We start from the raw sequence: 62,817 nt of genomic DNA, 5'->3' as shown, positions 1-62,817 counted from the left end.
GTTCCTCCACATGTTCAGGTTCCAGTGCACGTGTTGCCGACACCAGCGCAAACGGGCCTGACGGTGAAGGGCAGTCATGGCAGGCCTCCTGGCAGCCCTATGAGACCGGAGATCGGCTGCGTGCAGTCTGTTCCGAATTGTCTGGGCAGAGAGCCGTCGGCCATATCGTCCTGCAAATCTGTAGAAGCCTACGGTTCCTAAGTGCTGACAGGGTGTGGAAACGGTCTTCTTCGGGTGTCGTCTTCTTGGGACGCCCACTTTGCGGCCTGTCTCTGACATCCTCCGTTATATGGAACTTGGCCTTCACTTTGGAGATGGTACTAGGGCTCACTCCAAATAATGCCGCAACTTGGTTTTGCGGAACACCAGCTTGAAGTTGCCCTATCGCACGGGCCCTATCCAGATCAGTCAAACGTGGCATGCCGATTCTTGGAGCAGGCACCTACTGACCACTGTAGCAGGGCCCATGTTCACAGATGCTGCCAATCAGGTGCCAATCAGGCACCTGATTGTCAGTACCTGGGGGTACCAGAAGCTCAAAACAAGAGTCAATAGCAACAGCAGAATAAGCTGTTTGGCATTGGCAGAGAAGATTTGGCAAATTTTTAATGGGCGCAATCCATATACTCAGCTCTGCTGCTCATCCCACAAATGCATGTTCCTTACAAATGTGGCACCATTTAAAAGGGAAATAAGCAGGCTTTCCAACGGTATAAGATTTATTGCCAAGAAGCATTGTTACAACAAAGAAATAATCTACTAAACACAAATTTCCTTACTTTTTGTGCTATGTTTATATATATGAACGTGTGTTTGTGTGTGAGAGGCAAGAGAGAGATAAATAGATCTCAAAGTTCCTTCTAATCGATCAGAAGCAACTGATTTAAAGCAACGCTCTATCATTCTCTCTTCATCTTATTTTTCATATGATGTACATAAAACAATAAAGGCGATTCGACACACACATATATCTATCTATCTATCTATCTATCTGTCACAATGCCCCTGTGAGATGAGCTCGAGCTGACCCCCCTCCCCCCCCCCCCCCCTTCAGCGTGTGATGTCACAATGGACAAGCAGCTGCTATTGGGTGTCTACTCTTTACAAATTTACATCTTTTTATTTTTAACCTTTTTTTTCCAAGATCTTCAGCTTGTGACGTCACAATGCTTGTGTGAGATGGGTTCAACATTGTTGCGAAAAGCAGCTGATTGTTTTTTAAAGTTGTGTTTTTTATTGCAAGTCACTTAACATACACAGATCAGCATGGGGCCCCTATGTTACAATGGAAACCCTACGAGGACGGGCCCAACGGGCACACTTGTGCTAGTCTATCTATCTATCTATCAGGACGGGCCCAACGGGGAAAGAGGGGTACTGGGAAAAGGGGAGGTCCCCCTCCCTCCCCCTTCCCCCCTCCCCTCCCCCTCCCTCTCCCCCCCTACCCCTCTCCCTCCCCCTCCCCCCTTCCCCCCTCCCCTCCCCCCTCCCTCCCCCTCCCCTCCTCCCTCCAAACCTCCCTCCTCCCTCCCTCCCCCTTCCCTCCCTCCCCTCCTCCCGGTTACAATGGAAACCCTACGAGGACGGGCCCAATGGGGAAAGAGGGGTACTGGGAAAAGGGGAGGTCCCCCTCCCTCCCCCCATCCCCTACCCCTACCCCCCTCCCTCCCCTCTCCCCTCCCCCCCTCCCTCCCCCTCCCCTCTTCCCTCCCTCCCCCTTCCCTCCCCCCCCACTCCCCTCCCGGTTACAATGGAAACCCTACGAGGACGGGCCCAACGGGCACACTTGTGCTAGTCTTCTATCTATCTATCTATCTATCTATCTATCTATCTATCTATCTATCTATCTATCTATCTATCTATCTATCTATCTATCTATCTATCTATCTATCTATCTATCTATCTATCTATCTATCTATCTATCTATCTATCTATCTATCTATCTATCTATCCATCTATCTATCTATCTATCTACTACTAAAACTCAGATCTTGTGTTATATATATATATAACACTGATGTCAGCTGAATACGGCAATTCCGGCAAAACGGTGAACCGTAGCGCCACGATTTTTCTACCGCCTTAATCAGCATGCGGTTCGCTGCTGGAAAATTATATTTTTATTTAATTCGGACGCATATTTTTTAAGTTACAGAGGTTTAAAAGTGCTGCCCCCCCTGATTTATCGAAGTTTTGACAGAAGGGGGGCGCTGCGGTGCGGATTGTGATGTCACAATGCCCCTGTGAGATGGACTCGAGCTGACCCCCCTTCCCCCCCACCCCAGCGGTATTCAGCGTGTGACGTCACAATGCCCCTGTGCTACATTGTTGCGAAGAGCTGTCAAGTCAAGTCCATTTTATTTTATAGCACATTTAAAAACAACCCACGTTGACCAAAGTGCTGTACATCTGATTAGGTACTAAGGAAAAAAATGAAACATACAGTGGCACGCAAACAGTTCACAGCGCCTCCTCAATGAGCCTCAAACGCTAGGGAGTAGAAATAGGTTTTGAGCATGGACTTAAAGGAGTCGATGGAGGGGGCAGTTCTGATGGGGAGAGGGATGCTCTTTCCACCCTCCCCCTCTCTCCCTCCCCTTTCCCCCCTCCCCCCCTTTCCGCCCTCCCCTTCCACCCTCCCCTCCCCTCCCCCCTCCCTCCCCCTTCCCTCCCCCCACTCCCCTTCCCCCTTCCCCCTCCCCTCCTCCCTCCACACCTCCCTCCTCCCCCCCTCCCCCTTCCCTCCCTCCCCTTCTCCCGGTTACAATGTAAACCCTACGAGGACGGGCACAATGGGGAAAGAGGGGTACTGGGAAAAGGGGAGGTCCCCCTCCCTCCGCCCTTCCCCTCCCCCCTCCCTCCCCCTCCCCCTCTCTCCCTCCCCCTCCCCCTCTCTCCCTCCCCCCTTCCCCCCCTCCCCTTCCCCCCCTCCCCTCCCCTACCTCCTCCCTCCCCCTCCCCTCCTCCCTCCACACCTCTCTCTCTCCCCCTTCCCTCCCTCCCCTCCTCCCGGTTACAATGGAAACCCTACGAGGACGGGCCCAACGGGCACACTTGAGATGGGTGCTACAGTGAGAAGCACTATGTGACCGCGAATGTTTCAAAACAAGCACTTAAAAAGCACTTATCTCTTTTTAAAGTATATTTTTTTATTGCAAGTCACTTAACATACACAGATCAGCATTGGGCCCATATGCTCGTGGGCCACCGGGGCAAGTGTTTCGAAAAAAGCACTGAGAGTGTGTATGGGGAGAGAGAGAATGGGGGGGGGGGGTCTGTGAATGGGGACTGGGGACAACAGGGGTCGTTGCGGAGGGGGCTTGGTGGTGGGGGAAAGAGGGGTACTGGGAAAAGGGGAGGTCCCACTTCCCCCATCAACCCCTTCCTCCCCCCTCCTTCCCACCTCCATCCCCACTCCCTCCCCCCCTCCCTCCCCCCTCAATCCCAACCTCCATCACCACTCAGCCCCTAACTCCCCCCCTCCCTCCTTCCCTCCATCCCACCCTCCCCCACTCCCTCCCCCCTCCCTCCACCATTCCATCCCTCTCCCCCTCCCCCCTCCTTCCACCATCCCTCCACCCCTCCCGGTTACAATGGAAACCCTACAGGGACGGGCCCAACGGGGAAAGAGGGGTACTGGGAAAAGGGGAGATCCCCCTCCCTCCCCCCTTCCCCCTCCCTCCCCCCTCCCCCCCCTCCCCTCTCCCCCTCCCTCCCCCTACCCCTTCACTCCCCCCTTCCCCCCTCCCCTCCCTCCCCCCTCCTCCCTCCCTCCCCCTTCCCTCCCTCCCCTCCTCCCGGTTACAATGGAAACCCTACGAGGACGGGCCCAACGGGGAAAGAGGGGTACTGGGAAAAGGGGAGATCCCCCTCCCTCCCTCCCCCCTCACTCCCCCTTACCTCCCCCCTACCCCCCTCCCTCCCCTCTCCCTCCCTCCTCCCCCCTTCCCCCCCTCCCCTCCCCCTCCCCTCCCCTCCTCCCTCCACACCTCCCTCCTCCCTCCCTCCCCCTCCCCTCCCTCCCCTCCTCCCGGTTACAATGGAAACCCTACGAGCACGGGCCCAATGGGGAAAGAGGGGTACTGGGAAAAGGGGAGGTCCCCCTCCCTCCCCCCTCACTCCCTTCTCCCTCCCCCCTCCCTCCCCCTCCCCTTCCCCCCTCCCTCCCCTTCCCCCCTCCCCTCCCTCCCCCTACCCCCTTCCCTCCCCTCTCCCTCCCTCCCTTCCCCCCTCCCCTCCCCCCCTCCCTCCCCCTCCCCTCCCCCCTCCACACCTCCCTACTCCCTCCCTCCCCCTTCCCTACCCCCACTCCCCTCCCGGTTACAATGGAAACCCTACGAGGACGGGCCCAACGGGCACACTTGTTCTAGTCTAATACTAAAACTCAGATCTTGTGAATATATATATATATATTTTTTTGGGTTTGACCTGAATATATCGTATATTTATACGTAACAGCGATTGCAGCAAAACGGCGGACCGTAGCACGACGGTTTTCGCACCGCCTCAATCGCCAATCTCGCGCTCGCTCGGCCGTGATATTTTCATTTAATTTGGTCACGTGATTTTTAAGTTACAGAGGTTTTAAAGCGCTGCCCCCCCCCCCTTTTTCAGGGGGGCGCTGCGGTGCAGATTTAGTTTTCAGCTTGTGGCTTGTGACGGCTACATTTGTTTCGAAAAGTTTCCAGAAAAGGATTTAGTTTTCAGCTTGTGACGGCTACATTGTTTCGAAAAGTTTCCAAGTAGTCTTTTTTGTTATTGCAAGTCAAGTCAAGTCAGTTTTATTTGTATAGCACATTTAAAAACAACCCACGTTGACCAAAGTGCTGTACATCTGATTAGGAAGAAAAAAAAAAAGACAGTTATAGTGGTCACTTGACAGACACAGATCAGGAGGACGGGCCCAACGGGCACACTTGGAGAGTAAGAGTGGGGCTGGGGGAGGAGAGAATGGGGGGTGTGGGGACGGGCCCAACGGGCCCGCTTTGAACGGGGTGCAGATTTAGTTTTCAGCTTGTGGCTTGTGACGGCTACATTTGTTTCGAAAAGTTTCCAGAAAAGGATTTAGTTTTCAGCTTGTGACGGCTACATTGTTTCGAAAAGCTTCCAGAAAAGCACTGATTGTTTTGTTATTGCAAGTCAAGTCAAGTCAAGTCAATTATATTTGTATAGCACATTTAAAAACAACCCATGTTGACCAAAGTGCTGCACATCTGATTAGGAAAAAAAAAAAAAAAGAAGGTTATAGTGGTCACTTGACATACACAGATCAGGATGACGGGCCCAACGGGCACACTTGGAGAGTAAGAGTGGGGCTGGGGGAGGAGAGAATGGGGGGTGTGGGGACGGGCCCAACGGGCCCGCTTTGAACGGGCACACTTGTTCTAGTATACTATTAAAACTCAGATCTTGTTTATATATTTTTTTGGGGTTTGACCTGAATATTACGTATATTTATACGTAACAGCGATTGCAGCAAAACGGCGGACCGTAGCACGACGGTTTTTGCACCGCCTCAATCGCCAATCTCGCGCTCGCTCGGCCGTGATATTTTCATTTAATTTGGTCGCGTGTTTTTTAAGTTACAGAGGTTTTAAAGCGCTGCCCCCCCATTTTTCAGGGGGGCGCTGCGGTGCAGATTTAGTTTTCAGCTTGTGGCTTGTGACGGCTACATTTGTTTCGAAAAGTTTCCAGAAAAGGATTTAGTTTTCAGCTTGTGACGGCTACATTGTTTCGAAAAGCTTCCAAGTAGTCTTTTTTGTTATTGCAAGTCAAGTCAAGTCAAGTCAAGTCAATTATATTTGTATAGCACATTTAAAAACAACCCATGTTGACCAAAGTGCTGCACATCTGATTAGGAAAAAAAAAAAAAAATAAGGCTATAGTGGTCACTTGACATACACAGATCAGGAGGACGGGCCCAACGGGCACACTTGGAGAGTAACAGTGGGGCTGGGGGAGGAGAGAATGGGGGGTGTGGGGACGGGCCCAACGGGCCCTCTTTTCTAGTATACTATTAAAACTCAGATCTTGTGTTAAATTTATATATATGTATCTGTGATTTCGCTGATTACGGCAAAACGGTCAACCGTAGCGCCACGATTTTTGCACCGTCTTAATCACCACACTGACAGCTGCTGGAAAATGATGTTTTTATTTAATTCGGTCGCATATTTTTTAAGTTACAGAGGTTTTAAAGCGATGCCCCCCCCCTTATTGAAGTTTCTATAGGGGGCGCTGCGGTGCGGCTGTGCTCAGTACGCATGCGCGGCATCTCCTCACTTGTACATATATTTCACTGATTCGGCTGATTACGGCAAAACGGTAAACCGTGGCGCCACAATTTTTGCACCGCCTAATCACACCGCTGGACGCTTGCCGAAAATGATTTTTTTATTTAATTCGGTCGTTTATTTTTTAAGTTACAGAGGTTTAAAAGTCAGAATATTTTTCCTCTCAGTTATTTCGGTTGATTTCGGCAAAATCGGTGAACAGTAGCGGCACGATTTTTGCACCGACTTAATCACCACGCTGAACGCTGCTGGAAAATGATTTTTTTATTTGATTCGGTCTCGTATTTTTTAAGTTACAGAAGTCTTAGTAAAAAAAAAAATTAAAAAGCCGTTTCTTCAATTGTGACGTCAAAAAGCTCGCCCTGCCCCCCTCCTACTGATTTATTGAAGGCTTTCAGCGTGGCACCTCTCCTCTCTCCCCTTGCTTCTCTCCTCTCTCCCAAAATGATGCTAATAGTATGTCTGGGGGAGAAAAAATGGGGGGGGGCTGAGAATGGGGACCGGGGAGTGGGACTCCGCCCAAGGGGAGGGTGTGGGGAGAGTAAGAGTGGGGCTGGGGGAGGAGAAAATGGGGGGTGTGGGGACGGGCCCAACGGGCCCGCTTTGAACGGGCACACTTGTTCTAGTATATATATATAGTTTCTTTCTTGTGATTTCCTCTAATAATTTGTTTAGCAACCTTTTTCATTCAATCTCTATATATAACCAGTCATGCACACACTTCTCAGCACATGGTTCTCCCTATCACGATCACTGTTCTCTCACATACATTTCATTAGGGCCGACCCATACACATTCGCAATCAGTGACATCAAACTTATTTCCAGAAATCCTAATATTGTGAATAAAATAACTGAACACATGTCAAGATATTTTTCCATTCTTTTCATGCTATATTAGTGTAATAAAATGTAATGCATACAAACCTACACTGATCCAGAAGTGCTAGCATTAGACATGAATAATGTACATTACTGCTGTGAGATGCAAATGTGAGTGCTCACAATCACGATGCTCGAGACAATCTAGAGAAACAGGTATAGTTTATTTGCAAGTCTGCAGAGTTGGGTGCCTCCCCTGTCGAGACACACCGAGGTCGGGAAAATCCCTTCTTTTTATTCACTTCATTTTACAATTGTTACACCTTTAATTCCTCCCCTTCGGGCTCCTTCCAATCGGAGCACTAAGGTGCACAATCTACCGTCACCGCCCCTGTTGCCTTCCACATCATACAGTAATATTCATTTATTTCATTAGGCAAGCGCAGTACAGAGTAGTTCATGCCCTCCCTCTCCTCGTTCTCTGATTATTTTGGCCTTCCTCCCAGTTCTCTGATTATCTTCTAACACTTGTCCTTGGACTGTCACCATTTGTTCTTGCGGTTTTTTTTCTCTAGCCGAGCACTGTCTGGTCAGTTATTTCTCAGGGTCCCTTTTTTTTAGTCGAGCATGGTCGAGTCAGCTATTTCTCAGGATCCTTTGTCTAAATCAATTATCCCTTTTTACCCCTCTCTCACACTACCATAGTTTAGTTTTGAATTTAACATATAATTAAGGTGGTTGGTGCAATATAGTGCTAATCCTCACTTTTGTGAAAAATTAGTTACATGCACACGATCCTTACCCACTACCCTACAACCTGTAAGAATTTCATATTTAAATTCAACCGATAAGTTGGTCAAATAACATAGGTGCCTTCTTGTTATTTTTGTGATTTACATCAAGGTAAATGGTAAGATTTACATGATTTTGTGTGTGAGATATACAGGGTTGCACTGTTTCGCATATCAACTAACCAATGAAAAGATCAGGTCCTGATTTATACCAGCTCTTCACACCCCCCCCCCCCACCTTGTCTGAAGAAGGGTCCCAACCTGAAACATCACCCACCCTTTTTCTCCAGAGATGCTGCCTGACCCGGTGATTTACTCCACCACTGTGTCTATTTGAATTGGATTCATGCTTCTGTACCACGTCAGATAGCATTGGTCATTGTAGTGGCTGTCAAGGGTTTTTAACTAATTAATTCACCAATTCAAATTTTCTTGGCTCTAAGTATAAAGTTAAATGTCTTTTCAATTATATTGTGGATACAGTAGAGTTCTATTGTTTGCAAATGCCTAACTCTGCTTCCATGACTTTTTAAAATAAAACAAAAAGAGATACAGCTCATGGAGGTGAAATTAAAATGAACAGAGAAAGCAAAGAACAGTTCATTGAATATGATCAATTGGCCTGATACAGAGTAGATCTCTAGTAACATCCAAAGTTTAAAGAATATGAAGCAGCAACTCTTCAAGAAATAGTTATAAATGTCAACGATCAACTTATCCAAGAAGTTGAACAAAAAAAATTGTTTGCAATCATTTTATATATGAAGAAATCGCAGAGTTGTGAACACTGCCCAGTCTAGTACACAAAATCTGCCTACTAAAATGGCGCTGAAATTTACCCATGACCTACTATGCTTTTTAGAGTTGAGTGGTCTATCTTGCTCCTCTAGTATCTTTGGGTGACATTGTCAAGAAAGCGTGGTCACGTGTTCTCTTCAAGGGACCCTGGTCCTGCAGCCCAAAGACAACTGCACCCACTGTGGCTGCTCCTATTCCATGCTGGTTGTTGGCAGGCCCTGGGGTATAATAGGAAACAAATGATCACAAGATAGACACAAAAAGCTGGAGTAATTCAGCGGGACAGGTAGCATCTCTGGAGAGAAGGAATGGGTGATGTTTCAGACTCTTCTTCAGACTCTCAGTACTCAGTACTCTACTGAACCTCTCTACAGGTGTGCAATGGAGCACATACTGACTGGTTTCCTCATGGCCTGATTCAGTAACTTGTGCATAAGAAAGAAGATGGCTACAGAATATGGTGGACATTGCCTAGTTAACGGAATTAAAGCACTGCCTCGATATCATCAGAAACCCATACCACCCTGGCCACATCTCATCTCTGTTACCATTGTGAAAAAGGTGTCTGTAGATCAGTCACTGTATTCACAGTCCATGTCGGGTGTTTGCAGACACCGTTCCTGGAGGAAGCTATCTTGCACATGCGTGTTACCCGGGGGAGGTTCCGGCGGGAAGCAACTGCGGTTTTGTCTGTATTGTGGCATCTTCGATGGTCATTTAAACTAGTTGTAGTTAAATAACCTTTTGTTATTCTTGCAACTTCATGCAGTGTCGAAGCCTGAGAATTGTGCCCGCCCACCAGGATTCAAGAACTGAAGAAGGGTCTCAACCCGAAACATCACCCTTTCCTTCTCTCCAGAGATGCTGCCTGGCCCACTGAGTTACTCCAGCATTTTTTTCTACCTTCAATTTATACCAGCATCTGCAGTTGTTTTCCTATCGACCATCTTTGCACTGCCGTAACCATAATAGTTTAAATTTAGTTTGTTATCGTCATGTGTGCCGAGGCACAGTGAAAAGCTTTTTGTTGCATGCTATCCAGTCAAAGAAAATACTAAACATTATTACAGGCACGCCATCCACAGTGTATACATATAGGATAAAGGGATGAACATTTAATGCAAGATAAAGTCCAAATAAAGACAGTTGAGAAGTCTCAAATACTACCTCAGCATCGAACAACCGTGGACTTTGTACCATTTAGGATGCACAATGTATTATGGCTTGAATAAGATAGTCTGGTTTGCCCAATATAACTGATATTTTATCTGTTATATTAGGTAAACCGTATCATGATAGTGCAAGCCAAAGCACATAATGCTTAGTTGGGCAAAGTCCATAGTAGTTTGGTGCTGAGGTAGTGCGGAATGGTTCAATAGCTTAATGGTTGATGGGGAAAAAGCAGTTCTTAAACTGGAGATAATATTTCTCAGGCTCTTGTACCTTGTTCTTGGTGATGTCAGTAGGATGCATCCTACTGACATCACCAAGAACAAGGTACAAGAGCCTGAGAAATATTGTGTGGCCAGGTGTGGATCTCTTGAAACTAGCTGCCTTCTTGAGGCAGCACTTCCTATAGATCCTTCGATGATGGGGAGGCCAAAACCCCTGAAGGGCCAGGCAATGTTCAGTACTTTCTGTAGCCTCCTTCGCTCCTGAGCATTCGAATTACCAAACCAGGCCACGAATCAAACAAACAGGTTCGATCCTGACTACGGGCGCCGTCTGTATGGAGTTTGTACGTTCTCCCAGTGACCTGTGTGGGATTTCTCCGAAATCTTAGGTTTCCTCCAACACTACAAAGACGTACAGGTATGTAGGTTAATTGACTGGGTAAAATGTTTTTTTTTTAAATTGTCCCTAGTGTGTGTAAGATAGTGTTAATGTGCGGGGATCGCTGAGCGGCGCGGACTCGGTGGGCCAAAGGGCCTGTTTCCGCGCTGTATCTCTAAAAATATATATATGCTCTTCACTGTACAGGTTTTATAGGTTATTTGGCAACAAGCCAAATCTCAGCAGTCCATTGGGGAAATCTGCCCTGACAATCACAATATTGGATTCGATTAGTTTGACATAAACAAATTAAAAGTAACGTTATATTAATTCTACAAAATCGTGGTCCAAAGGAGTGTTTTGCATTTATATTTCACCTTTCATACCCCCTTCAGGAATTCCTAAATCACTTTACAGCTAGTGTATAAGTTCTAGTGGGCCCACCATATTGATGCAATCACAAAGAAAGCTCTACTTCCTCAGAAGATTGAGGATATTTGAATACTCCATCAAACATCTACAGGTGTATGATAGAGAGCATGCTGACTGGTTGCATCTTGACTTGATTCGGTAACTCGAAAGCCCAGGAATGAAGGAGGCTGCAGAAAGTGGTAGACAATGCTAGGTCTATCATGGGTACTGACCTCCCCACCGTCAAAGGGATCTGCAGGAGAGACTGCCTCAAAAAGGCAGCTAATATCATCAGACCCTGGCCATGCTGTCATCCCGCCAATACCATTGGGTTGAAGTTACAGGTGGCCTAAGAACCGTTCAAGAACAGCTTATTCTCAGGAACTACCAGGCTTTTGTACCTACACATCACCAATCACAATTCTATTTCAGCAACAATGAGTTATTTTGGACTTTGTTTTGGTTGTACTATATACTTCAGTTTAGCACTATTATGGACTGGTTACCTAGTATTATTAATTTATGCTGACAGCCTCTACCTCCTAACATGCATAGCCCCGCCAGACATCAGAAGAGCAGGAGCCAGCATGAAGGAGCGCCAGCGGCAGATAACAGATGAACGACATCCAATGTTTGGCCAGACACCATTTTCGACCCGCCTAAAGTCGAGGAAACATTTTCTTAACAGTGTGGCATTACAACAAGTGAAGCACGAGTCTCCATATGGGATGATAGAATATCCACTCTACCTCCCTCAACTACCATGGGACTAGTGGCAAGTGAGCAACTCCCTCCTGGTGCAGACGCAAGTTGGGCCAGATGGAAATGCCTCAACCGATTGAGAACTGGTGTTGGCAGAGCCACGGTGTCTGTAAACAAGGGGGATGTAACTCCAACGATGTCACCTGCGAATGTGGTATTGAACCACAAACAATGGATACACCTGCTGAAATGCCTTCAACTGGAAAACCAATGCACAGCTGCCGATCTCACTGCCTACAATGAAGATGCCGAGAAGTGTGTTCAGCTCTGGCTGAACAATATCTAATCTTGTGATGTGGACTCGATAAGATAAGATAAATTTATTGTATTACTGATTATTACATATTTATTTGTATGTTAATAGACTTGTAAAGCAACAGCAAGTAAGAATTTCATTGTTCCTTTGCCGGTACACATAACAATTAACACGCTCGACTCTTGACTGGTGTAAAACAGGAATAATGGTGGCTAATGTGCTTACAAATAAGTTCCATAAATAGCAACACTATAAATGACGAAATAAACTGCTCCTGGTGATCTTCCTTGCAGAACAAATATTAGGTAATCTGGGATAATTATCCTGATCTTTTGCTCTTTTGAGGGTTGTGAATGTAACAAACAAGGTCAGCACAACTGGCATTGTGCTAATTTCTTTAAATGGGACTTGGGGATAGGAGACTTGGGGACAGGAGACTTGGGGACAGGAGACTTGGGGACAGGAGACTTGGGGACAGGAGACTTGGGGACAGGAGACTTGGGGACAGGAGACTTGGGGACAGGAGACTTGGGGACAGGAGACGGGGACAGGAGACTTGGGGATAGGCGAGGAGCCCACCGAGAAAAAGATCACATCGCCATTCATGGTCATGACTTCTTAATGATGTGAGGAACCAAGAGTTCAGTTACTCATTCTAGTTCTCAAGGTATTGGTCCAGATAGCCAAACTTATTCTAGTTCTCATGGTATTGATCCAGTTAGATCTCAGTAAATGAACCCTTTCACCAAGTTGATGGCAAATAATTTGGCAAAAGCAATGCAATTGAATGTAAATTGAGATGATTATGACTTCCTATTGTTCAAAATTGGCACTGCTTAGTACGGTGCACAGTGAATGCTATTCGCCCATTCCTGCATGTTGTCTAGGTCTTGCACAAGATATGAATTGAATTGAACTGGATACTTTATTGTCACATGTGACAAGTCACAGTGAAATTCTTTGCTTGCATACCCAAGGTATGCAAATAGTCGCCACGTAAAAGGTGCTTACAAAGTTACAAAGTATCCCAGGCCAGGTATCGCCCCTTCCACCCCCCCTCCCCAGGCCGGGTCCACCTTTGTTCTCCCCTCTCCCACGCAGGGTCCCCCTTTGTTCTCCCCCCCCATGGTGCTCCCTCACAGGATCCTCCTTTGTTCCCGGTGATGCAGGCTCCGGCCGTGGGCTCCGTCCAACCCAGAACCAGTTTTCTCATTTGGCTTTATGGTAAATTGAGCACCGTGCAATTATCAGCAAACATATACGTAATTAGTTCAGTGATTAAAGAAAAGTCATTGAAGAAGCATCCAAGATGATGGGACTCAGATATTATACTATGGAATTACTGCAACAACATTATGAATTAGGATGGTTGAACCCCTTTGAAATAGTGTCTCAACATTGTACTTTTATTTGAGAGAACAGAAAAGGTCTTGGTTGGATGAAGAGAATTCAACCTGAAACATTTACTCTGTTTTCCTCTTCACGAAAGCTGCCTGACCTGCAGTGTTTCCAGCATTTTCAGTTTAAATTGCAGATATTCAGCATTTACTGTTTTTTATTCAGTAATGCCTCAGCTTAACATCTCAATGAAAAGAAAGCACCACCTCATCACTGCCTTTGGGAGTAGGATAGTATATTAATTTTGTGCTTAATTTAGGTCATCGCGTGATATTATTATCACGTGTTCCGAGAAACAGAAACAGATTGGTTTTGCACGCATGGTTTTAATCAAATCAGATCATTCTAAACATAAATACAATCAAGCCAAAGTACAATAGGTAGACCAAAGGGAAAGATACAGTGTAGAATATGGTTCTCAGCATTGTGTTGCAATAGTGCAAGTAATGGTCTTAGCACAATGTTCCATACAGACATTGTGGGCTGAAAGGCTTGTTCTTGTGCTGTACTGTCCTATGTTCTAGTTTCAGAGACAAAGTCCAATGTCCGCAATGAGGTAGAGGAAAAGCAGACTGTACCCGAGCTTATGAAAGGACCTAGACACAAAGTGCTGGAGTAACTCAGCGGGTCAGGCAGCATCTAGATGCTGACTTACTCCTGCACTTTGTGTCCTTTTATGTATAAACCAGCACCTGCAGTTTCTTGTATCTCCTACGTAAATGGTAATCGTTTTCCCACAAAATGGCCTGACAGCTGGCCAAGTGGCATGAAAGTGTAGGAAGGAACTGCAGATGCTGGTTTACATCGAAGATAGACAAAATGCTGGAGTAACTTAGCAGGACAGGCAGCATCTCTGGAGAGAAGGAGTTGGTGACATTTCGGGTCAAGACCCTTCTTCAGACTGAGAGTCAGGAGAGAGGGAGACTAGAGATATGGAAGGGTGAGGTGTGAAAACGACAGATCAAAGCAGACGTTGATCAAAAAAATGTAGAATGGTTCATTGTTAGCTGGGGAAGGTGACAATGAAGCAGACAACCACACGAGATGCAATGCCTGTCCCTATACCTCCTCCATCGACTCTCTTCAGGGACCCCGATGGTCGTCTCAGGTGAGGCAGAGGTTCACTTACACTACCTCCAACCTCATCTACTATATCCACTGTTCTTATAATGGACCATTGTGGTCTCCACCTTTGATCATCATTGCTGGTTTAACATTTGTCCTTTTGCCTATATTTTGTTCTTTGTACCTCTTCATATCTCTAGTTCCTCATCTCCCCTGACTCTCAATCTGAAGGAGGGTCTCTCGACCAGAAATTTCACCTTTTCCTTCCATCCAGAGATGCTGCCTGACCCGCTGAGCTACTCCAGCATTTGGTGTCGGCCAAGCGGCATGAAAGACCAAGTAACCTTTCACTGATCGAAGGTATTTATTCACAAAATGCTGGAGTAACTCAGCAGGTCAGGCAGCATCTCAGGAGAGAAGGAATGGGCGACGTTTCGGGTCGAGAGCCTTCTTCAGACTCGACCCGAAACGTCGCCCATTCCTTCTCTCCTGAGATGCTGCCTGACCTGCTGAGTTACTGCAGCATTTTGTGACTAAATACCTTCGATTTGTACCAGCATCTGCAGTTATTTTCTTATACCACCTTTCACTGATCTTTCTGTCTTCCGGGTGTGGGTTTCGACGCATGCGCTCTGACAACCCAAGCCTGGGGGCTTGACGTGATGACGTGTCCTCCCACCCACGTGGGCGGGCCCAGGGCGGCCCCAGGCGCATGCGCGCGGCGGCCGCCGGCCAGAGACGCTGACATGGTGTCCACGGTGACAGCGGCCGGGCTCCTGCGGCCGCTGCTGCGCCTCTGCGCCCTCTCCTTCCTCCTGCAGTCCTGCTGCCTGCTGGGCTCGGCGCACGGTCTCCTCGAAGGCCTCTACTGCGGCACCGTGTCCTGCTACGATGTGCTGGGCGTACCCAGGGAGGCCGGCAAGGGCGACATCGCCCGCGCCTACCGGCAGCTGGCCCGGCGCTACCACCCCGACCGCTACCGGCCGACCGAGGCCCAGGAGGACCCTGAGGCCAAGTTCCTGCTGGTCGTCACCGCCTACGAGACACTGAAGGTCAGCAGTAGATGGGGTGGTGGCGATGGCAATTAGACAGGTGGTGGGATGGAAGAGGGATAGACACAAAATGTTGGAGTAACTCAGCGGGGCAAGCAGCATCTCTGGAGAGAAGGAATGGGTCGAGACCCTTCATCAGACAGGGTAGACGAGGGACTTGGTTATCTCTCTCCCACTCCCAACTTTCCTACCCCAACCTTTTCACAGACTCCAGTCTCTGCACTGACTACAGTTGCAGACGCGATGGTGGTGATGGGTGGGTGGCTGCTGCAGTATCTGAGCACGGTGGGAGTGATGTGAACCCCAGGTCGGCGGGGGAGGGTGTTTGGGGGGCGGGGATTGATCCAAGCAAGGTTAGAGGAGAATGGTGAATGCCGGTGGTGGGGTCTGAGCACTACGTGGCAATGTCTTGGAGGAGGGGAAGGTGATGATGATAGACACAAAAAGCTGGAGTAACTCAGCAGGTCAGACAGCATCTCTGGAGAAAAGGAATATAATGTGGATAAATGTGAGGTTATCCACTTTGATGGCAAGAACAAGAAGGCAGGTTATTATCTGAATGGTGTCAGATTAGGAAAAGGGGAGGTGCAACGAGACGTGGGTGTCCTTGTACATCAGTCACGCCAGTAGGCAGTGAAGAAAGCAAATGGCATGTTGATCTTCACAGTAAGAGGATTTGAGTATAGGAGTAAGGAGGTCCTACTGCAGTTGTACAGGGCCTTGGTGAGACCACACCTGGAGTATTGTGTACAGTTTTGGTCTCCTAATTTGAGGAAGGACATTCTTGCTATTGAGGGTTCATCAGGTGAATTCCTGGGATGGCAGGGCTGACATATGATGAAAGAATGGATCGGTTGGGCTTATATTCACTGAAATTTAGAAGGATGAGAGAGGATCTTATAGAAAGATATAAAATTCTTAAGGGATTTTACAGGCTAGATACAAGCAAAATGTTCCCAATATTGGGGGAGTCCAGAACCAGGGGTCACAGTTTAAGAATATTTTTGTCTCTTTTAATCTGGTATTTTATTTTCACACGTTTAAATTATAATGTTTTATTTTTATTTGTCTACTGTATATCATGTTTTTATCCTTGCGAGTGAAGCACCATGGCAAATTTCTTATATGTATACATACCTGGGGAATGAATGAATAAGTTTGTTGGCCAAGTATGTGCATATACAAGGAATGTGCCTTGGTGCTCCGCTCATAAATGGCAACACAAACATACAGTTAACAATTAAGAATAAAGCGTAAACACATCAAAACAATAAGGATACAACATTACATGTGGGTGAAAATAAACCAGAGCAAAAAAGAGACTACAGACTTTGGTTATTGAGTAGAACTACCACTCGTGGAAAAAAAGCTGTTTTTATGTCTAGCTGTGGCTGCTTTGACAGTCCGGAGTCGCCTTCCAGAGGGAAGTGCTTCAAAGATTTTGTGGCCAGGGTGAGAGGGGTCAGAGATGATCTTGCCCGCTCGCATCCTGGCCCTTGCAGTGTACAGTCCGTCAATGGGGGGAAGGTTGCAGCCAACAACCTTCTCAGCTGAGCGAACCATCCATTGCAGCCTCCAGATGTCGTACTTGGTGGCTGAGCCAAACCAGACCATGATGGAGAAGGTGAGGATGGACTCAATGATAGCAGTATAGAATTGGACCATCATTGTCTGTGGCAGATTGTGTTTCCTCAGTTGCTGCAGGAAGTGCATCCTCTGTTGGGCCTTTTTGACTGTTGAGTCGATGGTGGCCCCCCATTTAAGGTCCCTGGAGATGATGGTTCCAAGGAACTTAAATGACTCCACAGATGTGACTGTGGTGTTGTTGATGGCGAGTGAGTTGGGGGAGGGGAGGGGGAGCTCTTCGAAAGTCTACAATCAGTTCCACTGTCTTAAGAGCATTGAGCTCCAGGTTGTTGCGATGGCACCAGGACGCCAGCTGTGTCACTTCCCGTCTGTTGGCAGATTCCTCCCCATCCTGGATCAGTCCAATCAGGGTTGTGTGATCCGCAAACTTGAGGAGCTTGACAGAGGAGTCTGTGGAGGTGCAGTCATTGGTGTAGAGATAGTAAAGGAGAGGGGAGAGTAAGCAGCCTTGCTCCTATGCTGAGGGTCTGCGGTGCCGAGATGTGCTTTCCCAGCCTCACATGCTGCTAATAAAATGTATTCAATTCAATAAGGGGTATGCCATTTAGGACTGAAATGAGGGAAAACATTTTCACCCAGAGAGTTGTGAACCTGTGGAATTCTCTGCCACAGAAGGCAGTGAAGGCCAATTCACTGGATGTTTTCAAGAGAGTTACATATAGCTCTGAGGGCTAACGGAATCAAGGGATATCGGGAGAAAGCAGGAACGGGGTACTGATTTTGGATGATCGGCCATGATCATATTGAATGGCAGTGCTGGCCCGGGCCGAATGGTCTGGGGAGGGAGAGAGAGAGAGAGAGATCACTCGTCCGACCTCCCAACTGCGCACGCGCGGACCTTCTCCCATTGTGATGATGGAAACAGAGGCGGGCAGGGCATGTGGAAAAGGGATTTATTAAAGTTTAAAACGTTATTTTTAAAGTCTAAAAAGTGAAAAGCTTTTAAAATATAACAACCATTGGAACCGCAGGACAATGGTGAGTAAGGTGGGCCTCCTTCATTGTCAGAGTGAGGCACAGCGCAAATTGGAGGAACAGCACCTCATATTTCCCTTGGGTAGCTTACACCCCAGCGGTATGAAGATTGACGTCTCTAACTTCAAGTAGCCCTTGCTTTCCCTTTCTCCCACCAGTCTTACTGTCTCCGACTACATTCTCTCTGTCCCGCCCACTCCCCTGACATCAGTCTGAAGAAGGGTCTCGACCCGAAACGTCACCCATTCCTTCTCTCCAGAGATGCTGCCCATCCCGCTGAGTTACGACAGCATTTTGTGTCTACCTGTGATTTAAGTCAGCATCTGCAGTTCTTTCTGCATATCATATGCATATCATATGTGCACACCATATACATATTAATATAGTGTACATACACCGCCCACACACCGCCACACCCCCTCCCCCCAAGTCTATGTGTGTAGAAAGGAACTGGAGATGCTGGTTCAAAGCAAAGGTGGACACAAAATGCTGGAGTAACTCAACGGGACAGGCAACATCTGTGGAGAGAAGGCATTGGTGATGTTTCGGGTCGACACCCTTCTTCACGCTTCTACCTCGGTGATTACAACTCAGCTTCCAGACATCCCAGTTCAGACCCAACGCATTACAAGTATCGACAGTGGATCTGCCGCTTTTCGCAACGTTTCTCCTTCTGTGCCTTGCGTTCTACACTGGCTGCGATGCGCCGGCACCTGCAGGCCCTTGCTCTGACTCTCCCGCAGCACTGCGTCTGAAGAAAGGTCTCGACTCGAAACCTCACCCATTCCTTCTCTAATGAGATACTGCCTGTCCCGTTGAGTTACTCCAGCATTTTGTGTCTACCCCCAAGTCTAGTTTAGAGCCTATTTGGAAGTTATAATGTTTAATAGCCTGATGACTGTAGGGAACAAGCTGTTCCTGAACCTGCATGGTACTGTTTTCAAGCTCCTATATCTTCTTCCTGATGGCAGGAGTGAAATGAGAGCGTGGCCAGGGCAGTGTGGGTCTCTGATGCTGGCTGCCATTTTGAGGTAGCAATTCCTGTAAATCCCTTAAATGGTGCGGAGGTCAGAACCCATCATGGACTGGGCAGTGTTCACCACTTTTTGCAATCTTCTTTGCACCTGGGCGATCAAGTTGCTGAACCAGGCTGGGATGCAACCAGTCAATATGCTGTCTACTGTCCACCTGTGGAAGTTCAAGAGAGTTGTCTCTGACTTACCTGTAGAGATTGACTTTTCTAATATTGGTGTTTCAATATCCATGTGTGCTATTATTATCCTTTGGATACAATACTTCTCAAAGTTTGTCATTATTGTGAGTAAATGTACACACAGCTTGTATTCCTGGATCCCAAAAATAAGATGGATTAATCTGTTTTGGTGATATTGCTGAGACGTAATTGGTAGATGAGGCTGTCACTTTCTGCTCACTTTGGAACATGGCCATCTTGTATGTTACTTGATAAGGGTGGCAGAATCTTCGCAGTGTACTTCTCCCTTATAGGGGAATGAATATAAGCCCAGATTGATCTGAATGAAGCTGCAGCTCAGTTTTCCCCACAGATCAGGGTACAATCATCTTTCATAAAATAACTGCACGGCTCATCTAACTAAACACAATATGGGGGTGAAAACTACGTCCATCCTTGCAACTATATCATCAACTTCAATGACCTGCATTAAACAAAGTGTATAATATCGAAAAAGCACAGTTCCTCACATGTGAAAATAAATAGTAAATGAAATGCGAGTTTATTTTTGAATATATAATGATCCTCCTATGGAGTGGAAAGAATGAAATCATATGCAGGGACATGGTTATCATAACCCAAAATGTGAAATATGGGGGAAGCCTGCAGCTTTCTTGAACCTTGTATTCTTGGAAGCTTTTAATTGGGAGTCGAGATAGGATTTCAACAGAAAGCACTGATCTTCATCATGCTGACAGTTAGATATTAATTAGTAATTCATCCAATAAGGTACATCAAATTTATGTGCAACTACAGATTGCACTTCAATTTCAGGCGTAAATTTTTAAGACCTGTCATTGCAATGATATCCAAAGCGGTCTCAAAATAATGGGAATCACAGAATGACCTTCTTCAACAAATTTATTCATTGCTTTAATCAACAGAATATTTATCTTTGACTTTATTTCATTAAAAGCGATGCTGCTTTGCAAAATGCCAATAGTGCACCAACTTGAGTTTCATTTGGAAGCACAGTGACTGGAGATGCTGAAATCTGGAGCATTAAAAAATAGCTGCTGGAGTAACTCAGCATGTCAGATATGATCACTGGAGGGAAAATGAACAGTCAGCATTTCGGGCTGAGACCTGGATGATCCATGCTCATCTGGATGAGCATCAGTCCAAATGACCAGCTGAGTTCCTCCAGTGGCTCTCCTCCTTTGCTAAGTGCTTTTATTTATTATTAGTAACATTAAATATGAAGATTGTAAATGGGAACACAGCTTATCAATTTCTTGCTATACCTATGTTTCTGTTACTCTTTGCAATAAGCGTTTTGGTATTGTCAGCGATAAACTAATTTATCAAAGTATTTGCGGACATTTGAAGGCAGTTACTAGCTTATATTATGAATTTAAGCAATTGTTGATTTTTGCAACTCTATCCCATGTAGGATGATGAAGCCAGGAAGGATTATGATTACATGCTTGATCACCCTGATGAATTCTACAGACACTACTATCATTATTACAAGAGAAGGCTGGCACCCAAAGTGGACGTCAGGATAGTTATTATAGTCACAGTCTGTGCTATTTCACTCTTTCAGGTAAACTATGTGTAATTATACATTCTTATATTAAATCAGTACTATATTTGATAGATTAGACTACACCATCTAAGCATGTGCATGAGTACGAGGTGTAATTGACTTGTATGCCCAGTTTCTGGCATCATCAGGCCAATGAGCTTTTCTGTTTTAATGAATCATTACTTATTTTTCAATAAAATCTAACTGATATCTAGTTTCCATTCAACTATGTCTCCCTTTTTTAATTTCAAATTTTACAGTTAAAACATACAATCAATGTTGAAAATTTAAATTGATTAGTGTGGTTTAGCTTAAATTTGATTTTTGGATTCTTGTTTCAAGAGACTAGAAAATCTGGAATTGTTTTTGATACTGAGGAGTAATATAAAGAGACCTTCAAATGAGGGGGATCGTGATTAAATATATTCCACTGGCCTGAGGATGGTTGGTAATGTAGATAAAAGACAAAAATAAAATCCTGTGAATGAAATGGGAATTGTTTATTGTTATTATTGGCAAATTGTTGTGGTCTGTGTCGCCTGGACACTGATTTGGTCATTTCAAAAGGTGTTTGCAGGGTTATGAATAATGATCAGGAAAATGGGATAATTTGTGATTAACTAATCTTCTCATAGTGGTTTTGCATTAAAAACAAATGCAATGCAAAGTAAAAATAAAGTTAAAGTACTGGGGGCACAGTAGTGTTATAAGAACAGGCTATGGGAAGATTATGAATCACAATAAATAAGATATGAACGAGCAAATCAACTGAAAAGATTATTTTTTTTGTGAGATATTGAATGTGGGTTGATTGTTCTGTGACAACATGTAATATTGATAAGTTACTGGGAATTATCATTCTGGACGCAGTTCCAGTGGTCTAAATGACCTTCCCAGTCTAATGGTAATGTCACACGTTGTTTGTCACAAATATTTACTTTCTGGTGAGATGTAGCAATGTGATGATGATAACTGTTCAAATATATCCGGAGACATTGGATTCCAATTAGATTAAGGTGGTCAAAAGAAATAGTTTGCAAACCCATAGTGTTCACTTTTATAAGGCACTAGCTGCTGTGGACCCGTTGGGTCCAAACCTCTCCTGCATTGGTCTAGCATCCTCCCCCTTCCCCTCCCCCCCACTCACCCACTTCAACCCCCCCTTGTCCCCCCCTCACCCATTCCATCCCCCCTCAACCCCCCTTAAAACTCCCTCAAACCTCTCCTGCATTAGTCTAGCACCCTCCCCTCCCACACTCCCGCTCCCCCATTCACCCACTCCATTCCCCCTCAACCTCCCCTCACCCACTCCATCCCCCCTCAATCCCCCTTAAAACTCCCCGGGGCCGGGGACGGCCGAGGAAAGGGGAGAGGGAGCCATCCTGGCCCTAGGTGCCAATCGCGGCGGCCAGCATCAGGAGAGCTCCCCCCCCCCTCATTGGCCGCCACTCGGATGGGTCCCGCCCCCTCCGAGCAGCAAACCTCCCCCAACTGCGCACGCGTGGATCCGGTGGTCATCTTCTTTGACCTCCCAGTGTGACGTTGAACACAGAGGTATTACTGCGCAGGCGCGGCTGACGGCCGCTGCAAGTGGAAAAGGGATTTATTAAAGTTTAAAATGTCAATAACAACAATTTGAGCGAAACTTGCGACTGCACACTGCAGGACAATGGTGAGTAAGGTGGGCCTAAAATTGTTGCGATATCGTGTACCGTTTTGGCTGTATTTTGGGAACAAACAAATATACATACAAGATGAGAGTTTTAGTCACAGACAGACACAGAGCACATGAAATACTCATGTCACATCAATGTCCTTTCACTTCCAGATTGAGTAAAGCTCATGCAATTAATGGAAGATTACAAATACAATATAATGCAAACAAAAAGATTTTTTGGCTAAAAATTGTTTTGCAGAATTTTGGTGTTGGGTGTAATGATTTGGTACTGAACATTGTCTTGAGACTTGCGTTTGTAAAATATTGCACGACTGGCTTTGTTCTGTTCAGCTTCTGTTATTTCTCTGCATTATGCTGTTGCAAATATGTTGAATTTCTGTTTTTATTGCAGTACTACAGCTGGTGGAGCAGTTACACAGAAGCCATTAATTATCTCACCACAGTGCCAAAGTATAGAATCCAGGCAGCAGAAATTGCTAAGCAGCAAGGTCTACTTAATAAAACTAAAGAGAAAGGAAAAAACAGACGCACTAAAGAAGAAATCAAAGAGGAGGAGGAGGAAATCATAAAAAACATTATCAAAAACAACATTGATATTAAAGGAGGTTATCAAAAGCCAAGGTTATATGATATACTTCTGTTCCAAATTGTTTTGGCTCCTTATCACATGTGTAGGTACATCATCTGGTACTGTAGGTGGATCTATCACTTTCACATTCTCAGAGAAGAATATGGAGAAGAAGAGAAGTTGTATGTTATCCGAAGAAACATGAGTATGTCACAAGGCCAGTTTGATAGTCTTGAAGATCATCAAAAAGAGACGTTTCTTGAGAGGAAACTGTGGTTAAAAGAGAACTTTGAGGTAAGCATTGCCTATTGCAGTCTAAATCACAATGAATTATGTGAACAAATTGCAAAATTAAAATTGAGATCTTATAATTGTGGTAATACTGCAATGAAAATGTAGTTTTAAATATTTTCAGTATTCCATATATATTGTATACAAACAAAAAAGGCAAAGGGCATTGGGAAAAATATTAAGATAATGATTTTTATAATTTAAAAGACTTTGAATTCCTCCTTGTGATTGGTATTGGAATGAGCCATTTTATAATAATTTGTTGTTAAAATTCACTGATTTACATTTTGTCTTCAGGAAAAGAGTTTAATGCATGGCTTTCCTACAATAATTCATCATGATAGCCAATTTTTCTTATCGGCTTTGTTAACTAATTGACTTCGGTATTGAGTTTTAGTCAGCATGTGACAATTATATCCATGTAATTTGTCCCAAATAGTTACAGATGCTGCCTGCAGCAGGGATGTAGATCAGCCGTGATCAGGATAGACTAGAGATATTAGCCTACTCCTGTTCTAAGTGATTGGGTTACAGTATGATGCGGCCCATGTGCTGGCATTTCAAGCATGATTCATTGGATTGTATGCGAGTGAGGGACTAAATGTTTTACTCCACAACCAACCGTTATTTGTGATCATATAACTCAAGCCAATAGACTTTCTCGATCTTAATCTGACTCATTTACGTGACTAACTTGATATGCCGAGAGGAACCAGCATACATGAGGTTTTAATCATGCCTGTGATGATTTAATTTTAGGTTTATAAGCTGGAACAAGAGGAAGAACTTAAAAAGAAAGTAGCCTTAGATCCACGATGGAAACGATATCGTCGGTGGATGAAAAATGAAGGTCCAGGGAGGTTAACCTTCATAGACGACTAAATACCTCTGTCTCTCCTCGCTGTTTATAGTGTACTTTTCTACAAAAAAAGTCTATTTTGATAACAGTATTGAATATCTTTAATCTAATAGCTCAGGACTCAGTTTATGCAATGGATTTGCAGTCCTAATACAACTTGGGCTCTTTCAAAAAAGAGGTTTGTTCTGAAATATTAGTGGAAATGTGCACTGATATTTAATGAAGAGGCTCAATACACTATTACTGCTCAAATTATATTTTTAAACTGGTAGGGGAATGAGCAGTTTTTTACAAAATAAATACTGGTTTCTTATTTACATATAGATATATTAATATATAGGCAAGATGAAAATTGTCAAGACTTAGTTAAGTCATTCATTGATCCTTGGACATTGTAGAATTTGTAGTTATAAATTAAACATGTCTTGATATTGAAAAAAATCAATGTAAGATTTAAACATTTAATGGTTAATTAGCTTTCTGGATGGAATTTTACATGATGTTTCTAACTGACTCAGACGTCTTGGGGTGCCTGCAAGTTAGAACTAAAATTGTATATTAAATTTTCAGCTGCTCAATTGCATGCACTTGGCTTGTAAACTGTTGCTGGATACAGTTTATATTAATTGTATTTATTGCTTATTTTCACATTTGGATGCAATTATTTTTGTGTTATTTGCAAAATCAACAGATCGTACTGTTTTTCAACATTTCATTTGACAAGAGTTTGCTGCATTTGATGGAGTTATATAAGTTATCTTAGCTTGGGAACAAGCTTGATACGATTTACAATGTGATTCAATAATAGTTTCCTCTGAATTAGATATTTTTAGAATGCAATTGCTACTGTTTGATATACAGCTATTAAAATTACTGTTTTGCTATGTACTTAATGTCTCTTCCTACCTGTTGGAGTATTTTGAAGTACATCTTCATTTGGCTTTTGATGTGCATCATACTCTGAAACTTTAATACATTTAGCAAAATTTCTTATTGAATGAATATTATAATTGTGCTTTAGTATGAAGCTGCAAGCCAAAATATTTTGGTTTTCACTGTAAAAATATAGATTGCCCCATTCACAGCTGACTTATTTTCTTTATAAAGGTAGGACTTGGTTCTTGCTGTGCTGTATGTATCTAATACCTCTGAATGCAGTCTTGCTGTGATGGATCTGGAAAAATTAGTCACAGACTAGTTTTCTAGAAAATGTTACATTATGCGAATATTCTTAAATAATGCAATCGGTGGATTATTTCAATGTATTGCAACTAATATTTGGTTTAGGATTTTCCCTTGATGTACCGATTGGCATTACACTACATTAAAATAGATTTTCAGTTACAACATTCAACTTGGAACATCTATTCTAAGCCCAATAACATGGCAAAACATGAGATTTTTCATTTCTCTATTTTCGGTCATTACAGATTTGGAAAACAAGATGTCAAAATCTTACAAGGTATTTTTAATTAATTTAATATGCAAAAAATAAAAGTTTAATTTTTTTTTGCAATTTTAGAGATAATTAATCCTACCTTTTTCTATTCCGAAGCTTTATTTTGAATAAAATTTGCATTCAAATAATATAAAGCATGATTAATAAGTCAATGTGTCACCAAGTGCTCAATCTGTTTATCATGTCATCGCAATTTTATTCTTTATAAATGTATCTACCCTTTAAGTGACTAATGGTACTTGCCACTTAATAGTAACATCACTACTGAAAACTGACAGGCTTCTCTTTCACCAATTATGTTGAAAATATTTTATCAATAAGTGGGCAGTTGTGTTATGTTGGCCACATGCATTTTTTGTTTTGCTGGCAAATATCAACTACTAAAAATTACCTTTTCTTTCAAAAACTGCCTCAAAAATAAGTTTATATTATAGACATAATACATTGCATGGATTATTTTTTTTAATGTCCCAACAATAGTTTCATACTAGAAGATAATTTGAGTGATTCCCTACCTCAAGTCTGAGATTTGAGAATAAAAGCTCATACTGATGTAATGCTTTTAATCAAATAGATTGCCCTGTTACAAAACTGGATACCAAATCACCAAGAGATGACCAAAGGGTTGGTCATAGGGGTTGCTTCCAGATCCTATAAAAATGGGAATACTGGACTTCACTGAATATCTTTTGTTTAAAGAAATAATTAGTAACTTTAATGCTGCAGTGTGATTTGGATGAAAAAAGTACAGGTTCAGTACTCTGTCTTTGGAGCTTTCTTAATTAGGGTTTAGTTTTGTCTATTGCCAAAGATTAGAGAAGAGCACGTCAAATGAGCAACCAACTTTGAATGCCAGGCCACTATTTATCTTTCAAATCATTATCTGGTCATTGTCACGTTGCTGTATATGGAAGCTTGCTGTAAACATGTCATCTACAACTGCACTGACAAAATATTTTCTCAAGCATTTTGTGACATGAGGCAAGTGCTACATTAATTCAAGATCATACTAACCACACTGCAAGGCATCAATGCCTTAGGCTGAGGAGGAAAACGAAACTAATAAGAATAGCATATCCAAGTCTGAGGCTGCAAACCGTACACTGTTTGGAAAAACCTTCAAGAAGTGCCATTTGTTTATTGTTGAAGTTAATGATGGCATTCCTTTGCTGATTTCTTTTTATGATGTAAGCATGTGTTTACATTGTTAATCGGGTTTTGGATGTTCGTCTAAGAATTAGTTCAAATTTGGATCAATCTCTCTTCCCCCTTTTAAATATTTCCTGAATGTAATTAACTTTTTCTAATTTTTAATGACCAAATTACTGCCAAAATGTATTATATAAAACAATGAAGTAGGAAAATGTCATGATTGATATTTGTTAAATTATTAAATGACCACACTATTCAAAGTTATTTTTTCTGGTGAATAATAAAGAACTTTGAACTTAGAGTACAATATTTGAATGTGAAATTGTGAATAAATTTAACTCGATTTTTGCAATGTTATCTGAATTTCCCAGTAGATAATACTTTAAAATTGCATTTCTGACCTTTTTAAAATTAAATTTTCAAAATAAACATTACATCTTCTATGCTGCTACTCTGTATGGTGCTATTGGAGTCACAGAGATACAGCACAGATCTAGCTCAACTAGCCCACATCAAGCATTCATTTACTCCCCCAGATTCTATCCCTCACCCACACACCTGGACAATTTACACCGGCTAACTAACCTACCGTTGAGATGTTGGGGAGGCATGACCAGGGGAAATTCTAGGTCATGGAGAATTCCACAGATGAAAGTATTGACCGAATAGTCCCATTTCGCACACTCCCCTTGTACAGTTTTCTTTCCCAAGGACTTACCCCGACTAACCCTCACACATCCCTGTTAAATCTGCACTTACCACCACCTCTGACAGCAAAACATGTACTCCCCACCCTATCACATCCATTGAATCTCCTACCACCTTCACCTGATGTACTCTGCAATCTCTGAAGAAGGTGTCGAGCCGAGGCGTCGCCTATTTTTCTCCAGTGAAGCTACCTGACCTGCATTTTGTGTCTACTATTGCATCTGCTGTTCCTTACTACACGTACTCTGCACTTCCCTGCTTCCTTTCAGCTCTAGTTCTTCATAAGTAGCCTCTGGCTGGAGGAGTCCTCTCCCCATTGCCCAGGCTTGTTGGTCCCACCTCGTTTGAGGCCAGAGGCTGTGATCACCACTCTATGACTCAAGCCCGCACATCACCCATCACCGCCACAAGTCCTGGAGTGCCCTCGTTAAGGCTAGTGTGGCCCTGGTTCCAGTGGTGAAAATGACATGAGTTGAACTGTTTCCCATTAGTCTTGAGTAATGTGTAAAATTCTGGGTATTTAAGGTAGGATATATTGACTTCAATACAATGTAGTGTAGTTTTACCAAGATGATCCCAAACTTTAAGACTTGCAGAATGAGATTACCCAACCTAAAATTAAGGGCTGTATTATCTGAAGATTAGGGAGTGATTCATTGGAGTTGACAAGATATTAAACAGAGCTGATAAGTGGATGGAGAGTTAGGGAATCCATTATTGGATTAGAGATCAAAAGAACCAGGCCTTCTGGTAGATTTGTCAGGAAACTGTTTACATGCACAATGTGGTGCAAGTTTGTAACATCCATTTGCAAATAAATGGTAATGGATCAAATGTTAATTATAAACTGAAGATTATTTTAACCAAGGTATTGGTAGATAGGGAGCTGGGTCTCATATTACCCATGTTCTTGTTGAATAGAGGAATAGACCTGTATGAAAACATGTCTTACTCCAATGGACCCCTACATGCCATCCCTGGGTTACGGACAGCCGGCCGATGGACACTCCTACATACTAACAAACTACCATAATATTATTAAATTCAGAAATCTGACATTCTGTACATATATTTGTTCATATGAAGGACAGAACAACTTACTATTTCTACTTTTAATAATTAATCTATCTTATCACTCATTGCTTTTGATGCTATTCAATACAATTCTGTGGAGGTATCGTCACATTGAGTGATATTTGTGTACTTTTTGGCAAAAATAGACAAATTGACTTGGACATCTATAAGAACAGAATCTGCTCATTATTTGGTATAGGCTTGTACTTACAACTAATAAGTATAGAAGCTGCCTCAAGAGTAATGGATCTGTACAGCAATCTGACAGGTCAAATGTTGGCGTTTCATGGATTATTATCTTTACACAGATTTTGCAATCTCAGTTTAATTTAGTTTAATTAAGAAATACAACATTGAAACAGGTCCTTCGGCTCACTTAGTCCACGTCACCCATACACTAGCTCTATTCTACAGACTGGGGACAATTTGCAGAAGTCAATTAACCTTCAAACCAACACATCTTTGGAATGTGGGAGGAAACCAGAGCACCCAGAGAAAACCTACGCAGTCACAGGGAGCACCCGTAGTCAAGTTAGAACCTGGGTCTCTGGCGCTTTAAGGCAACTCTATTTCTGCACCACTGCCGCCACTAGTTGGGTGGTGCAAGTGCCTTGTATCTCAAACATTACCTGGCGCGCTGTTATTCCAGCATTTTGTGTATCTTCAGTATAAACCAGCATCTGCAGTTCCTTTCTACATACTATCATTCTTCTGATTGGTGTCAGTAATACAGTAAATTGTATCCTTGTCAGCATCCTAATGCAAATTCTCTATAGTTATCTTTAATTAAATTATCTATCTGAGTTTCTGAATTGGCCTGTACAATATTTCCTTTGTTTATAACGATTATTAATTTACTTTGCTAACAACCATTAATACCACATCCTGTTTTCCATGAATGCACCATATCTCAGAGATACAGCACAGATCTAGCTCAACTAGCCCACATCAAGCATTCATTTACTCCCCCAGATTCTATCCCTCACCCACACACCTGGACAATTTACATCGGCTAATTAACCTACCGTTGAGATGTTGGGGAGGCATGACCAGGGGAAATTCTAGGTCATGGAGAATTCCACAGATGAAAGTACTTGTAACCTGAAAGTTTAGACCCAGTATTCTGAAGTATCCTCTATTTTGAAGATGTACCATTAACTAGTTTTGAGAGCCCGTCTCAGGTGGTTTGTATGATGTTAAATATTCGTGCATATGCTTTAATCAGACCTGTTGCAAACTTTATTAATTTACCACCCACTAATGATGCTGAATTATCCAATAACTCAATATGATTATGCATTTCTAGTTAAATATCTAGTTAAAAATAACTCCATTAATTGCTGTTGTGGTCGTGCATTTGTGTTTCGGTATTTGAAATATAATCCAAAATGGTCAACCATTCCATTTTACAAATGAAAACTTTGTGGACATTGCTACTTTCACAATACTGTCTTTTATAAAATAAACCATATGAAGTATCAACATTTCAAAACTAAGATAAAGCAAAACATGAACAGTACAGGAATAATGCAACTGTTAATTGAAAAAAAAGCCACTGGTGTCTTTGCAACGCATTTAATCTCCTACTTATGCAGATAGAGAACCCAAATTGTTGGTTTATAACGATATCCAACCGTAAAAGGAAAAGGAAGCTTTGGTTGCTGCACCCAGATCACTTAATATTATTGCACTGGATTACAAGTTTAATGTTTCCATTAGCAAAGATTTTACCACATGTTCTAGTCATTTTGGTTCTGTAAAAAATATATAATATTCTTGAATATATGTTTAAAATGAAAGTGCTAGATCATATGGAATTAACAACACTGAGCCGAAGGTGCAAAGTCAAGCTTGGAATGGTAAATAGGGAAATTATTAGGTAATACAAGCATTTGTTTTATCCTCATAAGGAGAGAGTTCTTGAGTTAAGAAATTCCTTGGAATACCAATTCATGAATGAATAAAATGGGAAGTGTCATTAATTTGGGCTATAACGTGCATGGGAAGTTACTGGGTGCCAGCCGAAAAAGGTGCAGTAGAAGACACTGGCCATTTGGGGGCAGATGGAACAAGGCAATCAACCATCTGTGAGAAAAGACAAAGTGTTGGAAGACCTCAGCAGGTCGGGCAGCATCTGTGGAGGGAATGTTTAAGTTTAGTTTAGAGATACAGCGCTTAAACAGTCCCTGCGGCCCACCGAGTCTGCACCGACCAGTGATCCCCGCAGATTAACTCTACCCTACATACACTAGAGACAATTTTACATTTATACCAAGCCCATTAACCCACAAACCTGTACGACTTTGGAGGGTGGGAGGAAACCCATGCAGACCATGGGAAAAACACACAAACTCCGTACAGATAAGCACCCGTAGTCAGGATCGAACCTGGATCTCTGGCGCTGTAAGGCAGTAACTCTACGGCTATGCCCAAGATGCTGCCGATTGGACAGACAATGTTTCAGATTGGGACCCTTTTTTGGATGGCTGTGCATCTTGGCATAAGGAATAGGAGTAGAATCATGGCTGATCTCTCCCTCATAACCCCATTCTCCTGCCTTCTCCCCATAACCTCTGACACCCGTATTAATCAAGAATCTATCTATCTCTGCCTTAAAAATGTCCACTGAGTTGGCCTCCACGGCCTTCTGTAGCAACAAATTCCACAGATTCACCATCCTCTGACTAAAGAAATTTCTCCTCATCTCCTTCCTAAAGCAACGTCCTTTAATTCTGAGGCTATGACCTCGAGTCCCAGACTCTCCCACTAGTGGAAACATCCTCTCCACATCCACTCTATCTTAGCCTTTCACTATTCTGTATGTTTCAATGAGGTTTCCCCCTTATTCTTCTAAACTCCAGCGAGTACAGGCACAGTGCCAACAAATGGTCACTGAGAAAGTGCAGATTCCATACACACAGCACCCGAGGTCAGGACCGGATCTGAGTCTTTGGTGCTATGTGGTAGCAGTTCTACCAGCTCTACCACTTTCCCACCACTGTTTCCAAGATATCCCAAAGCAAATGTTAAGCATGTGAACCTTCAACTGTTACGTCACTTTAATGGTTTATCTTAAACTTACATACCAGTCAAAATCCCAAAATGAAAGTCCCTGTTCTCAAGACAGGTAAATTTGCTGTACTGGGACCTATGAATTGGGATTGTCATCTGTATGGATTTATGCAGGTGGTCTATTTGGCTTGTGTTTCTACATGACAATTGTGCTGGGAGCAGGTTAAGCAGCACATTTTCTGTGGCTGTTCTGTGCAGTTTGCGGTCCTATCACCTGGAATTTGGATTAGGAAGCCTTCTGCTGCAGAACCCCAGGCATAGAGAGCAGAATGGGGATGTCACACAGCAGCACTAGACATGATAGTATACTTTTGGATTACCTTGGACAGTCTTTGCCACACATCCTGACCCCACCAAGCTCCCCTCATTATCACAGCCATTGGGATGGCCCACCTACTCCACCTGGCTCTCCCTCAGATTCTCTTCCTTCCCTTTCATTAACTCCATGTCAGACTCCCTAGCTCCCATCTGTCTGGTCTCATGCTTGTTGGGTACCTTCCCTATCTTCTGCCCACCTAACCCACCATCCCCTGGTTGCCTCAAACTTCTTCCTCGATAGTGATGAACTGTTGGGAATGAGGACCATCTATCTCTTGGGGCTTTGGCCAAATATTTAAGGCTGCAGAAATGATACCTGGTGCGCCACTTAATTCTTGGGGTCTTCAGCATCCTGGCACCAAGGAGCTGGCCCTTGCTGGTCCAACCATTGCCATTGACTCTGGGGCCTTGAACTCAGTTGATCAAGGCTGGACCAAAGATTACAGGAACCAAGAAGCCCAGGCAGAAATTATTTGTCTGCCATTGTCTTCAAATTAAAGATTGCTGAAATTGTCAACAATATAATTGTGCTGATTTGTACAGTTCTGAGTGTGTTCTGTTTGATCTGGTCTAACTCATAAGTATGCCTGGTTTCATTCTGCAGAAGTGGTAGGAGCCCCACTCTCCCTGCAAATTATAGGGTGTGATATTTGTTTGAAGATAGAAGAGCACAGTACAAGAATAGGCCAGGTCGCAATGTTTGTACCGAACATGATGCTAAAATAAACTAATCTCGTCAGCCTGCACATGGTCTATATCCCTTCATTCCCTACATATTCATGTGCCAATTTAAAAGCCTCTAAATTTGATCAGATCTGCCTCCACCATCATCTCTGGCTGCACATTCCAGGCACCGACTGTTCTCTGTGTAAAAAAACTTGCCGCACACATCTTTAAATTTTGTCCCTCACATCTGAAATGTATGCCCTCTAGTCCTTGCCATTTCCATCCTCTTTCCACTTCCTTTTAAAGGCCATTTCCCTGTCATTATCCAACGATTCTTCCAAAGCTATTTCAACGTTTCACTCCAGATTCCATCTGTGCAACCAAGAAGCCAAACACTGACTGAACATTACCTGGTCTGGTACCCCTCTTGAAAACTGCGATCACCCAGTATATCTAGCAGTCACCTTAGATCGTTGTCTCTCCTTCAAGACCCATGTTGAGAAGACAAAAGTTAAAGTCTGTGCAAGAAACAACATCGTCAGCAAACTTATTGGAACAAGATGGGGCGCAATTACTGACAATCTACGATCACCCATCTTGACACTTTGCTACTCAACAGCAGAATATGCATGCCCAGTCTGGGAAAGATCAGCCCATGCTAAGAAGATTGATCCAGCCATCCATGCAACCTGCCGCCTTATCATTGGATGTCTTGGACCAACATCAACTAACAGCCTATACATACTATCTGGTATAGCACCACCAGAGATTCGTCACAGTGCAGCAAGCAGTAGAGAACGCGTCGCCAGACCACAGATGTACGTCTTCCCCTATTCGGCCATGAACCCGCAAAGAGTCGGCTAATGTCCAGGAAAAGCTTCCTCAACGAAGTTGAACCAAATGCTGAAGCTGAAGGTACTAGAGTTGCATTATGGGAAGAGAGACGAGCCAATCTCCCATCATCGACATCCATGTCCATAAGTGCCAAAGTGTCCATGTCCATAAGTGCCGAATCAAGCTGGGCTGAATGGAAATGCCTCAACAGACTGAGAGCTGGTACTGGTCGTTGTAAAGCGACTCTCAAGAAGTTGGGTTATATAGACACTGAAGACGTGATCTGCATATGTGGCACTGAACCACAAACTATGGAGCACCTATTGAGATGTCCTCTATTGGAGCACGAATGCAAAGCTGAGGACCTCGCAGAGAACAATGATATTGCTAAGAGTTGTGTTCAGTTTTGGCTGAAACACATTATCTAGCATGTGTGGACACGATAAGAAGAAGATTCCACTGAGCCTTCTTCATTGCTTTACCTCCATTCTTTTTACAAAACCAATGCTACATTGAAATACTTTTCTGTCGGGAATATCATTTTCATTACAAATTTTAAAGGTGTACAATAACACAGAATCTGGACTGGAAACGCGACTTTCCCTTTGCCTTCACCGATGCAGCCTGACCCAGTGAGTTCTAACAGCTTGCATTTGGCAGCATCTGAAAATCAGTTCTTCAGAGATCAATGCAACAAAGTCTGAAAGAGTTAACAACACAATCAACATCTGTCGAGGGAATAAACAAAAGCACAAAAAATGGAAACACTCAGCAGGTCAGTGACATCTATGGAGGGAGATACAGAGTTAACATTTCATGCCATTTTTTTGTCTTAATATCAGTGCTAATATTTCATGCCATTTTTTTGTCTTAATATCAGTGCTGGGAGCAAATATTAATATTTTAGATCAATGGCCTCAGAATCTGAAACTGCAGAACTAGACTGAAGGAGACAACAAACGTTGACAATGTGGATACAAGGAACAGCAGATACTGGTTTACAAAAAAAAGATACAAAGTGCTGAAGTAACTCAACGGGCAAGGCATCATCTCTGGAGTGCATGGACCCACATTAGACTGAGGGGAGGAGGGTCGAAAAAGGCTGGTGTGAGACAAAAGGATTGCAGCATTGCGAATTGTGAAGCCAGAGTAAAGAACTTAGTTCTTTAGAGTAAAGGCGCAGCGGTAGAGTTGCTGCCATGCAGCGCCGGAGACTCAGGTTCGATCCTGACTACGGGCGCTGTCTGTACGGAGTTTGTACGTTCTCCCCGTGACCTGCGTGGGTTTTCTCCGAGATCTTCGGTTTCCTCCCACACTCCAAAGACATACAGGTATGTAGGTTAATTGGCTGGGCAAATGTAAAAATTGTCCCTAGTGTGTGTAGGATAGTGTTAATGTGCGGGGATCGCTAGGCGGCGCGGACCCGGTGGGCCGAAGGGCCTGTTTCCGCGCTGTATCTCTAAATCCAAAAAATCTAAAAAAAACTTAAGTGGAAGGGGAGCGGAAAAATAGGCATGTCCAGATGGGGCACAGGAGAGAGTGGGGAAAAGGGGGGAAGAAGGGGAGAGGGAGGGTTTTGTAGTTACCTCGCTCAGGCAATGGAGACGACAGATGGGTCAGTATGTGAATGGGAAGGGGAGTTAAAATGGTTAGCAACCGGAATGATGGAGTAATTCAGTGGGTCAGGCAGCATATCCAAAGATGCTGCCAGACCCGCTGAGTGACTCAAACATTGACAATGTGTCTGATTTCATGAGTAATGAACTGGTGATAAAAGGTTGAGTGGGGATAATGGGATAAACATGAAAACAATAGAAAATTCGAGGTGGTGTAAATTTTTTATAAGTACTGTAAGGGGTTTCTGCGCCGAGCTTTCGCCCGACCTAAGGTCCCCGTGCCTTGCTCTGATCCCTTGACCAGGCCACGCACACTGGTTCCCCGTGAGTGGTTCGACCCACTCACCCCCTACGGTTCTAGACACTGGACTTAGATGCAGGAGCGTTTATAGTGCAGAAAATTCAACCAGACCAGATTTGAAAACCAGGGTTTAAATGAAAAAGGCTTTTATTTAGCGCTTGGGACTATTGTCCATGAATAGATATACAGTTTTATGACATTTCTATGACACATACCGAATCACATGAATACTTTTGACTATGAATCATAAAACGCACAGTTCTACAAGACATATACACGAATACCTTTTACTCTGAATTCTAAAACGCACAGTTCTACAAGTCAAGTCAAGTCAATTTTATTTGTATAGCACATTTAAAAACAACCCACGTTGACCAAAGTGCTGTACATCTGATTAGGTTCCAATGGGAAAAAAATGAAACATACAGTAGCACGCAAACAGTTCACAGCGCCTCCTCAATGAGCCTCAAACAAGACATATACACGACTGTAAGATGGGGAACGTACGACACATCGCAAAATTGACCAACACATATTCCTTTACACACCCACGTTTATTCAAACCACCCTCCCCTCTACACTAAACTGTCCAGGATATGCAAGATCGGGGTACATGCTCACCATGGGGCTATTACTGGGGTTACTGGCTGTTCGTTTTGCAGTATTTCTTCTCGAGTTGCGTGCCTGTTCCTCTCTCTTGCATCCGTTCTTCTTGCCTGTCTTTTCTTCCTCCTGCATCCGTTTGACTTCCTTCTTGCGTGAGTTGCAGGTTTCTTCTTGCAGTAGTTTAAAACCCAAAGGTCGTGGCCAGTTATACTATTCTGACCCGTCCTATCTCCCACCAGATCTTGGGATCTCTTTGTTCAAAAAGATATGTATGAGTTCTCTCTCTGATCTGCGCTTATGTCCAGGGGTACCGGGGATGGCCAGACGGTGTTAATTGGTATTTCGTTGCGAGGTGATGGGTTTAACTGGTTTCCCATCACCTACCAGGTAGTTTTCTATGGGCTATTGTGCCCCCTTAACGAGATTAACTGTGTAGGTCGGCTTGGGGCATTGTGAGTATGCTGATGTCAGCGCCCCAGTGTCTGGACTTCGACCTGGTTTCGCAGGTTTCTGCATGGCCAATACCCATCCATTGTTCTGGCCGTGGCTTTGCAGAAACCTAGAGACTGGGCTGTAAGGTTTTTACTTTTGTGGCTGGTCACGAGGTCCTGCAGCCATCTTAGGACCCACAGATTGTGACATCCCTTGGTAAACTGACCGCAGCCTTTCTCCGCTATCAGCCCCAGTCTCCCGTTTGAAATGTCCAAACTGCAGCTCTTTGGTTTGGTGTTGCTTTCAGAATGAGGGAAAACTTCTCAAATCTTACAGTCCCTCCTGTTGATTTGAATAACCCCAGTTTATCGAATCAATTAAATAATGTGGTTGAGCAATGTTTTCCCGATTCTCCACATCCAGACCCCTGAGGTTTTAACTAAACTAGTGCTCCATTGCGAACGTACAGTCCCCATCTTTTAGGCTGACCTTTACTGCCCGTGTCCCGGGCAAAGCTATATTACAAGTATGTACATTTCCATGTCAGACATATACACCTACACCTTGTCCCAGGCCGATGCCTCCGCCATCTTTAATGTACGACATGAAAACAACACAACAGCAAAACGATACTTTTTTTTTACATTCCTTCACAATCACTCTTGATACAAAATTCGAAGAGGACAATACAAAAACACAGTTTATACAAATTCGAAGAGGACAATATAAAAACACAGTTTACTCGGTGCGGAGGGGCCCGTCCTTTCTAGCAGCTTGCGGCTGGGTCCTGCTCGCCCACCCGCACGTAACGGTCTCTCCATTCCCCTTGATATACTCGGTTATTGAGGTGCTGCCCTCTTTTACATTTTACACATAATAAATATAATACTATCCCTGCTTGTACCACAACTAATGCGTGTGACGCTATCCTAACCCAAGACGGGACCTCGATATTGGTGAACAGGTCCCACCATGGTGGAATCACAATGTCTAATATTTCGGACCCTATCTCTACTGTCTTTTGCTCCAGGGTGTAAAAGTGCCTTTGTGACACGGCGACTGCCTTTAACAGGGTTGTGAGATGTTCGGGGAGAGGGGGAATGGCGTACCCGAAATGAGCTACAAATCGCTGCAGGTCGGTGAAGTTTTCCTGTACAGTTAGGTGAACCGTGGAGGGTTCAGGAATGGGGACAATTCGCTGCTGTGCCACTTGAACCTCTGCCCTGGGTTTAAAACAGAAGCTGCTGTCTCTTACCGGACACGAACCGTGCTGTCCGTGTCGATAGTACTGCGCTGCAGTGGTAACACAATAGGTACCACCCCCTATGTATGCCACCTGTGGGGGCACATGGCTCTGTGCCATTGCCTCCATGGTACAATTCATAGGCTTTGCGCCAGCAGTCCTGAACCCGCACTGCTGTTCCGAAAAGGCATTCAAGTGCTGAGGACACAATATGATATGTGCTCCCCGGTTCCGACACCCCGAGAGGTCAGTACCCGTCATCGACTGCTCCCAGCGGATGACGTGCGATGGGACCGCTGCATAGCGAATATGGGCTCCCCCCTGAATGACTCCAATGTTCTCCACCCTGTACACTGGTGCGGGCCTTGTCGTCTTGCCCAACACTGGCATCCGCACCACTATTCCCATGACTGTGTGGTTTGACTGGCCACAATCTACGGGAACAGGGTATGCCTCCGACGCTAACCTGAGCTGGCATGGGGTGAGCGCGTTCTGAAAGGGTAGCAGCACCTGTAGGTGTTTGTTACTGATCCAGGATGGGACCAATCCTTCTTTTAGGTCCTCGAGGTTGCTGCGGCCCTCGCCCAGCAACCATGCCCCGTACAGTACGCACACCTCATTTTGCGCTGCCTGATCGGACGCGTTCCGATCTTCCCTAATCAGTGCGCTCACCGTGCCGGCATGCCTTTCCAGCTCAGCGATTATCTCGCGCAGGTGTAGTGTCATTGCCTGATCCTCATGCAGCTCGGACCCGACGACCTTGTTCTCATCCGTGAGGATGCCTTTTAACTGCGACTTTAACCTGTTAATCTGGGTCTGCAGCTCCATGGTATCTAGAGCGTTGACCACAGATGTCCCGGTGTTAAAGCCTGTAAATACATCATTTACTACACCCCTCCTATGCCTCCCCGTCTGACCCCAGTCCTCCGGCTCTTGGCTATACAAGCTCTCCTTGTCCACACTGGCAAGGTCGAACTCGTAAAATTGCCGGAACATGTTGGTCAGTAGCACCTGGTACAGTCTTTCAGTTTCCCTGGGGCACCACCCCGGCAACCGCACCTCGGTGAGGTTTAAGATCACCGAGGCTACCGCGTAGTGCACCCCCTGGTACAATACCTGGTCAGTCGGTATCAGTACCAGGCCATTCCCGGGCCCCTTAGTGGTTTTTGGGCACTCACCCTCCTGTGCTACTGCCAGCAGAACTGTGGGAGGTGTTATACGTGGTCGTGTGATGAGTTCAGTGGCGTTTACCGGGATCGGGGAAAGGGGGACCCCACAAGCCCGCGAGCTAACATCCCACCTCATCCCCTTACCGTCATCCTGCCACTGTCTCTGGAAAAATATGCTGTTGCCCGTGGGGCAGCGATACCTCGAACCCCACATACACATATAAATCCCCTCATCCGGTTCCCACCATTTGTCCCAACACACACTCAACTGTTCTTTAGTCCCAGAAATAGTCCTGTGAGTGTCGTTGTCAAGTCTCTCTCACTCATCAGTGGAGTTGGCCATTGTCCTGCTCGTTTTCCTCAGCCACCACCGCCTGCTCGTGCATACCAGACAGATCCTTTTGCCAACGGTGGCGCTGATCTTTTGGGCGATGATCTTGACTCTCGGGCACAATAACGAAGTGTCCCGATAAGCAAAGCCTGAGGCGCTGGAATACTCTGAAGAGTTCGATCCCAGTCACCCCGGCCACCGGCCTTCATGGAAGTGAACTGCGGTCTCCTCCGCTTCTCTCCTTCCAGTCCCATCGGTCGCGATGGGAGCCGTGTCCCCGGAACAGCCGTAAATGATGATGTCCTTGGTGCGGCCCCGATAGGCCCACACACATCCGATCGCCGTGGCAACGATCCACCATACGAGTGCCTCCTTCCACTCCAGAAAACAGATAAAGAAGAATGGTATAGCCAGCCTCTTGGGGAGCGCTTGGCTTTGTTAACGCCCCTGCGGGCGGGTCTCTTGACCCCCAGCCTGCACCCCACACCCACACATCCTGGACGCATCAACTTTATTTAAACTCAAACTATCCCCACAAAACTTATCTAAATTACTTACCCTTATCTAATTACCTAATCCTTATCTATATTACCTAATCCTTATCTATCTAAAATATAATACAGCGCCGCCTTCCCAGGGCGGCTCAGCTAATCCCTGTCAGGGCTGCAGCGGGTCGTCTCCTGCGGCTGCACCACGCTGTCTCCCACCTTTGATCCTCCGCAGCCTGTCGCTGCCTGGCGGGGGCTAAACCTCCTCTGAAACGTTAGCTCCCTCCTCCTTACTTGGCTCCCGTACCTCGGGGCGTGATTGACCTCTGGCCAAAACTTTCTACGTTGGGGTTCCCTGCTGGACCTACGGAGGATCACCTTAGGCACTGCCCCCTGGACAGCCTGGCTGAGGACCGGTTCCTGCCGTGCCGCAGCTCGGGTACCCCCCGCAGCTGCCGACCCTGGCCCCTCCTCATCCAGCTCTGCCCCCTTGGTGCTGGGTATACCCGCGGCATCCGGCCTCACCCTGCCTGTATCTACAGGTGGTGAGCCTTCGCCCGCTACCCCCGCCTTCCTGGTGCTTGAGTCGGGGACGTTACTGTCGTCCCCCTCCGACTCCTCTTCCTCCGTAATGGGATCCAGCCCCTGGTCGAGCTGATCAGGCTCTTCCTCATCTGAATCCCACCCAAAACGCGAGACCCTCCATTCCTGGAGAATGTCCTCCCCCCTCACGCAGGCAACCTTGCCTGGCTGCGTGACCTGCCTCATCCTTGGCTGTGAGTCCCCACTCACAGGGCTGGCCCCTGTGGTTGACCCCTGTGCTCCCGGCCTGTACAATTTACATTGATTGATATGAAACCACTTAATCCGCCGGGGCATCTTCACGGCGTAGACCATGGGGCTGGCTTTATCTACAATGCTGTAGGGCCCCGTGTAGAGTGGTTCGAACCTACCTACCCTAGCGTAGTTCCGAACCATTACCAGTTCTCCCACCTCCCACTCCTGCAGCTTGCGCGGCTCCAGCAACAGCTTGTTGCCCAGGTGCTGCCTTCCCATGTTCCCAGCCGCCTGCCCGTGGACCTGCTTCAGATGCTCGAAGAGGTTCTGGACAAACCTGTCCCTCTTAACCTCTTCGAGCTGACCCTCCGTGAGCACCGGGGCCAGAACATGGGTGGGAGTGCGCATAACCCTGCCAGTCATCAGCTCGTACGGGGAATATCCCGTGCTCTTAGACTGGCTGGCCCTGATCCCCATGAGGACTAGGGGCGGGACCTCCGCCCATTTTTGGGGCGAGCCCATAGCCTCCTTCCTCAACCTTTCTTTCAGTGTCCGGTTCTTGCGCTCCACAATCCCTGATGACTGGGGATTGTGGGCTACGTGCCACTTCCCCTCAATGCCCAGGAGCATGAGGGTGTTCTGCATTACCTGTCCGGTGAAATGACTCCCTTGGTCGGAATCCACAAAACGAGGGAGCCCCCACCGTGAGAACACCTCCCGGACCAGGATCTTAGCAGTACACAGTGCCGTAGCTGTCTTACAGGGGAAAGCCTCCACCCACTTTGTGAACACGTCAATGAGGACGAGGCAGTACTTATAGCCTCCTTGGGTGGTGGGCAAGGGCCCGATGTAGTCGATCTGGATCGACTGCCATGGTCCCTCCACCCTCCTGACGTGTCCCATGGGCACTTTCCTTTTCTGGGGGACTGGGTTATTGGCAGCACAGATGAGGCAGCTGGCACAGAACTCACGGACCTCGTCCCTAAGCCCCGGCCACCATCCCGCCTGCTCTACCCGCTGCCACGTAACGTCCGGTCCGGGGTGCCCTGCCCCTGGACCCTCATGTGCCAGCTGGAGGAACTCCCTCCTGTGCTGCTGTGGCACAACCCACTGTTCGGCATGGAAGAGCATGCCTTATTTTACGGAGAGGGTCGCCTTACCGTAGAGACCCTCTACCTGCTTACCCTCGCTAACTGCGCTGAGGACGGCTTTTAAAACAGGATCCTGAGCTTGGACGGTCCTCAGGTCCAGAGGCAATGTGACCTTTGGGGTCCCGACGTTACCCTCCTTACCCTGGATCGCTGCTATCTGCCTGTGCCCATAGGGGTCCCAGAAAATGCCACTGCGGGCGCCCTCCTTAGCCAGGGCGTCCGCCTGCTTGTTGCCCACCCACCGGGGCTCTGTGGCGGAATGAGCCTTCACCTTATGTATAAAAACCTCCCCTTTCTCCCCTACTGCTGCTAAAATCTGCACTAGCAGGGGTTTAACAGTTAAAGGCCTCCCGTCTGAGGAAGTGTATCCGCGACGGGACCAGATGGCCAGGTACTCGGTACACGAATTGCAGGTAAACATACTGTCTGAGCAGATCGTGTACGGGGTTGGGAACCTCTCTGGGTGGGTGACAACGTACGCCACTGCGGACAGCTCGGCCTGCTGCGTGCTCATGGGACTGGGGAGCTTAATTGCCAAGGCAATGCCTGCCTTGGGGTCATAAATTCCACATCCCGTGAGTCGTTCGCCAGCTAACACCGTGCTGGAGCCGTCCACATAGATCTCCCGGCCTGTGGGATGGAACCCAGCCCGTAAACCTATGTCGACGTCCCAGACCCCCTCCACGGAACACCGATGGGCCGTTCCGGGATATACTAAATTTGCCGCGAGCTTGGGCTCGCACAGACCTTCAATCCTCAGATTCATCTGTGAAAGGAGGAGGGTCCAGCGCGCGATGCGGGCGCTGCTGACAGTCCCATCCTTGATCCTTCCATCCAGAAGCATCTGGGTGGGTGTGTGATGGGTGAGGAGAGTGATTGGAGAGGTACCTGTGAAGATTAAAGCCCTCTTCACAGCCCAATGCGTGGCTAAAAGGTGCCTCTCGCAATTGGAGAAACTCCTCTCCACATCGGTGAGCACCCTGGAGGAGTACACCACTGGTCGCAGCCTACCGTGCCATTCCTGCAGCAGCACGGCACTCAGGCTGTCCCCACTGGCTGCCACCTCCAGAGAAAACCCTTTCTCCCCATCTATGGCTCCTAAGGCTGGTGCGGTTTGCAGATCCCCTTTCAACTTCTCGAATGCGGCCTGGCAACCCTCATCCCAAGCCCACTCCACTCCCTTGTGTAGGAGTCGGAGTAGCGGGGCTGCGGTGGCCGCGTAGTCCTCGATGAAGTCTCTGCAATACCCGGTCAGTCCCAGGAAAGACCTCACACCCGTTACTGTACAGGGAATCGGCAACTCCTGCACTGACTCCCTCCTAGCCTGATCTATAGCCCTTTCCCCGGCACGGATGGTCAGACCCAAGAATTTTACCTCTGGCAGACCGATCCGTGCCTTTTTCGGATTTATTTTAAAACCCTTCCTAGCCAGCAGCTCTAGCAGCTCGGTCAGCAGTGGACCGTGCTCTTCCTTTGTGTCTGTGAACAAAAGGAGGTCGTCCACATACTGCACGACCTGGTGGCGCTGGCTAAACTCCCTCAGGCTATCCGCCATGCACTGGTGAAAAATGCTGGGGCTGTTGTGGAAACCCTGTGGCAAGCAGTTCCAGGTATACTGTTGCCCTTTAAAAGTAAAGGCAAACTTGTACTGGTCCTCCCGCCGCAGCGGAATGGACCAAAACCCATTTGAAATATCCAGCACCGTGAACGTGGTCGCGGACGCTGGGATACTTCCTATGAGGTCGGCAACTGCTGCCACCGTGGGTGCGCAGGCGGGGATATTACTGTTGAGGACCCGGTAGTCCACCGTGGCCCTCCATGAGTTATCCGGTTACCTAACCGGCCATAATGGAGAGTTCACGTGTGTGGCTATCGGCCTCAGTACGCCCTGCTGCACCAGTGAAGATATGGCTATCTCCAAATCGGGTTCCGCCTCCTTGGGGAAATTGTACTGCCTCTGGGGTCTGGTCATGGGGTCCCCGTCTATGCTGACCTCGAACCCCACTACTCTACCACAATCGTGTTTGTGGGTCGCAAACGCGTTCAGGTTGCTCCCCACACACTCTTGTAGTTCGGCCGGGACCTCCGCCACCATGCACTCGAGGTCGTAACCCTCGGGCGGCTTCATGGTGCACAGAGTCCCTTTCCCCTCCTTTCCCCTAATCACTATTATCTCACCCTTACCGCCCTTGTCCACCCAAAGGCAGTGGTTCCGTAAGTCCATGAGGATCCCATGGCTTACCAAAAAATCGGATCCAATGATCCCCTTTCCACCCCCTTCTGTTCACTTCATCAGGATACACTCCCATGTAGTATGGAGTGCCCCCAAATGAACGGACAGCGGGATGGAACGTGCGCCAGCCTGTTACTTCCCTGTGAACCCCGCCAGTGCGAAAGGGACCCCTGTGGACAGGGGAGAGTCAAAGGATTCCTCTGTGTGGACCACGGTGCATGAAGCCCCCGTGTCCAACAGATAATTGCCCCTTTGCCTCTCCACCACCATCTCAACAAGCGGCCTCTTCCATGCATCGTAGCGGAGAGGACACAGGTAGGCAGGCTGCGCGGGCTGATGTCATTGGGGAATGTCCAGTGTCCCTCCCGTACCTGGAGAGCCGGTAGCGACTGCCACCTTCCCCTGTGCAGCCATGAGGGACCGCATCACCTCGATCATCGTTTTGATGATCTCGGGCTTAACTGGGACATCGGCGCGCAGGGTGGTGCCAACCCTATCTTCCTTGGTGTGGGCCCTGCAATCCTTCCGCCAGTGCCCCACCTTACCGCACCTGAAACACTTGGACTGTGCGGTAGGGTTACCCTCCTGTCGCCACCCCTTTTGGGCCGGTGCAGTAGCCTCCGCTACGTGCACCTTCCCTTTTACTAGTCGGGTAGACGTACTCCGGGTGTTTCTATACCTTACCGTGAGACGGTCCAAAACCGCCTCCTCCTTGCTATTTCTGGGATCAAACCAGGCTTTCGCCTGTTCCCTGACGGCTGCCAGGCTGTTTGACACCAAGCATCGGAGCCACTGGGCTCTCCCATTCCCGACCAGGACATCCCGCGCGGGGACGTGCGGGCAGCTGCTCTGATACACTGTCCACAGTTGCGCCGCAAAAACTCTTGGGGGTTCTCCCTCCATCTGGAGGGTCTTCCCTAATCGGGCAAATGGACCCTCATCGCCCATCCCCAAGACTTCCAGGACCTCGTCCCGCAGGAGATCGTAGGTCCTGGTCCCTCTTTTACTCTCATCTGAGAGGCATTGGAGGATCGAGCTGTCCAGGGAGAACAGCAACAATTTTGCCCGTTCTCCCTCGTCGCAACCGTTGATTGCGGCGGTTTGCTCGATCTCCCTGAAATGCAGCAAAGGGTCCCCTGATTCGGACAATTTTGCAACATGCCCGATCATGGCTCTTAACTGCTGGGAGCTGTGGGGCACCACGATCTCACTCTGAATGGGTCCGGCGTCCCCATTCAGCGCGGCGGGTCCCCGTCTGGTTTCCAGGACCGGGCACATGGGCGCCGGTGCCGAGTCCTCGACCGGGAGCTCCTCTCTCTCTCTCTCCCCTACACTACCCCTTTTCCAGGATGCCTCGTAGCTAGGGGGATCGCAGAGTTTGGGGGCTGAAGCCACCATGGTCTTTCTGGGGACCGGAACCGGGACCTTCGCACCCGCTAGTGACTGGCCCGCGGGGGGGTTCATCAAACAGACCAGCCAGTTTGCTTTATTTAAAGCACCCCGCAGACCCTCTATCTCCTGCAGGCAGGCCCCGTGGTCGGCCCCTTCCGACCTGTCCTCTAAAACCATTTTGTAGGCTGCCCTAACCCCCTTGAGGTTCTCTTCCTGGGTCTCCAGCTGGTGGCTCAGGGAAGCGCACTGCTCCCGGAGCCTGCCCTCACTGAGCATAGCCTCAGTGATCTGACACTCCATCAGCTCTACCCTGGCTTCGTGGCGGTTGGTCACGACCCGGCGCTCCTTGTTTAAAGAGTCCAGAGCCTCGATCAATTGGTTCCCACCCGCAGCCTTCTCCTCTACCTCCTCCTGAAGGTCCCTGATCTGGGCTGCCTGTGCCACAACCACGCGGTCCAAAAGCTGGACCTGCTTCTTATAGCAGGTCACCCAGACCGCCTTCTCTACCGATTTCTTGTGGGCTTTACTGGCCGTCCACCGGATCGCTGCATCCAGTGGGCGCTTGTTCTCTAACAAACCACACATCCATTGTTTGGTGATATTCACCTTGCTAAAAACATAGTCCGCAATGCGCTCGTCCATTACATCCCTAGTTTTAAAATCCTTTTCTGGTACACTATCATCCTGCTGCCAGTGTCCCTTCGTGGTCGCCATTATCTGTAAGGGGTTTCTGCGCCGAGCTTTCGCCCGACCTAAGGTCCCCGTGCCTTGCTCTGATCCCTTGACCAGGCCACGCACACTGGTTCCCCGTGAGTGGTTCGACCCACTCACCCCCTACGGTTCTAGACACTGGACTTAGATGCAGGAGCGTTTATAGTGCAGAAAATTCAACCTGACCAGATTTGAAAACCAGGGTTTAAATGAAAAAGGCTTTTATTGAGCACTCGGGACTATTGTCCATGAATGCTCTTCACAGTTCTATAAGACATATCTATAAGACACATACCGAATCACATGAATACTTTTGACTATGAATCATAAAACGCACAGTTCTACAAGACATATACACGAATACCTTTTACTCTGAATTCTAAAACGCACAGTTCTACAAGACATATACACGACTGTAAGATGGGGAACGTACGACACATCGCAAAATTGACCAACACATATTCCTTTACACACCCACGTTTATTCAAACCACCCTCCCCTCTACACTAAACTATGTCCAGGATATGCAAGATCGGGGTACATGCTCACCATGGGGCTATTACTGGGGTTACTGGCTGTTCGTTTTGCAGTATTTCTTCTCAAGTTGCGTGACTGTTCCTCTCTCATGCATCCGTTCTTCTTGCCTGTCTTTTCTTCCTCCTGCATCCGTTTGACTTCCTTCTTGCGTGAGTTGCAGGTTTCTTCTTGCAGTAGTTTAAAACCCAAAGGTCGTGGCCAGTTATACTATTCTGACCCGTCCTATCTCCCGCCAGATCTTGGGATCTCTTTGTTCAAAAAGATATGTATGAGTTCTCTCTCTGATCTGCGCTTATGTCCGGGGGTACCGGAGATGGCCAGACGGTGTTAATTGGAATTTCGTTGCGAGATGATGGGTTTAACTGATTTCCCATCACCTACCAGGTAGTTTTCTATGGGCTATTGTGCCCCCTTAACGAGATTAACTGTGTAGGTCGGCTTGGGGCATTGTGAGTATGCTGATGTCAGCGCCCCAGTGTCTGGACTTCGACCTGGTTTCGCAGGTTTCTGCATGGCCAATACCCATCCATTGTTCTGGCCGTGGCTTTGCAGAAACTTAGAGACTGGGCTGTAAGGTTTTTACTTTTGTGGCTGGTCACGAGGTCCTGCAGCCATCTTAGGACCCACAGATTGTGACATCCCTTGGTAAACTGACCGCAGCCTTTCTCCGCTATCAGCCCCAGTCTCCCGTTTAAAATGTCCAAACTGCAGCTCTTTGGTTTGGTGTTGCTTTCAGAATGAGGGAAAACTTCTCAAATCTTACAGTACCTTCCAACAGTTTCCAGAGATTTGTTACCAAGTTTATGTCAGCCAGTGGGCAGGTATATATGTTGTCTTACAATGAGCAGTGGTTGTACAGCTAAAAATGTTAATATACTAAGAAAGCAGGCTCTTTAACGGGCTGGAATCAAGAGCAACTGCACACTCCGTAAGCAGGGTATTTTCACCGGGAACACAGGGAGTGGAGGATGAAACATGAAATTCGTGTTTCATTCATTCTGAATCATTTACACCAACAAGGTCATGAAAATATGGGATTGTTGCACGACAATGCTGAGAACTATATTCTGCACTCTATCTTCCTTTTTGCTCATCTATTGTACTTGATTTTGACTTGATGGTATTTATGTATGGTACATCTGATCTGATTGGAAAGCTTGCAAAACAAAGCTTTTTAACTGTGCCTTGGTACATGTGACAATAATAAACTCAAACCTAAATTTGTGTATAATGGAGCTAGCCGGAGTCTGATCACTGTTCCTGGATGGCATTGTTACCACTTCCAGCATTATCGATTTAAGTTTTAGATTTTCCTGTGGTATGTTTTAACAATTTTATTTCCTTGTGCATGCTATAAAATTATAGAAATAAAACAAAGTATGGAAATAGAAGATAGACACAAAATGCTGGAGTAACTCAGTGGGACAAGCAGCATCTCTGGATAGAAGGAATGGGTGATGTTTCGGGTCGAGACCCTTCTTCAGACTTCTCGACCCGAAACATCACCCATTCCTTCTATCCAGAGATTAGAAACATAGAAAATAGGTGCAGGAGTAGGCCATTCGGCCCTTCGAGCCTGCACTGCCATTCAATATGATCATGGCTGATCATCCAGCTCAGTAGCCTGTACCTGCCTTCTCTCCATACCCCCTGATCCCTTTAGCAAAAAGGGCCACATCTAACTCCCTCTTAAATATAGCCAATGAACTGGCCTCAACTACCTTCTGTGGCAGAGAATTCCACAGACTCACCACTCTCTGTGTGAAGAAATGTTTTCTCATCTCGGTCCTAAAAGACTTTCCCCTTATCCTGCCTGTTGCTCCAGCATTTTGTGTCTATCTTTGGCTTAAACCAACATCTGCAGTTCCTTCCTACAACAAGTGTGGAAATACTTTGGAGAGCGGAAAATATTCAGGTCAAGGGTCCTTTTGATTGATTGAAAGATACAGCATGCATCAGGCCCTTCGACCCACCGTGTCCATGCTGAACATCAATCACCTGTTGACATTAGTTTTATTATCTCACTTTTGCATCCACTCCCTACACACTAGGTGCAATTTACTGAGGGCAATTAACCTACGAACCTGCATGTCTTTGGGATGTGGAAGGAAACTGGAGTACCCAGAGGAAACCCATGCAATCACAGGGAGAACGTGCAAACTGCAAGCTAACAGCACCCAAGATCAGGATTGAACCCAGGTATCTGACGCTGTGAGGCAGCAGTTCTCCCAGCTGCGCCACTGTGCTGCTTTTATCAGAACTATCAAATTGACACCCCATCAAATTGTATGCATTCAGTGATTATCCTTTTGGTTTTAAATTTAAGTTTATACAAGTTAAAATTATAGACATTTATCTTTCCAAAATAGAAATATTATATGAGTACAATTAGAATTTCCGGCACAGCTTGAGACATATTTGACATTTTCTCAGCTGACATTTAATGATGTAACTTTTGCTCATCACTGATTGATCTTTCTGTACACCTTGAAAGAAATAAAAGGCCCTCGCTTTCAGAGGCACCGGGGCGCAGCTGGTAGAGCTGCTGCCTTACAGCTCCCAGTGACCCGAGTTTAATCTCTGACTTTGGGTGCAGTCTATGTGGTGTATGCATGACCTCACTGAATCATGTGGGCTTTGTCCAGGTGCTGCGGTTTCCCCCCATCCCAAAGACGTGCAGGTTGGTGGGTTAATTGACCTCTGTAAATTGCTCCTAGTGTATGAAGGAGTGGAAAAGATGGGAGCAGTTGGTGGGAATGTGGGGAAAATAAATGCGTCATTAGTGTAGGAATAATATGAGTGTTTGATGGCCGGTATGGAATAAGTGGACCAAAGGGCCGGCTTCTGTGCTGTATGACTGTGACTTTCATGAAAAACATAACCAATTTTGTATTGGAGATAGACACAAAATGCTGGAGTAACTCAGCGGGACAGGCAGCACCTCCGGAGAGAAGGAATGGGTGATGTTTCGGGTCGAGACCCTTCTTCAGGCTAGAGTCTAGAGACCCCTACATCACCCTCTATATCTCTCGTTTCCCTTTCCCCTGACTCTAGTCTGAAGAAGGGTCACGATCCGAAATGTCACCCATTCCTTCTCTCAGGACACGCTGCCTATCCCCTGAGTTACTCCAGCATTTTGTGTCTATCTTCGCTTTAAACCAGCATCTGCAGTTCCTTCCTAAACATTTTTGTAGTGTTGTTTATGTTAACAAAATCAAAATTTGTTTCCATAAAGTGTCATTTTAAGGGTAAATACTGGTTTTATCCAAATAAACCCTTATGATAAATGTAGACATTGCTTTGGTTCAGGTGTGGCTCTGTTATAATTGCTCTTGGCCTAAGTTGGAAACTTTCTCGCTTGAGAAATTTGAGCACAAAATCTAACCCGGTACTTTGTGGGAAACACAGTCTCTCAGATGACATCTTAACCTGAATTTGTGGTTTCCTTCTCTAGAATGCAAACAATTCCTTGGCACTAGGCATTATTTTGAAGAACAAATGAGTCATCCAAATGTTCTGGGCAATATTTATACAGATCCTACAGATTACACAAAATAAGAACGGAAGATGCCAGAAACATTCAGCAGGTAACATCTGTGGAAAGAGAAGCAGGTAACATTTCATGAGCAAGACCATTCATTAGAATTCAGGTAATACAAATTATTTGGTGATTATCACAGTGCTGTTTCTAAGAACTTGCTCAGTGCAAATTGATTGTTTTACACTACACCAGAGTCATGAAGTACTACTGCATGGAATCAGGCCCATCAACCTAACTCATTCCAAGGTGCCCACCTAAGCTGGTTCCATCCTCCCATATTTGCTCACTCTAAATCTTAAGCAAAGCAGGTGTATGGATATCTGTAAAAATTGAACCTGTTCGTTACCTGGGGGTGGCCTGCATTGGCTGCAGAGCACTCTACGAACATCGGAGGTGAAAGGTGCTCTAAAACTATTTTCCATATTACATGTGTGGGTTAGTTCAAAGATAAGACTACATTGCACAACCTCACAGGCAGTTTGATAGTATTCTGTTCTGCATTCCATTGATGAAACACAGCCTCTTTAAAAAAACTGCTGGCGAAACCCAGCGGGTCAGGCAGCATCTCTGGAGGGAAATGGACAAGGAGAACTTCTTCAAAATGGGCATAATGAGGAGATTTTACAATGTAGCAATTAAATGCAAAGACAAAGATTCCAGCATGTGTAGTCTCTTGCGTCGCCTCTTTCAATAAATGTGAGTAAAAGTCCAATAATTCAGCATGTGACTGTTCAAAAACTCTTAACGAGGTAAGGAAGTGTAAGAGAACAAAAGTGATGCAGATCAAGGAGAATGTAGAATAGACCATTCTACATTTTCCTTGACCTGCTTCTCTTTTGATCTCTTACACTTCCTTATCTCTGTAACTCCCACTCCCCTGACGCTCAGTCTGAAGAAGGGTCTCAGCCCGAAACATCATCCATTCCTTCTATCCAGAAATGCTGCCTGTCCCTCAGTTACTCCAGCATTTTGTGTCTATCTTTGGTGTAAACCAGCATCTGCAATTCCTTCTTATACAAAAATCTTAACGGTTCGGCATGTCTGTATGTTGTGTGTCCAGTGCCAGGAACACACCAGGGTATAGGAACAAAGAACTGCAGATTGAATAAATTTTATTAGCCAAGTATGTAGGTATACAAGCAATTTGCCCTGGTGCTTTGCTCCCGAGTAACAACACGATATACAGTAAACAATTAAGAATAAAACATTATCATTTAAATATGTGAAGAATGAAATAACATACCAGAGCAAAAGGAGGCTACAGACTTTTGGTTGTTGAGTAGAGCTACTGCCCGTGGAAAAAAGCTGTTTTTATGTCTAGCTGTGGCGGCTTTGACAGTCCGGAATCACCTTCCAGAGGGAAGTGCTTCAAAGAGTTTGTGGCCAGGGTGAGAGGGGTCAGAGATGATCTTACCCGCTCGTTTCCTGGCTCTTGCAGTGTACAGTTCGTCAGTGGGGGGAAGGTTGCAGCCAACAACCTTCTCGGCTGATCGAACGATGTGCTGCAGCCTCCGGATGTCATGGTTGGTGGCTGAGCCACACCAGACCATGATGGAGAAGGTGAGGACAGACTCTACGATGGCAGTATAAAACTGGACCATCATTGCCTGAGGCAGATTATGTTTTCTGGACAGATTGTGTTTTCTGATTGTATTTTCAGATACTGTTTAATACACCCAAGGACCTAAAGTGCTGGAGTCATCTCATCGGGTCAGGCAGCATCCCTGGAGAACGTGGATAAGTGGTTTCGGGTCAATACCCTTCCTCCGCCAGGGTCACTGGAAACTTACAAGCTGCAACATGCTCCAGCATTTACTCCAAAGATAGACACAAAATGCTGGAGTAACTCAGCGGGACAGGCAGCATCTCTGGATAAAAGGGATGGGTGACGTTTCGGGTCGAGACCCTTTGCAGTTCTTTTTTGCACACTTATACTACTCTTCTACATGTTAACAAAAGTGTCATTTTGTGGATTAATAAAAGTAACACCCAATCCGGGAAATGTGACACCAGCATGTCCCGAGGGTTCCGGACTATTTGGGGTAATTAACATCTTTCCCCAGGCTATATTCATTTTCACTGTTGCAAACCTTGCAATCGGCCAGTAGGAGACACACTCAGAGCCTCATCTTCCGTTCGCTAGTCGGGTGAAACTCAGCATTTGCTCTCGAAGCCCCAGCCCTCTGGTGGTCCCCGTGACATCAGTTCCGATAACGGGAGCCTGGTTGTGGAGCGCAGCTCAGCTCAGCTGCAGACCGAGAGCCACGGCAGCAACGTTTGAAAGAGAGAGAGAGAGAGAGAGAGAGAGGGGACAAAATTAAAGCGCGTTTTTCGTCTGAGGAGGGAGGGAACAAAGACAGAAAGCATGACTTCAAACTCCAATCTCTCGAGCATGCAGCGGACGGTGGAGCAGCTGAAGTTTGAGGCGGGAATCGAGAGGATTAAAGTGAGTTGCATGTGGGGCGCGTGGGCACAATGGCTGCGTGGCTCGCGCCGCGCCGCCAGGGTTCCATTCCCGGGACACGCGCCGCCCGGCCCGGGGCGCCCCCGCTCCGCCAGGGTTCCATTCCCGGGACACGCGCCGCCCCGGCCCGGGGCGCCCCCGCTCCGCCAGGGTTCCATTCCCGGGACTCGCGCCGCCCGGCCCGGGGCGCCCCCGCTCCGCCAGGGTTCCATTCCCGGGACTCGCGCCGCCCGGCCCGGGGCGCCCCCGCTCCGCCAGGGTTCCATTCCCGGGACTCGCGCTGCCCGGGACCCCCTCCCTGCGCGCTCCGGGACACAGCAGAGGCGTCCCCAGGCATGTTTGTAGGAGGAGGACTAAAAGTGTTTGGAGGCACGGATGGTAATGGGTTGGGCGGCCGAATTAACGGATTCGAGTTGTGCGTCGTGGGCTTTGCATTACAATCGGCTACTCTGATCAAATGTCCGTGGGTTCAGTTGTCCCGAAGTTGTACCAACTTGAGTCTAGTGGTTTGGAGAGTCTCTGGAGCGTTGTTCCAACCGGATCGATTACCGGTTTACCACCCCCTTTCCGGAAGTTTAGCCAGCCTGACCCGAGGAGACCGCCTGGCATCGTTGGTATTTATTCACAAAATGCTGGAGTAACTCAGCAGGTCAGGCAGCATCTCGGGAGAGAAGGAATGGGTGACGTTTCGGGTCGAGACCCTTCTTCAGACTCGGTTTACACAAGTGCACGCTTCTTCCAACAGTTTGTAACTCATGTGTATTCATATAGCGCAATTCACACTCTCAGGACGTCTTCCAGTCACAGAAACACTTATTTTTGAAACATGGTCGCAGTTGTGCAGTCCTGTTCGGAGTGGTCCAGTCCTCAACTACAAGATGTTCTGGCTAATTGGAAATGCCACAGCCACGGCGCGATACAGGGATTGAACCAGGAAATCCTGGGATTTAAACTTCGCCTGCAAAAACCTTAAAAACGGATTCAGTTGTTTAAAACAAAGGCTTGGATTAGACACGCGTGCTGTTGGAGAATGGGTCCGAACATATGCAGTTAAACACAAAATGCTGGAGTAACTCATTTTGCTGGAGTAAATGCTGGAGTAACTCATTTTCTATGTAACTCAGCGACACAGGCAGCATCTCTGGAGAGAAGGAATGGGTGACGTTTTGGGTCTCGACCTGAAACTTCACCCATTCCTTCTCTCCAGAGATGCTGTCTGTCCCGCTGAGTTACATAGAAAATGGGTGCAGGAGGAGGCCAGCACCGCTCCAGCATTTTGTTACTCCGGCATTTTGTGGCTACCTTCGATTTAAACCAGCATCTGCAGTTCTTTCCAGAATAAATGTAGTCACTGAAGAGGGAACCCAGGGGCAAGAGTAGCCAGTGGGACTGTGGTTCACATTGCGAACTCTTGGCTGAAGTAATCCTTCAGCCAGCAGCTTGCTCCAGGCATGTGTGGGTATAAAATTTAAACCCAGAACCATTTCAACCATCACCCTCCTGACTTTTTCGGCTTACTATTTCTCTTTCTGGTATAGTCTGGTTTGCTGTGCATGTCCTCCACCCTTGCTGTTAGCAACACTACACAAAGAAACAAAGCGTCTCGACCCGAAACATCACCTATTCCTTCTCTCCAGAGATGCTGCCTTCCTGCTGAGCTACTCCAGCATTTTGTGTCTAACAAAGAAACAAAAGACAGACACAAAATGCTGGAGTAACTCAGCGGGCAGGCAGCATCTTTGGAGATAAGCAATGGGTAATGTTTCAGGTCGAGACCCTTCTTCGGACTGAGTCAGGGGAGAGACAGTCTAGAGATATGAGAAACAAAGAAACAAAATCTAAATCTAGCTGCTTCCAACCCCTTTGATCTTGCCCTATTGAAGAAGGGAGAGGGGGAAGTGGCACAGCTAGTTGCTGCCTCTGTGCTCCAGAGACCCGGGGTTCCATCCTGACCTCGGGCACTGCCTGTGTGGAGTTTGCACGTTCCACCGGTGACCACATCGATTTCTTCACGCACCCAAAAGCCGGGCAGGTTGGTAGGTTATTTGACCACTGTAAATTGCCCCTGGTGTACAGGTGAGTGGTAGACTCTGGATGGAGTTGATGGGGACATAGGGATAATAAAAAAATGAGTATTAAGTAAGATTGATGTAGATAAGCCAAAAGGTTAGCATGGAACTGGTGGGTTATGCCACAGTGTAACTGTGTTGTACCACTCTGACTCTAGTGTAACTGGGTAGTTCATGGTTGGCATGAACTTGATGACCTGGGGGGCCTATTTCCATGCCTGTAACTTTATGTTAGATACTCCAATGGTTCAACCCCCCCCCCCCCCCCCTCCTGTCTCCCTGTTCCCTCATTCCTGTGCACAGCTAGCAGGGTAGATTTGCAGTGTGGTCACTGCAACTTGTGGAGGAGGCAGATCGTGTCAATACTGGATGTGTATTGAGTTTGCCTCTGCTTTATGTAAAAATCAAGAGAAATACTGCAGTTGCTAGCAATCTGAAATGGAAGCAGAATTTGCTGGAAATAATCAGCAATCCCAGGGGAGAGAAAGAGCTAATATTTCAAGTTCTAGTGAATGGCATTTACCTGTTTCTTTCTTCAAAGACTTTACATGTCCTGCTGAGTAATTGCGGCATTTGAATTTTTGTTAAGTTTGTTTACCCTGTAAATCCTAATAGCAAGGTTCTTACCAGTTTATGTAAACATTATAATATATGGTGGAAATTGAAGGGGTACATGGGAAAATTTTGGTCAGAATCACAGCGTTGTTAATCATGCTTAGCATCTTCATTCCTTCATCTCCCCAGGCATCTGTCCCAGAAAGGAGTAGGACTTGCCAGCCAATTACAAAGGGCAGCAGTGGTTACTCTAATATTAGATATAATTTGCTAATGTTTTATCCTGAGGGAATACCGATGAAATTTTTAGCTGCTCATTAAAAATCAACCAGTTGTTGATGGGGTGGGGGAACTCTCATCAGGCCAACAAGCCTGGAATAATGTAATTATTTCCAAAATTATGAGGTTGACCCGTCATGCCTTTTAGGGATAATAATCTCTTTTCATGGTTTGACCTGATAACTGGTGGTCTCCCGAAACAGTTGCTGACCTGAAAACTAGACTTTGATGGAGAATAAGGCAGAAACCTCCACCGTTGCAGTGCCTCATCATTGTGCATGGGGCATCTCCATGCAACAAGTGTTGGTTCATAAATGTTGGCATTTTCTAACAATCAGGCACTTCACGGGAAATAGAAACATATTTAGCAAAATGCAAATACATGTAATCTTTTGGCGTGTTTTTTCTCCACTTCAGATTGACGGAATTTTAATGCATCAATTGGGAATAATCCAGTTCATTAACCCATTGTGCTGATGCTGGGTATTTTGCAAAAGCTGTCCAATTAGTCTACTTCCCTGTTCTCCCCCCCCCCCCCCCCCCTTGCTCCTCAAATCTCCTGATCTTTGCTCCACAAATCTCCTGATCCTGTTTTGAATGTTATTCCAGAATTAGATTCTATTTTGCTTTTGGGCAGCTCATTCCAGGTCAGTTTAGGAAAATACTCTCATTTACTCATTTGTTTTGCCATTTACTACTCCTACTTGCCAACCCTCCTGCAAGGATCACTTCCTTATTTATGCTAGCATGCCTTTGAAAAATTATATTTAAATTTCCCTTAACTATCTGTGCTATGACTCTGCAGAACGTTCTCTGTTTCCTTAAGTTCTAAACATAATGGAAGCCCCTCATCCCAGGTAATGTCCAAGTAAATCCTCTGAGTATGACGTTTGTCAATAATATCCCTTCCAAGATGTGGCTTCTGTTAAAGAGCTGCCTACACCTCGTAAATTTAACAACCAGAAAGTAGCAAAGGTGTTTTATAAGGTAAAATTCCTTCTGAACTTGACTTGTGACTTTCAAAGCCTTGCGGATGTACAACACCGAAATGAATTCCCTGTTTCAACACCACATGACTGAGAGCCACAAACAACTCCGTGGCCAGCTGAAAGGAGAGAAACATGAACTTTTATACTGCCTTTTGCAGTCAGGTCCTTTCTCAGTGCTTGCCAGTCAATCAACTATTTTTGTAGTGTGGTCACTGTAATGTGGGGAACATTGCACACTTGCAGCAGACATTGTGTATGTCATGTGGATTGGTGGGTAAGCTTTGGGCAAGTCATTGTGGAAAGTTCCACAGCTCTTTGAATTAGCAAACTGGGATCCTTTGTACATTTGTAAGATCTGGGTTTAATGTCTCAGTGGTTATTGTCTGGTGCAGTATTCTCTTGTGGGAGTACTTAACTGGGTTTTAGATTTCAGGTCCCTAGAGTGGGTTATAAGGTCGAAAACCATTTTGCAGCAAGGGGAAGAGAGTCACAGCTGACGCCCGACTGATTCTGAATTGGTAATGCAGATCCCAGCATTTCTAAATACAGTAGATTGCAAGGGAAAAAAGAACTTCTGTCGTATATAAATTCTCGTCAATCTGACTGATATCAAGGTTCATCTCGCTATGTGTTGAGCCTTATAACTTGAGGCATCATTTTTAGCACCAGCAAGATAACACACCCTTTATCAGGCTTAAAAACACGTACATTGTATTTGTGGCTAAGAAACAATGTTAACTCCTCCCCCCTCTTCCTCACACCCCAATGATGTTTGAACATTTCAAGTGAGAACTTGTAAGTTTAAGAATGATTTAGCTCAACTGCTGCACAGAATGTGAGTGTCATTGAGAGCACAGCACCAAGTGTCTTTAATGGTCCCTGGGAGGAAGGTTGGTCCAGGATGATGTGAAGACCAGACTGGGTAAAGCTGGCAGATTTCCCTCCCTGAAAGAACCAGATGGGATTCTGTTGCAAACCATCAGTTTCACGGCCACTTGAAATTGTAATTCTTTTCTAGTTAAATGCACTGCTGTTGTGGTGGGATTAGAATTGGTGTCCCTGGGCCATTAGTCATGGTCACCAGGTAACTAATGCGGTTGCATTGTTGCGTCTCGGTATTTGAAAAGGGCAGCAATGAACATCATTTTGAGGGTTTTCATTATAAATTACTTGTATTTATGTGCTGCCTTTAATGCAGTATGACACTTTGACCTGCGTCACAGGAGTGGTTGTTTAACAGCATTTCACACCAAGCCCTCAGGAAATCTTGCAACAAATGGTCAGCAGCTTGCTTGATGAGGGAGCCTTTAAAGAGCCTTGCACAGGAAGAAAACAGTGATCGAGAGTGGGAGTTCTGAGAGCTAGAAAACTCTATTTTCTTCATCGTATTATTTTTGTAGACATTTCTAGCACTATGATTTGAGCTTAAGATTACGACTTTTTATTCTCCGACTGCCCGTTCTAAACTAGCGTTGTAGAAAAGATGGCAATCAATTTATGCACAGCAAAATCTCTCTCAGCACTAGTCTAGTGATGGCTTTGTGCCTGATCGTTGCTGAAAGGATAGATGTAGAGCAGGACACTGGTCCTGTTTTGCTTGCTGATAATGTGCAGGGTCTTTTGCATCCAGCTGCAAAGGTTGATGCTCGGCTGACAACTGTGCTGGGGAATTAGTCTAGATTTCGGCACTGAAGTCTCTGAGGTGGGATTTGAACCCAAAAACCTGTGATGAGAAGTGAGAGACTTTCCCTAGAGCTCCAGCTAATACTTTGGGGAAACAAGAATCCAGAACTGCAGCTGCCCAAGGACAAGACTGTGTTTTCCGATGGAGTGGTGCCTCTGCCACAACTATCTGCTGAAGCTCAGTTTGGGGAAGTGAGCAGCACGAGACCAGCCTGTTTTGTGACACTGAGCACCAGGGTGAACGGAGCTTGTATTTTAAGAGCATTACTTCAGCCTGGTGACCACAAATTATTGTTGGAGAAAGCAAAGTCCATCGAAAAATGACGACTTCAATTTCTCAATAAAAAAGCACAATTGAAAACAGTGGAACTGTTTTGGTGATTTACCACAGGCCTACAATGGGTCAATTATCAAAGAATGAGCTCTATCTATAAATTCCTTCATAAAATCTGAGTGATCCAAGAACAGCCGGTGGTGTAAACAGTATTGTGGAAATATATTAGCTCATTGCTTACACTTTGAAGGGCATTCTGACTCTCTATTCCCAGTGAGTAATGTTTATCAAAGTTATAATTGGGCAACAAATGGATTCTTCTTGCATACATGTTACTCGTTAACCAAGAGAAGTTTTTTAAATATGACTGTATGAAGTGAAGAATTGTGCATAGCCTGCCAGCGGGGGACTGAAAACTAAATCTTTGGGAGATTAATTTCATTTGGTTGTTTAAAGATAGTGACATTAAATATTCAAGATTAATTTGGTCCAAGTGGATTCCCCTTTTCTTTATTTGGATCACACATTTAATGTGCCTTTAATGTACTAAAACCTCTTGAGGCAACATTGACGTTATCAATGTTGACACCAGGACATGAAAAGAGATAGCGGGAATCTGAGCAAAAGTTTGGTCACAGGAGGTCATGTTAAAGGGAAGGTAGACACAAAATGCTGGAGTAACTCAGCGGGTCAGGCAGCATCTCTGGTGAGAAGGAATGGGTGACGATCCAGAGATGCTGCCTGACCCGCTGAGTTACTCCAGCATTTTGTGTCTATCTTCGATTTAAACCAGCATCTGCAGTTCTTTCCTACTCATGTTAAAGGGAATCTTTAAGGAGAGAGTGAGATATATGGACAGCGTTCCAGTGTTGTGCTTCTGGAGTTGGAAGTGTGATGTACAATGGTAAAGTAAGCACGGTCAGAACCTACTCAAGGTTTTAATTGATACTGGAAGGGGAAAATTGATACATTAATATTTTTCAGGCAGATGGTCACCTTAAAACATTTAGGAAAATGACTTAAAATGTTAACTTTGTTTCTCTTCTCCAGAGATGCTGACTGACTTACTGAGTGTTTCCAACATTTGTCTGATTTCAGCATCTGCTGTTCCATTTTCTGTTTCTTTTTCAGAGATCTGCGATTTTTAAAAACAAAAATTTCCAAGGTTTCGTAGTCAGGGAAGTTGATAGCTTTTGTAAGTCAAGTGCATTTCCTGATGAGTGAATCTGTTTTCAAATGTAGGTTTCACAGGCTGCCACTGAGCTCCAACAGTATTGCGTCCAGAATGCCTGCAAAGATGCTCTGTTGCTGGGACTACCTGCAGGAAGCAACCCCTTTAGAGAACCCAGGTCATGCACCCTTCTCTAACACCAGCCATATCAGGTAACCTTTTAATGTAAGTGTTTTGTGAAGCTGTATTTACGTTACTTGTGCTATGGATGAGAATGGGCTATCCTCCCATATCCATTTATCCCAACTTTGACAGACACTCTTCTGACTGCAACCCTCCACACCCTTCCCCTTCACCCCCCCCCCCCCAACCCTCCCCAAATGCAAAGCACAGGGCACCCCAATCCAAGTCGTCATTGCCCAAAATCTTGCCTGCTTTCAGTTGTAGTTTTGAATAAAAATCCCACGTTGATCATTCCCAGCTGTTCTCTGCAGTTCTTTTACTGATCAATCACCAATTGAAAAACATCTGGCCACCCAGCAGGTGCGTCCCACACAGTTCCATATCATTGTCTGTTCTGAATCGTTTCAATATCATGTTCACAACTTTGCAACAAATCGGAAGCCGGTGCCAATGGTCTGACCTGGTGTATCTGGGTCAGAAATTGTTTGAGCTTCCCTTCTCGATACCTTCATCATAATTGCTATGATGACAAGTCTTTAAGAGACTTGTCATCATAGCAACTACTTCATAGGCATCCCACCCACAGCCATTTACATTCAACAGCACCAAAGGTTTTGGAAAAATAAAACCTTGAAGTTGCTCTCCAAACTGCCCACCATTTTGGCTAAAAACATATTACCGTCCCTTCACTGTCACTGGGTCAAAATCCTGGAAAACTCTCCCAAATAGCATTGTGGGTATATCCGTACCTTAAGTACTGTCGCGGTTTATGAAACCAGGATAACTGGGGATGGGCATTTAAATGTTGCCTCAACCTGCAAGACCCACATCTCTTCATGAACATATATATTGCCCCATGGTCTGTGTAATAGGATTAGGACCAATGTGCTTTGGAAGCAGTTGGCTCGCATTTTGCGATTCCCTTCAGGGGTCTGGAATAAATTAAATGTAGCCTTAATTCAGTCTGTACCTCTGTATGCAATAAATTGCTTAACTGTGCTGCAGGTAGGAGGAACAGATAGATGCATACTAACTGTTCGATTCCTTTCCAAGTCTTTGTTTGTGTCAGTTACCTTTGCAACAGTCAAGCTTATTCTCAGACTGCCACAGATCAGGGATAGCAGCATAGATTAGTTTGATTGAATGACCTGGTGCTTTGCTGTAAATCTTGTACAAAAATACTTTATCATTAATTTGAAATTACTCGGATTTCCTTGTTGAGTGGAGGTGGGGGTGGTTTCCAGCATTGCCACTTGAGGTTCACTTCAAGTGATTCTTCTCATGGGATGACTAAGGTTATCTTGCTTGGCCTCCACATGCACAGACGGTCGGGCAGGCAGTAAATCTGGTGCAGCACAATCAAACCCAGTATGTTTATGTGAAGCATAATTTATAAAGCAAAATTTAGAAACCCACTTATTTCCATTGAACATTTACAAGACGACACATTACCATGCGAAATATAGTGCAGGAACTTTCTCGTATTCTCCTCGTGCATGTAATTCACTTTCTGCCTTAAACATGTATCTGTGTCAGTAATCGAGTTGTTATTTATTTCCCTGGGTTGTATGTTTAGTTTTCATGATCTGTTTTCTCTTACAGGATATTGGCCAAGTTTGACCTCGATTAATGCTGCCTTGTTATGAAGAACATTTTTTTTCCTACACTGTCACTTTTTTTTTAATGTCAAAACAATTTTTGTATTTATTAGTGTCTTAGGATAGTTTCCTCCTAATCTGGCTGTATGCTTCCTTTGGAGAAAGGGTTTGTACTAAACATACCTGGGTTATGACCAAAAGACATAAAAATACTTCATTTTTAATTTGTAATAATCTTCCAATGTTTGCAGAGCAAATTGTTGTTTACATGTAAATTATTGGGAATTTGTTGCAATCTAAAACTAGTGTGATTGGGGGAAAGGAAGGTCAATCACGATTAAAATTTCCAATCAGCACTGGTTTGTTTGAGTTTCCACACTGAATTATTAGTGTTGAAGTGACTTGGTAGACCTGGAGTTAACTCTACAATATTTTTGTATATATCTGTATTGGTAATGCGATTCAGTCAGCTTTTAAAACATTTTTTAAAAGGAAAAGTGAAGCCATCCTTGAATGGCTGCTTTGTCCAGTCTTGACACTGAAGCACTGTTGATTACACTGTGGATATCTTCCTTGCTTATTTTTACTGCAATGGAAAGAAAATAACAGGTCACAGGCTCAGCTTTACAGTATTTTACTTTTTACCAAAAGTAAAATGTCATTTTTGAAAGCTTGCATATTACTTATCACCCTAAAGAAATGTAACCAAATGCTACGAGTTGGATAAAAAAGTAACTGCCGCTAAATCTTACAATTTCTTTTCAATATTTGTGTGACTGAATATTATGTAACACATTTGGATGTTTTAATTAAATATATTAAAAGTTGCCTTTTAAAAATGTATCCTATTGTAGTATGTGAATTATTCAATGACCGGCAAATACAGCCTGGCTTTAAAATCATAAATGTTTTTAAAGATCAACAGGTTGCCTTACTGTACATGAACGCTGTATTGTGTGTTACTGGACCGATATCCAAGATGCAGGTTCAAATCCAATCACAACTATAGGGGAATTTAAAATCCAAATAATTAAGTAAAATAATACTAAGCCAGTGTAGGTAATGGTGATGTGAAACTCTAGGCTTGTCAGATCCCATTTTGGAATCTAGTGCTCTTTAGGAAATGTAACATTGCTATTCTTACCTCTGACTATATCTGGCTCCAGTTCATTGATAAAGCATTTGATACATGAGCTGCCTTTTAAATCATAACACACAGGTGCAGAATTAGGCCATTCTGCCCATTGAATCTGCTCTGCCTTTTGATCATGGCATATCTATTTTTCCCTTTCAACCCCATTCTCCTGCCTTCTCCCGTAACCTATGATGTACTTACTAATCAAGAACCTATCAATCTCTGCTTTAAAAATGCTCAATGACTTGGGGTCCACAGTTGTTTGTTGCAATGAATTCCACAGTTTCGCCATTCTCTAGCTAAAGAAATTTCTCCTCATCTCCATTCTAAAGGTATGTCCTTTGGTTCTGAGGCTGTGTCCTCTAGTCCTAGACTCTCACACTACTGG

General features: G+C 45.5%; 2 protein-coding genes and 1 long non-coding RNA gene across 4 annotated transcripts; 2 read left to right on the top strand and 1 right to left on the bottom strand.

The window, feature by feature from the left end:
* The first annotated feature begins 15,086 nt into the window (after positions 1–15,086).
* On the top strand, positions 15,087–27,096 carry dnajc25 (DnaJ (Hsp40) homolog, subfamily C, member 25). The gene is made up of 4 exons (XM_078395050.1): positions 15,087–15,420; positions 20,688–20,840; positions 22,892–23,362; positions 24,119–27,096. Exons 1-4 carry the CDS (start codon positions 15,115–15,117, stop codon positions 24,239–24,241), a joined length of 1,053 nt encoding a protein of 350 aa, XP_078251176.1. The 5' UTR covers positions 15,087–15,114; the 3' UTR covers positions 24,242–27,096.
* A 22,911-nt stretch (positions 27,097–50,007) lies between these two features.
* On the bottom strand, positions 50,008–53,089 carry LOC144590469 (uncharacterized). The gene is made up of 3 exons (XR_013546395.1): positions 52,988–53,089; positions 52,120–52,277; positions 50,008–50,082 (listed from the first exon to the last, which is right to left on the bottom strand). It is a non-coding gene; the product is annotated as an uncharacterized LOC144590469 (long non-coding RNA).
* On the top strand, positions 52,141–62,090 carry gng10 (guanine nucleotide binding protein (G protein), gamma 10). 2 transcript variants are annotated; one of them, XM_078395059.1, is made up of 3 exons: positions 52,141–52,475; positions 59,585–59,738; positions 61,299–62,090. In XM_078395059.1, exons 1-2 carry the CDS (start codon positions 52,395–52,397, stop codon positions 59,708–59,710), a joined length of 207 nt encoding a protein of 68 aa, XP_078251185.1. In that variant the 5' UTR covers positions 52,141–52,394; the 3' UTR covers positions 59,711–59,738; positions 61,299–62,090. The 2 variants fall into 2 exon arrangements, with proteins under 2 accessions (XP_078251185.1, XP_078251183.1); XM_078395057.1 differs by having other exon boundaries at positions 52,146–52,475; positions 59,585–59,725.
* Positions 62,091–62,817: the final 727 nt, after the last annotated feature.

This window comes from Rhinoraja longicauda, chromosome 3 (genome assembly GCF_053455715.1).
Source record: "Rhinoraja longicauda isolate Sanriku21f chromosome 3, sRhiLon1.1, whole genome shotgun sequence".
Classification (NCBI taxonomy): Eukaryota; Metazoa; Chordata; class Chondrichthyes; order Rajiformes; family Arhynchobatidae; genus Rhinoraja; species Rhinoraja longicauda.
This window is presented reverse-complemented; position numbering and strand designations above follow the sequence as displayed.

Coding starts and splice junctions, on each gene's coding strand:
- gng10 (XM_078395059.1), top strand. CDS start 52,395: ATGACTTCAAACTCCAATCTCTCGAGCATGCAGCGGACGGTGGAGCAG. Junction 52,476..59,584: donor CGGGAATCGAGAGGATTAAA/GTGAGTTGCATG, acceptor TTTCAAATGTAG/GTTTCACAGGCTGCCACTGA.
- dnajc25 (XM_078395050.1), top strand. CDS start 15,115: ATGGTGTCCACGGTGACAGCGGCCGGGCTCCTGCGGCCGCTGCTGCGC. Junction 20,841..22,891: donor GTGCTATTTCACTCTTTCAG/GTAAACTATGTG, acceptor TTTTTATTGCAG/TACTACAGCTGGTGGAGCAG. Junction 23,363..24,118: donor GGTTAAAAGAGAACTTTGAG/GTAAGCATTGCC, acceptor ATTTAATTTTAG/GTTTATAAGCTGGAACAAGA.